Source organism: Myotis lucifugus, unplaced genomic scaffold (assembly GCF_000147115.1).
Source record: "Myotis lucifugus unplaced genomic scaffold, Myoluc2.0 scaffold_134, whole genome shotgun sequence".
NCBI classification, from domain to species: Eukaryota; Metazoa; Chordata; class Mammalia; order Chiroptera; family Vespertilionidae; genus Myotis; species Myotis lucifugus.
The window spans coordinates 1,381,054-1,452,483 of record NW_005871182.1 but is presented as its reverse complement, the minus strand read 5'-3'; the positions used below and the strand labels follow the sequence as shown (position 1 = coordinate 1,452,483).

General features: G+C 48.0%; 1 protein-coding gene across 1 annotated transcript; it reads left to right on the top strand.

Annotated features, from left to right (window-relative positions):
* Positions 1–27,260: 27,260 nt before the first annotated feature.
* CAPN13 (calpain 13) lies at positions 27,261–70,609 on the top strand. The gene is made up of 21 exons (XM_023758628.1): positions 27,261–27,458; positions 34,467–34,545; positions 36,354–36,469; positions 41,167–41,300; positions 45,490–45,664; positions 46,594–46,668; positions 51,132–51,217; positions 55,206–55,280; positions 56,921–57,069; positions 58,291–58,430; positions 59,074–59,085; positions 60,300–60,502; positions 61,034–61,070; positions 61,430–61,486; positions 64,396–64,453; positions 64,550–64,608; positions 66,048–66,116; positions 67,874–67,949; positions 68,582–68,710; positions 69,975–70,027; positions 70,583–70,609. The coding sequence occupies exons 1-21, from the start codon at positions 27,261–27,263 to the stop codon at positions 70,607–70,609; spliced, it is 2,007 nt and encodes a 668-aa protein (XP_023614396.1).
* The last annotated feature ends 821 nt before the right edge of the window (positions 70,610–71,430 follow it).

Genomic DNA, 71,430 nt, shown 5'->3' with positions numbered 1-71,430 from the left:
GTATCTTCCCCACTACTACCACCCAAGTGATCTTTGTCCCTCTTTGTTATTGGCATATTAAAAGTATAACCATATATAGATTTATGTATTTGATATACACACATATTGTGCTTTGTAATTATTTTATTAAAAGGGGATATATTGTTCTTTCTAATTATTTTCTTAAAAGGGGGTTTGGGCCCTAGCTGGTTTGGCTCAGTGGATAGAGCGTCGGCCTGCGGACTCAAGGGTCCCAGGTTCGATTCCAGTCAAGGGCATGTACCTTGGTTGCAGGCACATCCCCAGTGGGGAGTGTGCAGGAGGCAGCTGATGGATGTTTCTCTCTCATCGATGTTTCTAGCTCTCTGTCCCTCTCCCTTCATCTCTGTAAAAAAATCAATAATATATATTTTTTTTTAAAAGGGGGGTTTGGTATATATATATATATATATATATATATATATATATATATTTATTAGAGAGGCCCTAGAGAGGCCCGGTGCACAAAATTCGTGCACTGGGGAGGTTGTTTCTCAGCTCAGTCTGCACCCTCTCTAATCAGGGACCCCTGTGGGATCGGGCCTAAACTGGCAGTCAGACATCCCTCCCACAATCCAGGACTGCTGGCTCCCAACCACTCACTTGCCTGCCTGCCTGATTGCCCCTAACTACTTCTGCCTGCCAGCCTGATCACCCCCTAACCACTCCCCTGCCAGCCTGATCGACACCTAACTGCTTCCCTGTCAGCCCAATCACTCCCAACTGCCATCCCCTGCCGGCCTGGTTGCCCTAACTACCCTTCCCTGTAGGCCTGGTCACCCCCAACTGCCCTCCCCTGCTGGCCTGATTGCCCACAACTGCCCTCCCCTGCCAGCCATCTTGTGGCTGTGGGCGCCGCCATCTTTGAGGGCATGGCAGTCAATTAGCATATTCCCTCCTTATTGGCTGTGGGTGCTGTCATCTTTGCAGCCTGCTGCTCAGTGTTTTGGTCGTCCCTCACTAACCCCCTGCTGGCCTGGTCGCCCCATGCAGCCTGTTCGGTCATCCATTCAGTTGTGATGGTCACTTAGGCTTTTATATATATAGATCTTTCTGTATCTTTCTTTTCCAATCCAATGAAACCCATTCAATTCCCTCTAAAATCTTCTGGTAGTTCTTCAATTCATACTTTTCATGGTTACATAATATTCCTCAGTATAGATGTACCAAGTCAATTCAGTTTGGGGCCACTATAAACACCAATAACCAATTCAGCAAGTATACAGGAGTTGGCAAAAGTAGGTTTATAGTTGTTCATATGGAAAAAGACATTCAGGTTATAGCTCCATTAATTCAAAAGAATGGCACAATGATACAGTGCACTTACTTTTGCCTATCTCTGTGTCTGTGTCCTTAGAAACTATTCTTTTTATTTAAATAGGATAGATTCACAGAATTGGAATTGCTTGGTCAAAGTATATATGTACTTTGGATATTAATAATTTATTGCTTGCTAGCTTCCAAAATAGCTGTAACTATATCACTATCCCAACCTGGAATGTATAAGAACATTCTTTATTTCTGACATCCCTGCCGGCAACAGATACAATAGTTCTTTATAATTTTTGCAAGTCTGATGGGTGCAAAACAATAGATTATTGTTATTTTAATTTAGACTTCTGTGACTGTCAATGAATTGAGTATATTTTATGCCATCTGCATATGCATTTCTATGAATTATATTTTGTTATAATTTGTTCTGCTTATTGTGATTTAGTCTTTTAGTCAATTTATAATTTCTCTTTGCATAGTAGAGGAATTAACCCTTTATCTACCATCTGAATTACAAACATTTTAGTGGATCTACTGCGTGTCTATTATTAAGATGTAATTTAAATACCACAACATGAACCTTTTAACGTGTACATTGCATTGGCTTTTTTTTAATGCAGTAACAAGGTTTTGCAACCATCACCACTAATTCTAGAACACATTCAATACCTGGTCAATACTGGTCCCTACTCACTTGTCTGTGAGCTCCATGAAATCAGAGACTCTATCTGATTTAATGGTGTACCCTCAGAGCCCCCAAACCATTCCTGGCATCTTGCAGGTGATTGAATGCACTTCCACGCTTCTTCACCTTTGCTCTTCCATTTACCTAGGATGCCCTTTTTCAATGGTGAATGTTTATTCATCCATCTTTAAGGCTTAGCTCAAATATCAATTTCTCCATTGAGTCTGACCTAAACACATCCTTCCCCAAATCAAAATGAGTGACTTTCCTTCTCTCTGCCCCTAAAACATCTTTCCTAAAATGCCAGTTTAGCATTTACCTCCTTGTACTGTAATTATTTAAATATGTGTCTCCTTGTTCACTAGATTTGAACTCCTAGCAGGGAGGGGAATGAGTCTCAGTCACGTACAATTTCGAACACTGAACTTCACACTGAATAGCTAGATGCTCCATAAATGTCTGAGCTGGAAGAAGATGGATTCAGACACTGCCTTTTGATGATGTAAAGTCTTGTCTCCAATTTGGACAGGGATCCTCCTCTTCCTCTGCTGAGTACCTCTTCTGCCTATCTCTCTAGTTCACCTGCTAGTCTCTTTGATGAAGCACAGAACTAGGAGGGGAAACTGAGGCCTCACAGTGGAAGTGACTTGTCCTGGGCCACACAGTAAAGAGCTGAGGCCAGGACCAGATCTGCAATCTTTTAGGCCAATATCTTTCCCATTTGAGTCTCTCTCTCTCTCTCTCTCTCTCTCTCTCTCTCTCTCTCTCTCTCTCTCTCTCTCTCTCTCTCATTCTTCATTGCATCACCTTCAACCAGTTCCTTCCTCAGTGGGAGACACTAAGGCCAAGTGTCTGGAATGAGAGGAAATCCAAGAGCCAAGGGATACATGTGTGTGTTGTCTCCTTTCTATTCTACCTACAGTCCTCTGTGTGGCTATATTAGGCTCTTGGAAGTCAGCAGAGAGCAGAGAAGTCCCTGAACTTGACAGGAGCTGTGGGGAGAGAAGTCATCCCTCTGACTCTTCCCAAATCACCTGCCTTCTCAACGATGCCCAAAGCACTCCCAACATGGGCATGGCATAGTCTATCTATCATACCAGAGATGAGCCCTGAACAGGGAGCCCAACACTGTGAAATGTCACCATCACTAGGAACCTAGATCCCTAAATATCATGAAAAATGATAAGCTTGCGTCTCACTTCTCACTCCATTGCCTTGACTGACAGCAACACGGAGACAGCCGCTGGCCTTTGTCCTGCCCCAGTGCCCTAAGGTCAGACAGAAAGCAAAGTATAGCTCAAAGGGATGTCAAGTTCCTGCATCTCCCAATATCACATTAAAACAACAACAGCAATTACAAATGTATCACCCTCAATAGACATGGTTTTATTGTAATTGTTTGGAATTTGAATAGCATGCCATAACCACCCCCATAACTTGGACTTCTTTAGATTTATTAAGCTACTTATTGAATGGTGGGTAATAAACATCCAGGATTAACAGCTCTGCAACAGCTCTGAGCTACTTACATATGGAATTGCTAATCTCCCATAAAATAATTATGAATGAGTTACCATGCTGACAAACCATAATTGTCAAAAGTTCAATGCAGGCTCGGGGCCTTTTTGAAAAGCTTGTTCTTGTTTGCAGCTTTGAACCTCATCTTTCTGCTCCCGGCACTCCTCTGCCTCCCTCTCTTTTTCTACTTTCTTCCCACTCCCTCTGTTCTCCTCTTCCACCAATCTTCCTCCTTTCTTTCATTTGTAATACCCGGGAGTAACATGGTAGATGAAGAAAAGAGGAGAGCTATGGGGTCAGAGATATCTGAGCTTAAGACAGGGGTCCGCCACCTGCCAGCTCTGAGACTGGCCAGGTCACTGTCCCTAGCCTCTTACTTCATAGCCCTGCCGGGCTGTCAGACCCTGCCCAATTTGCCCCACTGCCTTCCAACTTTATCATCAACTTTATTACTTTATCTGGTCCTTAGTATTCTCTGGATTTTAATTCAATCAGATAAAGTTTGGTTTTTTAATTGTGTAAAAGTACAGATAACATAGTTAATGTTTTGATCGTTTTTAAGTGTACAGTCCAGTGCCATGAAGTACATTCCTATGGTTGTGCAACCATCACTATCATCCATCTGCAGAACTCTGCATCCTCCAAAGGTAAACTCTGTACCCATTACACTTTGACTCACCATTACCCCCTCCCTCGTCCCTAATAACCTCCATTCCACTTTCCGTCTCTGTGAATTTGACTATTCCAGGTGCCTCGTGTAAGTGGGATCACATAGTATTTGTCCGTTTGTGACTGGCCTATTTCACTGAGCACAGTGTCCTCAAGGTTTATTCATGTTGTAACATGTATCAGAATTTCCTTCCTTTTTAAGGCTGAATAATTTTCCATTGTATTTACCACATTTTCTTTGTCTGTTCATCCATTGATAGACACTTGGGTTGCTTCTACTTTTTGACTATTGTGAATAATGCTGCTGTGAACATGGGTGTGCAATATCTGTTTGAGTGCCACCTTTTAACTCTTTTGAAATGAAATTGCTAGAGCACAAGGGATCTAATTTATGAGGAAATATCATACCATTTCCCAAGCAGAAAAAATATTTTTAAAATAACTTTTCACTAATTTTTGGATAATATATGTGCCTATGGATAATTTGGAAAATACAGAAGTCTGAACAAGAAAATAAGTTACTCATAATCGTACCATTCAGAGATAACCAGTGTTTAAATTTTGAAATATTTCTGTCTAATCTTCATATTCTTTGCAGTTTTCTATGTATGGGCTTAATTTTATTTACTTGTATTTTTCAAGCAGAACAATTTAGATAGCACCATCTATAAAAATTTTATCTCTCTTTATATTCTACATTATTGTGAGCATTTCCCAGTGTTGTTAAGTGTGTGTGTGTGTGTGTGTGTACTTGAATGGCTGTACACATTTTTCCTGTGAATAATGAAAATTTATTAATAGAACACAGCTAAATTAAATCAATGAAAGAGTCCATTAAAATTGATTACTGTATAAAATTATATTTTGTTCATAGAAGAGATGATACTTATAAGTATATAAAATTCATCAGATACCTAAAAATTTTTAAATTTAGGGTCTTTCAGGAATTCAAAGCTTCTGCCCAGCACCTATATTCCCTACCTTTGGTTTGAAAACAAATAAAATAGTTGTTTTCATCTTGAAGAAGAAATATGTAATGATCATGTAAAAACAAATGGGGAGGAAAAGTACCTTATCAGCCCAATGCCTAAGGGAAAACTTACAGGTTTTGTTTTGTGTTTCCTGATGCCCTTCAGGTTCCCCTGAGGGGTGTAGTGGCCTTGCTCTAGGGCGGAGGCCTGGGTGGGGCGTGGGGTGGGGTCCTGGATGACCGGATCAGTTTGCCAAAGAGGATCTGAGCAGATATGAGAATCCTCTTTAGCAAGTTCTCTCTCTGTAGTTGTCTCCTTTTAGCATCATCTGAATTGTCCCAAATATTGTTTTTGCATTGTGCAATTGAATTGACAGTTTTGCATATTAAAAGAGTAACATGATGAGTGGACAAGAAATGAATAAAGCTTGATTGTTCAGTTGAAGATTTGCAATCTCAGATAGATAAAAATAGATATTAGTAGGCTGTGGGCACCTCCCCAGTAGCATCTCCTTATCAAGGAAGCATAACTATTTCTCTGACCACCGGCTTGTATCTTGTAATGATAACTGGCATTATCTGAGCTTGAGTGAAGTCTGATCTCTCTGAGGCGTCTCAGTGTAGTCCTCACACAGTGGTACTTGGCAGTTTTAACATCCTCATTTAATTACTGTGATGGTGCCAGCACCCATATCAATGAACTTACTTGCTTCTCTTCCATAGTGTGTCAGTGGGCAGTTGGCAGCCCTGTACAGAGTCCACAGAGCCTCTGGTCCAGGCCCTAGGGTTCCCCATTCTTCTTCTCTAATTTTTCGGAGATTCATGTCTCTGCTCTCGTGTAGTTCCTTTTGTCACCCCCAAAACTGGCTTAGATGAAAACAGTCTCCTCAGGACATTTCTTTCTTTCTCTCCTTCCCCCTCCCCCACCTCCCTGTGAACACAGGTATCCTTTTATATTGGTTTTCTTGTTCATGACATTGGGGCACAGATGGAGATGCCCAGAAATCCACAGAAGCTGAACTGGCTCAACCAAGCTCCCCAAGATCATTTGCTTACAGGGTCCCTGGAGTCTCTCCCACTGGGACTGAGAGCCTCTTTTCAGAACGAATTGTTCCCACAGTACCCCCATGTGAATTTTGGCCGGCACTGCCCCCACATCCGGTGGCTTCCCAGGCCCTGCAAGTGGTTGCTCACCAACCTTTTGTCCTGAGCACGCTGCCTCTTCCTCCCTAGGGTTGGTCACTGACTTTTCTGGGCAAGTGACAATTTCCCCCACCAATTTACCAAATGTGCTTCCTCTGTCTTAAGCCATTTGCACCAACTTTGAATATGTCCAATCTGTCCCTGTTCCTACCAACTTGTCACCTTTGAAGAAGAAGGGTTTTCCACAAGGCCCCTGGGTTAGCTAACACATGGAAGTGGGGAGCACAGCTCACTCCAACCCTCCCTAACCTACCACATGCACTGGCGAACCTAGGTCTTCTTGCCTCAAATTTCTCAGAACTTGCCTATTGGGGGTGCAGTCAAAGAAGGAAGCAGCGATCAGAGGCCCATGTCTTATCCCCTCACCCATTCCTAGTCCCAGGATAGGATACGGTCCTGGCCCATGCAGCCTCCTCAGGCTGCAAGGACAGTGACCCCCCTCTGAGTGTGCTTTCATGGACCTGGTGTCCACCGGAGGAGTTCACCTGAGGGATGCTGGAACATTGCCAGGGGCAGAGCCAGCACCCGGGGACCCTGCCCTGACACCCACACGCATCTCAGTGTTGGCTCCCGCTCCTTCAGCAGGCACAGCACTTGGGTTTCTCCAGTCCCTACCAGGGAGGCCACCACATCAGAAGGCAGCGATGGGTTCATGTCCTTTCAGCCCACCCATGACTAAGGTTTCCATGTTAGTAGCAGAGCTCATTTCTCCTTGGCCAACGGCTTCTGTCTTTCTCAGTTCAGCAACATGTGGCAACAGCAGAAATGAATGATGCCGGTCTCTGTTGGTTTCTTCAGGCGATACTTGCAGCATGTGGCCTTACTTATTGAAATACAACTTCAAGAAACAAGTGAAAATGACTTCCTTTTCCCTACCGTACCTTCTCCTGGTCAGTGTGTCATTTCTGAGTCCCTGGGTTATCACCTTTATCATTTCCATAATGTTCCACCTTAAAAGTCCCAATCTCTCTCCCAACCCAGTTCTCCTAACGTTCCACCAAGCAGGTATATGTCTGATTTACTAAATCTATTGAGTAGTTACTAAGTACCAGACTTAGTATTTAAGCAATTTACCTGCCTTTGCTTTTTTAATTCTCCTGGTGCCTGAGAAGTTAGATTCTGTTATCATCACCATTTTGGTGTTGCGGAAACAGGCTGAGAGTTAAGTAGCTTGTCCAAAATTCTGCAGTGGTGGAAGGGCCAGACAGTGGGCACTTTGACTTGAAAACCTGAGGGATTATAATGCCTTCCTTGTAGGTAATGTTGGGTTTGCCACCTGTTGCTCTGAGTTAGTAAGAACGTGACTTGGACAGTTCAGAATCCATCCAGAACAATCCATAGCACAACAAATTTGGGCTGGGTGAGCCTCCTTCACCTCATTCTTTTGGACACTAACAAAAATAACCTCGCTTTGTTGACTTGCTGTTCGACCCACAGAGTCATGTAAAAATATATTAAATCTGTTAGATCAGTGGTTCTCAACTTCTGGCCCTTTAAATACAGTTCCTCATGTTGTGACCCAACCATAGAATTATTTTCGTTGCTACTTCATAACTGTAATGTTGCTACTGTTATGAATCGTAATGTAAATATTTGATATGCAGGATGGTCTTAGGCGACCCCTGTGAAAGGGTTGTTCGACCGCCAAAGGGGTTGCGGCCCACAGGTTGAGAACCACTGTGTTAGATGATCTGTTTGCCTGTGTGGCAAACACTCTATACCTGTTTGCTCTGCCACATAGTCCCCTTTGTCATATTTAAAACATTTGGTTTAATCCCTTAAATCAACACTGGGGGGTTTTCTTATAAAAAAAAAAAGAAGGATGGAGCTAATGAAAGTGAACAAGCTGGGGATGGTGTTTGTTGGGGGTATCCTGGAGGGTAGTGATGGGCAGGGTTGTCAAAGGAGCTTTAGGTATCAGTGATGCTGTCTCTTAACCTGGGTGCTGGTAACTTGGGTATCACTTTGTGAAAGCTCATCAAGCCTAGAGGAAGTCAGCTGGAAAGTCCCAGCTAGAGGTCACTGGGTTGATGGCCCCAGGCTAGAATTCTCTGGAACACACAACCCACTGAGCGGTGGCTTTCAAGGAGCACATATGAATGAGCAGAGAGAACATCCAAGAGCCAATGAGGCCCCAAAGCAAACAGCCCCTTGGGTTGGTGAACAGGTCTTCCTTCCAGCGCCTCGCCTCAGCCATCCTTACAGCAGAACTGTCACTCACAGCCACTTGGCTCCTGGCTCCAAGAATACTCCTTAGGGCAGTGGTTCTCAACCTTCCTAATGCCGCGACCCTTTAATACAGTTCCTCATGTTGTGGTGACCCCCAACCATAAAATTATTTTCGTTGCTACTTCATAACTATAATTTTGCTACTGTTATGAAGCGTAATGTAAATATCTGATATGCAGGATATATTTTCCTTGTTACAAATTGAACATAATTAAAGCATAGTGATTAATCACAAAAACAACATGTAATTATATATGTGTTTTCCGATGGTCTTAGGCAACCCCTGTGAAAGGGTCGTTCAACCCCCAAAGGGGTCGAGACCCACAGGTTGGCGACCCACAGGTTGAGAACCACTGCCTTAGGGGGTGTTTTCCTTTTTTAACTCAGTATTCCCAAAGACTGCTCTGGAGTGACAGGGGGAGCTTCTTTTTATGAAATGGGAGAAGACAAAACTGTCATCAGTAAGCAGGAAAACTCTGTTACTTTTCTCTAGGCACTGTCTCAAGGTACACTGATTGGGTAGGGCTTTCTAAAGCGTTTTCACACCCCTTTTTTCTGAAACGATGGCTTTCAAACGTTTTTGATTGCATACCCTCTTAGCAAAATCATTCTGAGCACAGCCAACAAACGTATGTGTATTTATTCATTAAGTATGCTTATACAAGAGTGTGTTTATTGTTTACTGTATTTATAGTCAAAGTCCTAACAGAGTGTGTCCCCTGGGATATAGGCACCCCAATAAATAAATATGAGGGAGACGAGGCTGGCATTGTAAACCACATTTAACAGATTAATAAACTAAGCTTCGGAGGGGGGGGGGAGGTGTGCTCACGCCAGAGAGCCAGCAATTGTAGGACTGAGATTAAAACCCGGTTTCAGGCCTTGAATGACGCTCCTCACCTCTGGTCCTGACTCCCAGGCACACGGGCTGAGCCACACTTCCCACGTGCTCTCATTCCAAATCCCATCTCTTCCCACCCACCCCAGTCTGGGGATGGATCCCGTCACATCTGTTCGCAGTGACTCCCACACTCCTCTTGCTGCCCTATTTTATCACCCCCTCCTATGACCTCGGGGGAGCCTCGCCACCAGGGTTCTGCAGGCAAGAAGCATCTGCTCTCCACACCTCATTGCTTTCTCCCCCTCCATTGAGCAGGGGCAATGCCAAGACCTTCCCCAGTCTCCCAGGCCCGGTTACTGCATTCTGCAGTGACCTGTAGAGAGTGCTCTCTCCAGCAGGAAGACCAGGTGATGGGATTTACTGAGCGGACACTCTTGATCTGCAACACACGGCGATGGGGCTTCCCTGTGTGAGAATGAGGCAGGCAGGAATAGCTTCCCAGGTGGTTTTGTAGAAACACAATTCCCTGAAGTAAAATAAGCTGAGTATCTGGAAAACAATGAGAAACCCAAAACCCAGGCAGCCGGCAAATCTGCAGCCGGAGCTCCAGGAAGTAAGGAGAGATCAGGTGGCAATCGCTTTGGGGCCCAGTGTGGGGAAGATCTTGCAGTTAAATCCAATGTCCCCTCTCAGGGAGGTGCCCAATGTTTGCTGATTATTGTTTAACTGAGGTGGGGCAATGCCTAGTGTGCCCTTATAAGGAAGAGCCTTAGGGGAAGAAGCAAACAGATGCCAGATGCCAGCACTGAGGGCTGCAACTTCTCTTCCCCAGAGAGACTTCCACTCGCATTCCCCAGGCTGCTGCTGAGCCCTGGGGCCTGCCCAGTCCTACTGGGACCCGGATCCCTTTGGGAATACTGCTGACACCGAGTGCTCCATCGGACATACCTGTTGGAAACAGGTAAGGTGTGAATGGTGACCTCCCAGAGCTTCGGACCAAGAGAGCCTCTTAAAATTATGTAGATTCCTAATCTGCAACCCCAGAAATATGTTTTCAGTAGCTCTGAAAGCTGTATTTTTGATGCAGTGTGTAAGGATAAGCTTTAAGGAAACCCAGGGAGTTGACTCCCTAAGAGAGCCTCTCTTAATCATTGAGTCACCTTTGCTTTCTACTCATGCAAAGCCGCAACCTTGAGCACTACATTGACCATAATGGATACCCCCATCTCTGTCCCCCCATTTATAGTTTCTGGCACATGGTCAGTATTTGATACTGAGGGGGAGGAATGGGGCCCAGGCCTTGCCTTCTGTTCTCTAATGAACCAGTTGAATAATGATACAAACAGAGTTGAAAAATCCGGGTTAGTCCCAAAGACTGATCACGGCCACTTCAGAGTTTCAGGCGGTTCCTATACCCCTCCAGCTGCTTCCCAGTCAATGCTTGGGCCTCTGTGGCTGCTGGAGGTGGGTCATCCTGGAGATGTGATCCTGGTCTCAGAGAGCAGAGCTCACGCTGTTTTGCTTGAGGCCAAGCTAACCAGGTTGCAATAAGTGCGGATATGTTTCCTCTGTAGTTACAGTTGGGTTGTGACCTGCCGACTGCCTGTTTTGCCCTGGCACACGCAGAATTTTGCTGATGCCTGGGTGGCATTCCCTGGATCTCCAGTCACCACATCCTCCTGAGTTGTCCCACCTGTATCCTGCTGGACCCAGACTTTGGTTTTGTGGGTGATAGCTGCAGGAGGACTCAATTGTTAGCACATTGGTTGATGCCAATCTATGTCTATATATATAAAAGGCTAAGTGACTGACTGTATGTCCATCCTACCGACCGACTGACCGGCCAGTACATATGACGTGCACTGGCAATTTAAAAATAAACATTGACTCGTGCCTGTGCAATACATATAAAGCTTTCACTGGCGCCAATTGCACACGTGTTTTAATTTTATAATACCATATTATATATACTATTTTGACATGTAATTTTTTGCAGTAACATAATTACCACATGAGTCTTTCTTCTAATTAATTTCCTTTCACTGTGCACGAATCCGTGCACCGAGCCACTAGTGTAGTAATAATCAGCCAACTGTGTAATAGGGAAGAGTTATGTGTAACATGAGTTCATTATCTCCCATTTATAGATAAAAAAGTGAGGTACCTGGTGAGTGACTTGCTGCTGAGTGCACACCAGATGCAAACAATGGAGCTAGAGTTAGATTGTTCCCAGTACGCTGTCTTGTCCCCCTGTTGGTTGTATTCAGTGAGGGATTCACTTGAAAGAATGCCTTAGAAGAAGAGGTGCTATCAAGAAATTACAAATGAATGACCCAACTATTGGCACTGGGTGCTTACTCTCTTTCCAGCACTGTGCTTGCTCTTACCATATGTGTTATGTGATATTACCATTCGGGCATGTTACTTAACCTCTCTGGGTCTCAGTTTCTTCATCACTAAAACGTGGTAACAACAGCATCCGCCTCATACAGTTACTGAACAGATTAAATAAAATAATACATGCAAAGTACTGGGCAGTGGCTGGCACATGGTCAATGTTCAAAAAAATGTTAGTTAATACTATTTATATTCCTTGAGCCTGGATTCTTTACAAAACAAAGCTTGAGACAAAGGTTAAGTGCTAATGCCTCATTGGGAGATGCAATATCAGGACAGTGTGGGAAGGGAAATGAGAAAGGGGGAGAGGAGAATGGGAAGCAATGCAAGGAGAAGTGTCACCTTCGCAAAAAGACATCGCTGGCCACGTGGCCAACGCAGAACACCTGTGGGCTAGCTTTGCAGAAACACCAGGCCTTGGGACACTCTACTGAGAGAGGTTGGGGAGGAAATTTACATGCCAGTTTCATTCGGTCTCCTATCTTCTGTTGCTCAATTTGCCCCATGGGGAGTTAACTCTCCTGAACTTTGGGTTTGTGCCATCCGGCCCCTTTGGCAGCCACTGGGAAATCCAGATCCTAGTCCTTAAACTTGGCACTTTGAGTCCAGAAGTTGTCTGGGCTGAGAGTCCCAGAGACAAGTGACATGAAGGGAACCTGAGACAGCACGTAAGATTTGTTCGAAACAGATCAAATTATTATCTATATATATATAAAAGCCAAGTGACCAGAATGAACGGATGGACCTGTCCCTATGACGTGCACTGTGGCTGGCCAACCGGCCTGATGGGGGCAGGGCTGGCTGGCCAACCTCCCACGGCCCCTCCTTCCAGCTGGCCTGGCCCCTGATCGATGGGCCCCAATCAGGACGGGCTGGCCAGACCCCACCCATGCATGAATTCATGCACCGGGCCTCTAGTTATTAATATTTGCTGGACATGTGCAAGGCACTGGTGTTCCCTGTCCCTGATAGACTGGACTCTATATCTTAGGCAAGTGTTTCCTAAAGCATGGTACATGGAACACTGATTCTGAAAGCTGTTGCTAGGTGCTCCTGATATAAGGTTCTGGGATCAAACACTTGGGTGAATGATGCCTCCTACTCTCCCCTCCTTGGAAAATCATGATTCAGATTTGTATATAAAGACTCTGAGAAGGCCAAACAAAGAAATTGGCGGAACTGAGTGCTCCAGCACTTTCCTGCAGCACACCTGTTGGGAGCACTGCCTCAGACCCAGGCAGCCCTGGGTTTGGTCTTTCTTCTGTCTGGACCCCTAAATTCTCAGGGTACTCTTCTCTACCATGCACTGTGTTTTGCTTTGCACAAGCCTTTTTTTGAATAAAAAAAAAATCTGCAATATAATGTGAGGCCATGCATGCTCTCCAGTCTGCAAAACTGGTTCTCTCAATAAACAGCCAGAAAGCTCAACCAAACCTTATTTCCTTGACTTAATAGTTGAGCAAGGCGATCCCTAAGGGGCTTTCCAGCCCCTGGTAATCTGTGACACTTGTGTTGAAAGGCAGCTGAAAGTCACCTCTATCCAGCATCTGCATTGCCTCAGAGATGGTCTATTTAGCTAATAAGCACGTGCACAATTTTAAGAGATGGTGGAGGGGTGTGGAAGCAAAGGCTTGCCCACTGCCACCCCCGCTGGTGGAGCTGCACTTACTGAGAGAAGTACCTTGAACTAAAGGTAGTGGCACCGGGTGATGGGTGATGAGCTGCCTGAGTTCTTGGGCTGGAAGAGAGCCGATGCTGAGGTTAATATTCTTGCTCTGCCACATGGGCCACAAGGGATCCTTAAAACTGAGAGTGGCCAGGACCTCGGTTTGATTTCTCTCTGGGCAGCACGCTGACCTCTGTTCACTGGCTGGGTCAGCCCCTCTGTGCCCACCTCCCCTGCCGGAGGGTCAAGCCCACGCAGCTCAGAGAACTGAGCAGCCCCACTCACAGCCAGTGGACAGAGACCCTGAGGGGCAGGTCCCCATCAGAGCTGACCACACACCTGCCTTCAGGGAACGCAGCCAGGGGCCCACATCTGGATCCAATTAACTCTCACGTGCCTGAGGAAGGGGAGGTCAGGAACGTTTTCCTCGTTCTCAGCCAAACATTGTCCTCTGGCCCTCGAATCCTTATCCGGATGTGGCTTCCAACCAGCTGAGCTGCATCACTTGGCACTGTCTCTGAAACCTCCCACTTCTTCTCAGGAACGGAAGGTAAGAGACGTGCCTGAGGCAGAGATTCAGGGGGAGGCCCTCAGGATGGCTGGCTCCTGGGCCACCGCAGGCATGTCCCTTCCACTCAACAGCTGTCCTAATCCAGCGTCGCTGTCTCCTTCTAACCCGGTTCCCAGACCCTATCTACTCACTTAATCAGGTCACTTTATCCAGATGGACACAGGACTGCCCCAGGCCCCCACCTGCCGCACCTTGAGAAGTGGTCATGTGTCCTTCCCAACTCCCTGTAGATTTGCATGTATGGAAAATTCCCTCTTTCTCTTTATTCCTCCCTTCCTCTGCTCTCTCCCCTCCTTTTCACCTTCTCTGTTTTTCTCTCTCCCTCCTTCCTGCCTCCATCTCTTCCTCTCTCTCCTTTACTCTCTTTCTCTACCTCTCACTCCTTCTCTCCCCCAAGCTGTCCCTCTCTCCTTCCCTCTCTCTCCTCCTACTCTCTCTCTCCCTTACGCTACCTCTCTTTTCCCTGGTTTCCCCTTCTCTTCCTCTCCCTCCAAAGCCCAGAGGTGTGCCCAGGTGGCATACAGCTAAAAGTGGTTTGCATGGGTTTTGTGTGGTTTTTTTTTCCACCAGAGAACAGTTAAGTGCCTTATTTTCTCCACTTGGGTGGCTAAATTATTCTCGATGTGTTAAACAGTGTAATTAAACACATACACACGCGAGTGCGCGGCGCCTTCCCCCACCCTTCCTCGCTCCTTGTCAGCAGAGAGAGTGTCGGCCCCAGCCTTCAAGCTCTGTTAGTTTTAATTTGAGTTGTGGAATTAGTAATGGGTTTTGCCGGAACACTGCTGTGGGAAATAGATCGCTCCTCGAGCAGGGCTTGGGCACCATTTCAAATGAGTATTTGTTAAGGGGAAACCGTCCCTTGTCGTGTTCTGCTACATTACATCCGATTTATTTCCATTGTTCGGAGAAACACCAGCCGGGAGAGAGCGGTGAACACCACACCCAGGCAGGAAGCAAAATGCAGACAGAACCACCCTTTGTTGCTGGGACTTGCTAAGCTCACCCTGGGCACCCTGGCAAGCTTGGCACCTGCCGCTATGAGGCCTGGGGAGCTGCTGCCGCTGGCAGAAAAGACTGGGTAGGTGGTGGCAAAAATAGGACATTGAAGAAAAGCAATTGAATAGAGAGGACCCCTACAGGTCAAAGTTGGAAGGGATCTGCCCACTTTAAGGGTGATTTTGCACCCCTTTTAATAATCATGGCGATTTCATTGAAGAGTGTGCTGTGGTCGTTCTGTGGTCTGTGGTCATTCATCGTGGGCTGTGGTGCGTTAGCAGGTCTCTTCTTCGGCACCGTTCCGTGAGGCAGCCACTAGCAGTGTGGGTGTGTAAATTTCAATGAAAGTTAATTAAAAATGAAATAGAATTTCAAATTCAGTTCCTTAGTTGCACTTGCCATATTTCAAGTGCTCAGTAGCCATGGTGGGTGGTGGCTACTATACTGAACACAACTCCGGGGACCTGGAGAAACCTACTGGTGGCAGACCAGGAGGTACCTAGCCAATGCCTGGGGTGCTCACCTCCTGCTACAGGGCCTCAGCCACTGGGCTCAAGTTCAGGGCCAGGCTACAGGGTGATGGTCACGAGACCTACCACATAGCTTTTACTACGTCCTATGCCAAGCCCTTTGCAAGAATCTTTACATTTAATACCCACCTAATACTACGAGGCTGGTTTTATTACCACCCAACCCATTTTATGTGTAAGGCCCAGAGATATTCAGGTCATTGCTCAAGATCATTCAGTCACTAAGCAACATCTGGATTCAAACCACACTTTCAACCTGATTCCTCACATGCTTGAGCACCATTCCACAAAGTCTTGTTTTTTATTTTAAGAGACAAGGCAAAGCTCAGTTTTTCAAACAAGACCGTAAGATTCTTTCTTTGTCTTTCACGTTTGCCATTTTAATTATGATGAGCCCGGTGTGGGTCTTTAGGGTCAGTGAAGCGGCAAGGGGAGCCTCGTTGGGGGACCAGAGGTGATTAAATCTCTGCTCTCTCCGACCAGGATTATCCTGGAAGGCTGGGGGATAGGATTCGGGGCTGGCTCTCAATCTGTCTTTCTCCCAGTAAACATTTCTAGATTTCCAGCTTGCCAGGAAGTGATCTCTAGGTTCCTGGTGTGTTTACTTAGTGGCATGTTTGTGCCAATTAGAAAAAGTCACCACCTTTTCCAGGTAGAATATAACTATATTCCAGAAAACCCTTCTTGCAAGCAGACTGCTTCCTGGCCAGGTGCCCCGTGCTACTCTAACACCCTTCTTTGGGTACCATTCATAGTGTTGATGTGCCTCTTGAAGAGCAGCCCCCAGAACTGAACACAGTGGATTAGATGTCCAGGTGGGGTCAGGAGCATCTTATACAGGGGGTGGGGCTATCCTGTCCAGAGCAACACTTTACTGCTGTCACAGCAGTTCCGATTGTGTCAAATCTTTCACCGTATCGCCTCATTTAAAATAGGAAGCCAAGTAGGCCATACAAAATATTTTTGAAATGAAATTTAGCCAAGGCAGACTCACTATTTACATACACAATTAACTTTTAAATGTGAAGACAGATTTACAGTTTCCTTGGTTAAATTCCATCCTTTTGGTTTTGAGACCTTTTTGAATTTTCATTGTTCTTCCTTTCTTTCTATCATTAAGAATGATGAAAGAATTGAAAAGTACTTTCATTTTCATTTCAACATCTCCTTCCAGGACAGGACAAGGAACAGAGTTCTGTGACCATTATAGTACAGTAATTCTAAGATAATCCAGAATCATTTGTCAGTAATCTGATTCAAACTGTGAATTCTATTTACTATACTCTGCTGTACTTGTATACTTTACAATGCTATAGGCTGCCACCTACCCAGTCTATCAGTCCAGCCTGGTTTCAGAATCTTATATATATAGGAACTAAAGGGAGAGCTTATCAACTACTTTTTAAAAATCATGTTATATATAAACACATGTTATATAGCATATATTATATATATATTATATATGTTGAGATATATATATATACGTGTGTGTATATATATATATGCACATATATATAAATATAAACACGTATGACTATATATCTCAATGGCATTCTCCTATTCCTCCAAAATAGGAACTCTATTTTTGGAAGGAAAAAAAATAAAACAGGAAAAGAGGAAAAGGAGAAAGTTAAATAATTGGTTTTGATAAGGCTATATTTGCTTCTAGAAATATGAAATTTATATCCTAAGTACTCAAAGAATTTCTTTGCAAGTCCATGTCATAATTTTGCTATGAATATTACACTTCTTAAAAGCATTATGGAGTTTTAAATATTATTAAAAATCAGTGCTTTGGGAGAATGAATGTGGTTAATGACAACAAACTTCCTGGCTTAAAAAGAGACTCTCCCATTAGTGAAGATATATAGCACTGGGAACTCTTTACATTGCTATTGAGATGAAAACTCGGTACAACCTTGGAGAATAGTTTGGCATGTTTAGTGAGGTTGAGTATGTTCATACCCTAAGCCTAAAAATTCGACTCAGTGGTTGTACCACTTTCCATATGCACCAATAATATAAAAGTTCCATTTTATATATTGATTTTAGAGAAGAAGGGAGAGGGAGAGAGAGAGAAACATCAATTGGCTGCCTCCTGCATGACCCCTACTGGGGTTCGAGCCTAAAAACTTGTGTGTTTGTTTGTTTTTAATATGGATAAAGTTTCTTATACTAGGTTCCCATAAGAATTAACGTTTGGCTCAATTTATTAAAATTAAACTTCTAAGCAAAAATTCATAACACATTTATATTTGTATAAAGTGAAGAATATCTGTTCATCAAAGACACTGCCAAGAAAGTAAAAAGATAAGCCACCAACCGGTAGAAGATTTTTGCCACACATATGGCCAACAAAAGATGTCTATCTGGAGTAAAGAAAGTGTCAAATCAGTTAGAAACAGCAGCTCAATAGACAAATGGGCATAAGATCTGAAAATTCATTTTGCACGAGAGGGGATATGAGTGAAGAATGAACATATTAGCAGTAATCAGGGAAACATAAGTTAGGATTCCAGGGAGTTGTCACTTGACTCCCACCAGATGGGTACAAATAAGGAGCCTGCCAAAACCACGCGTTAGTGAAGATATATAGCACTGGGAACTCCTTACATTGCTATTGAGATGAAAACTCGGTACAACCTTGGAGAATAGTTTGGCATGTTTAGTGAGGTTGAGTATGTTCATACCCTAAGCCTAAAAATTCGACTCAGTGGTTGTACCATTTTCCATATGCACCAATAATATAAAAGTTCCATTTTATATATTGATTTTAGAGAAGAAGGGAGAGAGAGAGAGAGAGAGAGAGAGAGAGAGAGAGAGAGAGAAAGAAACATCAATTGGCTGCCCCCTGCATGACCCCTACTGGGGATCAAGCCTACAAACCAGGCAACCAGCAACCTCTTGGTGCATGGGTCGACATTCAACCACTGAGGCACACCAGCTGGGCGAAAGTTCCAGTTTTCATGTTGCCTAGTTTTATGCAATTGCATTTTAAAGTAGGCATGGTTATTGCCTATTTTTATGTTTAATGGGTTATCTTTCTGTTATTATTGATTTATAGGAGTTTGTTGTATATTCTGGATGCACGTCCTTTGTCTGATGGAGGCATTACAAATTTATCTATCCCAAGTTTGCAAGTATATCCTCCTGTGTTTTCTCATAAAAGTATTTCATTTTTATTTCTAGATTTATGATCTTTTTTTACTTGAATTTTTTGTATATAGTATGTAAGGGTTCTTGTGTGTGTGTTTGTTTTTCATATGGATATCCTGTTGATCCAGCATCATTTTTTGAAAGATGTTTCTATTCCCATTGAATTGCCTTAGAAACTTTGCCAAAATTAATTGACCATATATATTTCGGTCTATTTCTGGATTCTGGATTCTGCTCCATTGATCTATCTGTAGATAGCTCTCTATTGATTTATCTATTTGCCAATATTATAGCTTTATGTTAAGGACTGTAGTCAGGTTAAGTCCTCCAAATTTTTCTTAAAAAAATTTTTTTTGTTATTCCAGGTCCTTTGCATTTATATAAAGTTTATATAAGCTTGTCAATTTCTAAAAAAGAATTTTGATTAGGATTGTATTGAATCTATGTATAAATTTGGATAGAATTGCCATTTTGGCAATACTAAGCCTTCCAATCAATGAGTCTGATGCGTCTCTCCATTTATTCAGGTTTTCTTTAATTTCTCTCAGCAATGTTTTGTTGTTTTTGGTGTTGAAATCATGATGTCTTTAGTTAGATTTTTCCCCCCAAGTAATTTTTCTGGTGCTACTATTTTTCTATTGTTTGTTCCTAGTACACAATAAGTCAATTAATTTTTATATTAACTTGTATCTTGTGACTTTGCAAAACTCATTTATTAGTTCTAGTAGTTATTTTATAGATTTCATTTTTCTTCTTCTTTCTGATATTTTGGGCTTTTATTTTCTTATTGAACTGCTTAGGACCTCCAGTATAATGATAAATAAAAGTGTTGACAGTGGACACCCTTGCCTTAATTATGATCATCAGGGGGAAAAATACACTCTTCTATCATTAATATGATATAAGCTGCAGGTACTTTGTAAATGCCCATCAGTTTAAGGTTACTTACTTTTTCTAGATTTTTGAGAGTTTTTATCATAAATATACTTTGAATTTTGTCAAATAATTTTAATTATATTGTTTAATATCGTAATAACATTGGTTGATTCTTTTAGTCTTAAACCAACTGTATATTTCTGAAATAAACCCAACTTGGTCTTGATATATTTATTTTATTTTCCTTTTTAAATTATTAGATTTGATTTGCTAACATTTTCTTAAGGATATTTGCCATCTGTGCTCATGAGGTATGTTGATCTGTACTTTTTGGGGGGGTGAAGATTCCTTTATGAGGTGCTATTGGTAGTGTTATGCTGATGTGATACGTTCAGCTATGTTTCCCTTCTGCTCTACTTTCTGAAGAAGTTTGTTTTGTTTGTCCTTGAAGGTATAATAGAATTCACAGTGAAACTATCTGGGTCTAGGGTTTTCTTTCTTGGAAGGTTTTTAATAACAAATTCCATTTCTTTATTAGATACAGGGTAATTCAGATTTTCTGTTCCTTCTTGTATCAACTTTGGTAAATTGTATTTTTCAAGAAATCTGTCTACTTTCTATAACATCGATATTGTTTGCATTGGTTTGTTCATAGTAGTCTCTTCCCATTCCTTCAATGTATATAGGCTCTGTGGTGATAAGCCCTTATCGATGATGATGTTGGTGATTTGCATTCTCTCTTTTGTCCTTGACCAGTTTGACTCTGGGTTTGTCAATTTTTGGGGTCTTTAAAAAAAATCAGTTTTTGCTTTGTTAATTTTCTACTACTTTCTCTTTTATTAACTTCTGCTATTGTCTTTATTATTTACTTCCTTCTACTTGTTTTAGGTTTTCTTATTTTCCTTATGATGTCATCTTTGACTCATGAATTATTTAGAAGTGTTTAATTCTGGATATTTGGAATTTTCTTAAATATTATTATTGATTTCTAATCTTAACTCTGTTTCAGTTAGAGCATGCTCTGTGTGATTCAGTCCTTGGAATATATTGTTTTATGGCGCAGCATATTGTCAGTTTTGGGGAGTGTATCTCATACATTGAAGAGAATGTATACTCTACAGTTAGGTATAGTGCCGTATACATATCAAATATATCAAGATGATTTATAGTGTTATTCAGATCTATGATTTTACTGATTATTTTTTGTCAGGTTGGTCTATTAATTGCTGAAATATGAGTGCTAAAATATCCTACTATACTTGTGCTTCTTCCTTTAATTCTGTTAAGTTTTGGTTCATTTTTAGGTTTTATTATTAGGTGTCTACACATTTATGATTTTTATTTATTCCTGATTATTTTTTACCAATATTAAATGCCCCAGTTTATTCCTGGTAATACTCTTTGTTATGAAGTCTATTTGATCAATCTATTAATCAATCTCTGCCTTTTAATTGGAGTTATTTAACATTTAATTTAATTATTGATAAATATGGTTGGATTTATGTCTGATTTTTAGTTTGTTCACTGTTTCCCCTTTATTGACTTCTTTTGATTATTTGAATATGTTTTGGTAATCCATTTGAACATATCTATTGGTGTTTGGGCTATATTCTTTTTATTATTTGTTAGTGGCTGTCTAGGCATTATAATACACATACCTAACCTGTCACACTCTATTTTACCACTTCATGTAAAATACAAAAAACTTGCAACCATTATAGACCCCTTCAATCCCCTTCCACTGTCCTTTATGTTATACTTGTCATATGAATTACATCTGCATACATTGAAACCTCTCCAGAAAAAAATATTATAATATTTGCTTTAAACACGTACATGTATTTTTAAAGAATTTAAGGGGAAAAATGGTCTTACATATTTACTCAGCTATTTACTATCTATCCTTCCTGAAAATTCCAAATTCCCTGTTATGATTGCCCTTCAAATTGAAGACTTCCTTGGTCATTTCTTCTGAAGCATGTCTGCATGATGAATTCTCTTAGTTTTCCTTTGTCCAAAGTGGCTTTATTTCACTTTTATTCCTGAAATTTATTTTCACTCAATATAGACTGATCATTTCTACATTAGATCACTGCAGAATTGGCACCTGCCAGTTGATTGTTTTCTCTTGAGAATGAGTCACATTCTCTTAGTTCTTTTATTTTGAATAGTTTGGGATTCTATTGGGCAAAGTGAGTGTTATGTTGTTTAAACTGTGTTCTGTTAGAATCCTCTGGAGAATGTTGATTTTTTTAAAAATGTAGTCAATCAAATCAATTAAGTTGTCTATGCATTCTAGCTCATCTTCTGTGGGCAGTGGTCAAATCTCAGTTCATTCCTTTAAGCCTTTGCTATGCTGGTTTGGACCTGTCCCACACAGCCACAGTACAGATGGGTTAGGCCAGTGGTCGGCAAACTGCGGCTCGCGAGCCACATGTGGCTCTTTGGCCCCTTGAGTGTGGCTCTTCCTAAGCCTTAGGAGTACCCTAATTAAGTTAATAACAATGTACCTACCTATATATTTTAAGTTTAAAAAATTGGGCTCTCAAAAGAAACTTCAGTCGTTGTACTGTTGATATTTGGCTCTGTTGACTAATGAGTTTGCCCACCACTGGGTTAGGTTAAGACTCGTGCAAGTTTCTACTCAGAATTAAAGGACCGCATCCTCTGGCTCTCTCCCTTTTCAGCCTCTTACCACCAATTGCCAGGAGGGCTGTGGCCTTATAAGAAGAGAAAGAGAGACACTTGTCACTCTCTCTGCTATGTGAGGACATAGAGAGATGGAGACTGTAGCCAAGAAGAGGGTCTTCACCAAAGCCTGACCATGCTGGCATCCTGACCTTGGACGCTCAGCTTCCGAAACTGTCAGGAAATACATGCCCTTTGCTTAAGTTCCTGGCCTGTGGTATTGTTTTGCAGCCCCAGCCAACTAAGATAGTCACCCAACCCAGCAGAAGACACAGGGAAAGGCTCGATCGAACTCATTTTATCGACACTGAGGGAAGTAGAACAAGCTGCAGAGCCTGCAGAGCGCCTCTCGCCTGCTTCTCGTCCTCCTCTGGAGTCTTGATTCATTAGCTCATGCAGCTTCTCACATTAAGAACTTTTTATCAACTCTTTTTGCCTTTTTTTTTTAGCTCTTCCTGTGCCATTTTTATTGCTCGCCCCAAGAGATAACCCAGCAGCAAGACAGATTTTTATCCTGAATATCAGGTAGACCTTCCATCTCTTTTTTTTTATTAAGGCAGCTGAACTTCTCCCTTTTTTATCTTGCAAAGTGAGGCAAGCAGGATAGAGAAGAAAGGAAATAAGCCACGAAGCCCTCCCTAAAGTGACAGGCAGGGAAATTGGTTTGCCTTTTCTGCTGCACACAAAAGTGAAATGTCGTCAAGTCCTGTAGATCCTGCCGCCTGAGAAAGTGAGTCCACACAGACACAGAGAACAGCCTGCGGTCGCCAGAGGGAGGGGCCGGGGACTAGAGGCTGGGTGCTGGGTGGAAAAGGTGAAGGGATTAAGAAGTACACATTGGTGGTTGCAAAATAGTCAAGTACAGCATAGAGAATATAGGCAATAATATTGTAATAATGCATGGTGCTGGGTGGGTACTAGAATTATCGGGGGGATCACTTTGTAAAGTATCTGATTGTCTGACCATGATGCTATACACCTGAAACTAATACACAATAATATTGAATGTCAACTGTAATTGAAAAGAAAAAAACAACAACAATTTTTTAAGCGAGCCTACAGGCTGTTCCCTGACAAAGCCATAAGCAATTCAGAGAGAAAGGGGAACCCGGTAGCTATGAGGTCCACACGTGTGGGGGGCTCCCCTTCCTTCCTGCCTTTTCTTGCCTCATCAAGATTCTTCTCCCTCACAGAGCAGCCCATCTCCTCCAGCAACAGTCACCCAGGCCTGCCCCCCGCCGCCCCGGGACCCTTCTCCTTCCACCTGGGCGCTCAGTGGATGCCATCCCTCGGCCCTGGCTCTCCCCCCTGCAGACCCCTCTGAGCCCAGCCTGTCCTTCGTAAGAGCAAGGCCTCATGTTAGAGGGGTGGGGCTTCTGCACATTCCCTTTGTGGTCAAAATGGTGATAGTCATACTAACAACCATCATGTATTGATCACTATCTATTTACACGTCACAATGCTAAGTATTGGACAAGCACGGTTTCATCTGAGCCTCACGACTTTAGGCCCTGCATACTATCACCATCGCCACTTCACAAATGAGGAGAGTGAGTCTTAAAACGGGATTCCTAAAGCCAACCAGTTCCTAAAGTCAGCAGGTAGTCAGGGCCCTGCAGGCGGCCCGGGAACTGGCCGACAGATGCAGAGCCTTTGTGAGATTCTGATGGAGAAGTCAAGCCAAATTATTTCGACTCATTTTGTAGACAATTAAAGGCTGCTTAGTAACCGTTCCATAATTGCGTCATTAAGGGGAACTACCATTTGGTTTTCATAAACGAAAATGAGCTCATTGCTAGAGTTTATCGCATACTCTAATCCAGTATTTTACCGAGAGGTGGGTGGCTTGGCGATGCTGTATTGGTCCCACGGTCGCCAGGCATGTGCAGAGCTTGAAGACCCATAATTTTCACAACTCTCCACTGTCAGGCGTCACTGCCTTTGTCTTGAATTTACACTCAAACCTATTGCTGTTTACTTGCTCTTACGTGATATTTCAGCTTTATCACTATTTATATTATTGGTTGTGGGCTCTTCTCTAAACCCTATAGAGCAGCGGTTCTCAACCTGTGGGTCGCGACCCCTTTGGGGGTCGAACGACCCTTTCACAAGGGTCGCCTAAGACCTTCGGAAAACCCATATATAATTACATATTGTTTTTGTGATTAATCACTATGCTTTAATTATGTTCAATTTGTAACAATGAAATTGGGGGTCACCACAACATGAGGAACTGTATTAAAGGGTCGCGGCATTAGGAAGGTTGAGAACCACTACTATAGAGAGTGGTGAGGTCTGTTGACATATATTTTCACCTGTTATTTTTCAAGAACTATACTGAAATATCCTATTGGGCTAAACCAAATGAAATTGCCTGTCTTCAACCATTTTTACCTTCGGTTAAACCAGTGGTCGGCAAACTCATTAGTCAACAGAGCCAAATATCAAGAGTCCAACAATTGAAATTTCTTTTGAGAGCCAAATTTTTTAAACTTAAACTATATAGGTAGGTACATTGTTATTAACTTAATTAGGGTACTCCTAAGGCTTAGGAAGAGCCACACTCAAGGGGCCAAAGAGCCGCATGTGGCTCGCAAGCTGCAGTTTGCCGACCACTGGGTTAAACCATATGAAACTGACTCCAGTCAACCCTTCTGGACCTACAAAAATGACAGTTTCGTGTGGTTCATCCTAATAGTTCAAATGTAAATTCTTATCTCATTTGCTAGAAATTGTGTGTATAATACCCTCCAAAAATGTAGGTACTGTACCACTTCACAGTACCTGTGAATTTGTGTTTTAAATAATTTGTAACATACTATTATTATAAGTTACTATAAGGAAATTGCTATTATTTTAAATTTGCAATTTTTTTCTGTGAGTTGTTTATGTTTCTCTCTCGTGCTTCAGCATCACTTGATTCCTTTTCACTGTGCAGTGGGAATGGATAGGACATGTGGACCTTGGGGACTTTTGTGCTACCTAGACAGACGCTGGTCAAAAAACGTAAAAAGCACAGCTTTTGGGGCGAAGGAGGTTTTCCAAGCCCCACAACTAGTAAGTGTGGATTCAGGATTCAGATGGAAGTCAGCCTGCCTCGCTGACTGAGGAAATGATGCCTATTTTCGTAAATGATGTCAGTTACACCTCTGTAGCCTCCTGAACAAACAAACAAAAACAAAAAAAAAAAACAGGCTTCCATGATATCTCTTTAGGGAAATTAGGTTACGACCATTTATTGAGTGCCAGTCACTCTGCTTGGTATGTTAGGTCAAACCTCATTTAATACCACCACAAGCCTTGGGAGGTTGGTATTATCAATCCGTCCTGGTGGGAAACAAGTTCACAGGCTTGAGTCTAACTCAGTGTTGCAGAACAGGTGGTGAGCGCAGGAAGCAAACTTCAAAACCCATTTGAATGCTCACCACCTGCCTTTTCTTCTTCCTCCCTCCCCCTTCCCTCTGGAACCTGTTTCTCTACCATTTTCACTATTAACCCTTGAACACTCTCTCCCATGGACAAATGCAGCAGCCACCTGGACTCCACCCTCTCTCCGTCCCTACCTACCCCCCACATGGCCTCCAACTTGCTCCACAATTCTATGCGTAGATCTGATCACAACCCACCTCTTCCATGGCCCCGCGGTGCTGGCGAGGTAGAAGGCATTTCCCAGTCCAGCCTTTCAGCTGTGGGGAGGGTCTGCCGTTCCATGCCGCGACCACTTCCTGTCCCGCAAGCTGGGTCCAGGCCAGAGGGGAGGTTGCTTTCCACAAACCTCCCTGAGAGACTATCTGGTCGTAGTTCACTCTGATACACATCAGCACCGCTCCACTACCTCCTGCCATGTGCTGGTTCCTGGAACTGGTTGTTGTCCTGACCTGGTCAAGCATGTAATTTCCTGTACCTGGTAGAAGCCTCATATGGTCCCTTTGACTGTCCTCCTTTTACCCTATATTCTTCTTTGGTGCCCACCAAGGGGCACAAGGGTCCATTTGGCCTTGCAGCCACCCAACGCATGCCTCCTGTAAATTTCCCTTTAAAAAGTCTATTCGTTACCAGATGAGTGGCCAGCCTCTTTCTTCAGTCTTTCCCTCCTCTCTGCTTACAGATGTGGATTTGCAGATCCAGAAACTTTCCCTGGGTCTGTGTGTGCTATCGCCCACCTACCTTCCTGACCGTCTCTGCCAATACTCCCTATCCCCAGCCCCGACCCCAATGACCCCTCCAGCCCCTCCCATTTCCTCTAACACCCATGACCTTTCTAACCCAACTCCTGAGCCTCCTTGCACTTGCTACTCAGGGCACCTGGAGGGACTTATTTATTTATTTATTTATTTTACTACCTGCCATTTCTCCACCTGGAAAATTCTCCTTCCTTCAAGGCCCAATTCAAAGGTCGCCGCCTGTTGGAGAGTCATCCCAGACTCTCCTTGGCAGTTCGTAGCTCCTTTATGTCCACAGGACTTTGCACACATTTTTAATTAGACAGACAGTTTCTGTTGAATGATAGAATGTTGAATGTTGTTGTTGAAATGTCTAATCTATCTTTCCCACTTGATAATGAGCGCCTGGAGGATAAAGATCATGTTGTATTTTCTTTGGATTGCCAGCCCTCAGAAAGCGCTTGGCACAAGGTCAGTACTCAATAAATATTCATTAATGTGCAAATACCCCCATAGTCTCTGGTGCGCATAGAGCATACTGAGGAGCTGTTCGGTACAGCGGATTGCAACGGAACCTAGAGGAAGGGTGACTGATTCCAGTCTGGGCTCGTCTACCAGCTGGCTGTGTCACCAGGGACAGCACTGATCTGGGTCTCAGTCCCCTCACTTGTAAGGGGGTGGGGGGCAGACATCTGAGTGTCCTTTCAGGGCTCACATCCGATGATGTGAAGGACTTGACAGCTCATCTCTAAAACTATCTTTTTTTCTCACCCAAAGGAAAAGACGTTGGAGGTCTTCTAAGGAGAGTCATGGCACACACTCTGGAGCCTCTATCCCAGATGCCCGTCATCAAGTTCAAGGGCCAGGACTTTAAGACCCTGCGGGATCGTTGCCTAAGCAGAGGCCTCCTGTTTGAGGATGAGACCTTCCCTGCCGAGAGTTCTTCCATAGGCCCGTTGCTGCTCCAGGGAAAACGCCTCTCCAGGCTGCAGTGGGAGCGACCAAAGGTGAGTGAGCCCCCCAGGCCTGGGCCCTCTGAGCCAGCCCACCATGGTCCCTCCCATGGCCCCTCAGGACCCCTGAGTTCTAACCCAGCTCTAACACTGAGCACATCACTAGATGACCTGCCTCAGTATTCTCACCTGAAAAATGAGAAGACATAGGTGTGAAGAGTGTCTCTGAGCTCTCTTCTGTCTCTATAATTGAGCCTGTCATCACTCTTTATTCTCTTCAGGTATGACTGTCTTTATCTCCTGTTCCTTTTTGTCTGTTAGAATTTACTCAAAGGGAAGCTACCATGTCAGTCACTTGTACAATAGGATGAATTTAAATAATTGGCTCGCCTCTCTCACTTTTATTTGTATTTTCAATCTTGCAAAGACCTGATCACCTACAGAAGAATTTTAGACATCAGCGGGAAAGTTAGGAAGCTATTTCAGGGCAACATTCCAAGTCCTCTGAGTCCCCCACCCCAGCAGATGGCCACTCACTCCACCTTGCAGCAAGGAGAGCCTTGTTGGTTTTTCCAGAACCATCTCAGTTTCAGGGCGTGAGGCTCCAGAGGACATTGCTCAGCCAACTTAACGTTTTCATAATCTCATCAGGGCCACTGCTGATGACAAAGACCCAGGTCACGGTCACTGTGAGTGCCCTGGTGCTCAAAGCTTCTGTTTGTGCTTCCAAAAGCAGCCAGTGGAACCTAAAACAAGGGAAAATGCTATCGTGTCTAGTAAGCTAAGGATGATAACATCAGCAAGTATAACTGAGCACATATTAAATGCCATGCACTCTACCGAGCACTTTCAGTAAAGTCACGTTAGGTCGTCCAGAAAAGGCATTTTCTGGTGACACAGAACAAGACACAGAACTCTGGGGGTGCCAACTCAGGACAGACCTGGAGCCTCAGGGAAGGAGGAGATTAGTGGGGATCAGATGGGGCTTGGATCTGCTTAAAGAAAGTGGGGTGCTCCAGCCTTCTAGGACCCATCTTCCCAGCCAGCAGCAACAAGTCCCCACAATGACTCTCTTCTTCAGGCCTTCCCCTCCTAAGGAGGGCTGACCAGAGAACTCTGTTTAACATTTGGAAGGGTTAAATATTGTTTTGTCTGGGTTATTTTCAGAGGCTGAGATTCTTTTTGAATGTGTTTCCTTTTTTTCATGCGGTGCTGGGAATAGATGTGAGACTACATTTATAGTGTTTAAGAATTTATACATCTATTTAGAAAGGGTTGAGAATTTCTCGTCATCTTAATTCCAGCAGCATCTCAACTTGTGATGTCTTTGGGGGTCAAGGAGAAATGTAGGCAAACAAAAGTGAAATGACTTACACAAAATCATGCCAGGGAGCACAGACAATAGGGTGGTGAAGGCCTGGGCGGGCGTGGAGGCTGGTTAGAAGGGGTCAGTGGGGGACAAAGGGGGCATATGTAATACTTTCAACAATAAAGGTTAAAAAAAAAGAATCGTTCCAGGAACCCAGGATAGAGGCACCAGGGGCCAAATGCAGTCTATTCCCATTCCTCTTCTACCAGGGGCTGTCTTTTCCATTCCAGCACTTCTTTTAAAATGTATATGTGAATATGTCATCTGTCTTTATGTTTCTTATCACAGCTGGCAGTATAGTACTTCCCAGAGCTTTCCATGTGTCTTATTTTGTCTCCTTTGTTCTTCTTTATTTCATGGATAATAATAAAAAATCCCATTTATCAAGTTTGTACATGTGCTACGTATTAATCTAAGCACTTTACACATCACATTGCCACGGCAACCCCGTGAGTCGATAACATTATCATCCTTGTTCAGTAGGTCGGCACCGCCCAATAGAACTTTCCGTGAGGATGGGAAGGTTCGTTCTGTGCCGTTCATTACAGCAACCACTGGTCACATGTGGCTGTTCAGCACTTGGAATGTGGGTTGTGTGACTGAGGTTCTGAAATTTTCATTTTATTCTGTTTAAATGAATTTAATTTAATGTACCTTATTGGAGAGCACAGCAGAGTCACCAGTGTATGTCAGGTTGAGGGATTAAAATTTCACCATTGTCCCCATTCTTTAGTGAAAAACATTTCACTTCTCAACTGAAGAATGGGCTATGGGCCCAAACCACATTGATGGGCGCTCAGAGAGCAACACCCAGCCCCACTGTGGATTCTGGCCCGTGGCCATCCCAGAATGCAGCACTGCCTGCCTAGGCAACAACTTTCTCCTTCCCAGGAACCAGAGCAGACTTTCTGAAAGGATCCTTCACTAAGAACAATTCACCTTGGGACCAAAATGAGTTCTTCCATAAAGTGGAGATATGAGTGTAAGTTGTAAAAGCAATAAGTAACAGAAGGTGAGAGAAAGTAAACATGCCAACAGACAGTTGCCATTGAGCGGAAGAACTTTGATGCCAATAAAGCCAATCTTCCTAGAGAAAATAGAAGAGGGAGTGACGCTGCCACCAGGCCCAGCCTGACCTCTGGCCACCCCCTGAAAGCGCCTGTGTCTAAACGCCCGTATGCTAAGCCTGGCGTTCCCTCATGCGAGAGCAGCACACCGTCTGGGGACATGCCTGAGCAGCCTTTGAAAAGAATGCAGGAATCACTGTCGAAAATAGACCCAGTGATGTCCCATTGGGAGAGACCCCTCCAGAAACGATGCGGGAGAGTGTGGCTTTGGTGCCACTCCAGGGAGGGGAGTTTCTTAAACTCCAGGGACTTTTGCGTTACGTGAGTTTCTGGCATCCCTAATGTAACAGGGGGTGCCCCACACTTTGCATTGAGAACGAGCTTCACAATTCAGAACGAATGTATATCCTGTAGCATCTAACTAATAGGAAATATATCCATATTCCCTATTGGTAGAGTTACTCTGAGAAATTGGCTCACGTGTTCACGGAGGCTGAGAAGCCCCACACTCTGCCATCTGCCAGCTGGAGACCCAGCGAAGCCAGTGCCATAGTTAGGTCTGAGAGGCAAGGCCTGAGAACCAGGCAGCAGATGGTGTAACTCCCCATCCAAGGGCAGGAGAACGCCAATGTGCCAGCTCAGCAGTCAGTCAGAAAAGGGTAGTTCTCCCTTCCTCTGCCTTTTGTTTTATTTTTCTCCGGATTGGGTGAGGCTTATCTACACTGGGAGGACAATTGCTTTCCCAAGTCCACTGATTCACATGCTAATGTCATCTGGAAACACTCTTTCAGATCCACCTAGAAATGGGGTTTAGCCAAGTACCTGTGACCCAGTCAAGCTGACACAGAAAGTCGACCATGGCAGTTTTCTTCTGCACATATGGGTGTTTCAGTGCCCTCAAAAGGCCAGTCTGCCTCACAGAATCAGGAAACACCAAAGTCATGAAGCCCCTGCCTGCTGGTGTGGTCCCTGGGGAAGAGCCAGGCACCAGGGAGGCAGATTGCCCGACCCCAGCTGCTTCCTGTGGGCCCTGGAACAAATCTCTGCTCTGCACCTGCTCGCTGGGCCTCGCGGGACTCACCTGAGGAGCTGTCAATCCTGGGCTCTGCCTCTGGATGGCCTGCTGAATCCAAGCTGTAGGAGGGGGGACCTAGGGGTCTCCATGCCCGCGAGCCCGTGGTGATTGAGTCACGCCCGGGGTGGATACTCTGATCCTTGACAGTGACTTCACTGCCCTGTGCTCCTGGTCCAGCTGGAGACAGGGGGACTGCCCGGAGCCAGCGCCTTACCATCCTCCCAGCCATCTTTACCCATTTTCTCTGTGGGCCTTGTCCCAGGAGGTCAGCCCAGCAGATAAAAACACTTCTTAGTCTACTTCTGCCTCTTTCTACCTTTTTAAAAAATATATATTTTATTGATTTTTCACAGAGCGGAAGGGAGAGGGATAGAGAGTCAGAAACATCGATGAGAGAGAAACATCGATCAGCTGCCTCCTGCACACCCCCCACTGGGGATGTGCCCGCAACCAAGGTACATGCCCTTGACCGGAATCGAACCTGGGACCCCTCAGTCTGCAGGCCGACGCTCTATCCACTGAGCCAAACCGGTTAGGGCCTCTTTCTACCTTTGAGACCCTCCAGCACCCATGGAAGCCCAGGGTGGGGAAGGAACAGGCAGCTCAGAGGTCAGGGGACTTAGATGCTGGTCATGTGCCCAAAGTTGATTGATGTTGACTATGGACTTTTTATTGGAAATAATTGCCATTTAGTTTTTATAACATTAAAATATCTTTCTGTTCCTAATTAGCTAAAATTTTGGTTTTTTTAGTTTTTATTTTTGTTACTTGGGCAAATCAGAGAAACTTGTGCATTTATCAAATGCCTTCATAGAAGGATAAAAATTGTCTCCTCTTTGGCCCATGTAAATACTTTTTTCCATCATTGGATATCCTGATATGAAACCACCCTGGCAAATTTCTATGGAAAACCCTACTTGAGAGTGGGTTAGTCTTGTCACTTATGGTAGATTCATTGGCTGGGTATGTTATTTCATGTGTTTCCATGAGTATAATCAGCCTGGTGCGTGTGTGCTTCTGTGTTTTCGCTCTCTCTCGGTTTGGGCCTCCAGGCTGTGCTGGCTTCTTAGAATAAATGGTGGCAGGATTCTTCTTCCAAACTTTTTTTTAAACAATGAAACTGTAAGTGACACTGGAATTGTCTAGTCTGTGAAAGTTTGAGACAACTCAGCAGGAAAATCATGTGTACTTAGCAGCCTTTAACAGAGATGGTGGGGAGATGTTCTGGGGTCATTTAAAAATACTATTCCAAGGTTATTGATCTTCTTGGGTTATATACTAACTTGAATAATTTGGGGCAATGTTCACTTTCATCAGAAAATCATTAGTACTTTTAAATGGATTAGTATAGAATCTTACTTCATGTTTTAAATTGCTAAAACCCAATTTTTGCTACTTTTATTTGGGTTTCTCTACCACATTTGCCAAAGGTTGGATCTATGTAAGCCTTCTTGCCCAAAAGGAACAATTTACTTGCACTATTGATTTCTCTGTTTTATAATTCCCTAATTGTGCTCTTTTATCACTTCTTTCCTCCTATATTTGCCAGGTTCTTTTTGTCTTTTTCTTGCTAACATCTGTGAGTCGACTGCTTAATTCATGCTTTTATTCTATGTTGTTTAATAATGAATGGATTTGAGGTTCTGGGTTTGTCTATGAATATGGCTTTTCAAAGTTTGCAAATACTGCAGACGGAGGGAATCAATATTTATTGAACATATACCCTGCCAGGCGCTGTGCTAAGTATTTCGCTTCCTTCCTCGTGTGGAAAAGGGAAGGGCTCTTGCTTTGCCAGGCCGCAGGGAGGCAGCCCGTGGACAAAGCGCCTGGCCTCCGGAAGGGCTGATAATGGCAGCCGGTGCCTGGGTCACCTTATCATTGGAGTCTCCCATTTTGCACACGAGGAAACGGAGGCTCCGCAAAGGAAGGGAAGTTGCTCAGGGCCACCAGAGAGCAACGCAGAGCAGGATTCCACACCAGGTGTGTCTGATTGGACTCTCAAGCACACACACCCCTTCTCCGCTGCTCACTGGGGGGGACCAGGAGAACCAGTGAGGAAGAGGCGCGCTGGGGGTGGGTCAGAAAGCTGAGTACCGTTATCTTTGTTCCTGGTCCAGGAGCCCGTGGTTCCTCCTCCCCAGCTCCCATAAGTGGAGGTCTACGCGTCTGCTCCCTGGCAGCGGCCCTCCACTGGGGCCTGGCTTCCTTTTCCAGTAGGAGCGGGGACAGGTAAAGTCCATGAAGTGCCCCCAGTTGCTTTGAAACTGGAAGAGTGGTTCCCTCCGTGGCTCTGCAGAGACCTCTGCCCTGCTTGCTTGTGTTGGGAGAGACCCCCACGTTCTGCCCAGCCCTGGGGGCAGCAGAGGGTTGGGTGTGGCGCCTCCACCCCAGGGCCTGGGCCCAGTGCCCCTCTTGCCATCTGAGAGGGCCGGTTACTTGTGGACAGGCGGCGGGAGGAGGTGCAGTGAGTCATGGCCCCTCACGCGCCTGCGGGGCCTCCGTGTTTGCAGACATGCCCACCTTTGCTTGCCCCTTGGCAGCTCCACCAGGAAACGTAGCTCACAAAGGGCTGGCAGGTCTCACAAGGCAGGGACTCCGCACGTGCATGGCTGTTGAGCAAATGAATCTATTTCCACTTTGCAGCCCTGCTCTCTGGGGACTTATTTGTCAATGTGAAAAGAAATGATACAGGCACAGTTAGCAAATTCCGCCAACGTGTGCGATGGAACTCCCGGCAGAGCTGCCGGGAGAGGATGCTGAGGGTAGTCCCACCGACTCCTAGCAGGGGCAAACCTACAGGCTGGTGGGGCCGAGGCAGGAGCCAGACCTTTACCCAGTGTTTTCCCCAAGGGCCCGGGGGCCCCTCAGGAACTCTCACCATCCTCATGTCTGCTGCGAGTTCCCAAAATTCTCCCAGACATCGCAGCACTGCCGAATCCTCCAGCGACCCTCTCTGTAGCCAGCAGGCGCTGTGTGTGTTGGAGGTTGGGGAAGAACTAGGCTCTGAGTAACAGCACCTGGGATGAGGGGCCTGGATCTTCTAGAATCAGTCAGGGAGCCAACAAAGATCTGAGTAGTGCACATCCTGCATCCTGAACAGCACATGGCTGCACTTGAACCTGAAGCCCAGAAGGCCCAGGCTGACTTCTAAGAGACAACATTTCACACGGGAAAGTTTTATTATGTTTATAAAAGTTTCCTCTAATAAATGTATCCGATTCTTTTTTTCTCTCATTTATAACCTCTTCATAAAACACTGCCTGTTAGCACCAGGATGGCTGAATATCTGATTCGGGGATCCTGAGACCTTATTGATGTTATCTCCTCATGCAGTTGCTTAGGTATTTATTGCCTGTCTCACAGTTACATATACACCCTGGTGACGGCTGCCTTCCTGATAGCAATAAAACCTGAAGAATGAGGGGAACTTTTAAGCACCTATTTAAGAATTAACCTCTACTTCTCAAAGACAAAGTGAGTGATGTCTTGGGTACCACTCTGGGACATAGAGGGATGAAAGATGCTCATGGCTTTTCTCCCTCTTTCCTAAGGATTTATTGATGGGTAAAGCAGAGCCTCATTTCATCCTGGAAGGTGCGAGCAGATTTGACATCCAGCAAGGGAAGGCAGGTAAGAACTCACCGTCTTCTCTTCTGGCCTATCAGGGCAGGCTGCTCAAAGTCAGCCTCTGGATAGGGAGGTGTGGAGACCCTCAGAACTCTGTCCCAACTGCTGAGAGGGGAGGCCGGCCCCTCAGAGATGGACAGCCCATGTCCAGTCTGCAGCCTGCACGTCAGCTCAGCCATGGGTGTGCCATTGCAGTGAGGCATTATCGAAGAAAGGGAGAAAACGGACACAGGATTTAGTCTGAGCACTGGGTAGAGAGACGCATCCAGAAGATGGGAAGGAGAGAGAGACGGAGAAAGGGAAGCAAGTGTTCATTGAGCCTTTGCAATGCGGTGCTATATACTGTGCATGTGCTGTTTCCTTTACGCCCAGTAACATCCCCACTCTATACATATATGCAAAACCAAAGGGTCCAAGAGGTAAAATCATGTCTTTCATGTCACATAAACAATAAGTGACAGAGTTGGATTTGAATCCAGGGCTGTTTGACTCCCTCCCACCCACCAGACAGCCATGGATCAAAGTTGTTGCTAAGAGGGCTTGCCTTGAAGGAGGCCCCTGGGCCGGATCAGGAATGGCCGAGAGAAATCCCTGAGCCAGAAGCCCAGGAGTGGGGGGGTGGACAGGCTGAGAGAGGAAAGTGGACAGGGAATTAGGAGACAGCACAATCAGACTCTTCTAAGAACAGACTCTATATCCTTAAATGCCTGCCTACAAGTTATGCCTGCACCTGGACTTCCCCTGATGGAATCACGGTGTCTTGGGCTAAGTGGATAGAAGCCTGTGTTTCAGTGTTGGGAAGAGCCCCCAGCAGCTAATAATCCTCCGGTTAGAGCTTCCCCTATGTGAAGATGGGACCTCTATGAGGGCATTTCTGTGCCTGACACAAAATGGCATTCAAATAATTGATTGTGTTGAAGAAAAAGGAGGGAAGACTTAGGAGAAGGGGATGATGCTCATGCTCAAAGGGCTCACCATGACATCCAAGGAGAAACTCAAGGCTTCATTGCCCTCAAGGGGGAAGAGGAGAGAACCCCTGTGTGGGCTAGAGGGGCCCTGACACAGGGAGAGGCTGAGCAAGTATTAACAAAGAAAAGCACAAATCTATTTGCTGATAACAAAAGACACTGTCACTTTAGTTCTGAGCACCTCTGGCAAAATGAGAATCAGAAGACAAGGTGGCCCACCAGCCCTGCCAAAGCCTGGCTGGCGCTCTCCTGACCTCCCTCAAACCACCATCACTTCCACCAACACCTCCACCATCAATCACCCCCACCATCACCTCCACCATCAGTCACTCTCACCATCACCTCCACCATCAATCACTCCCACCATCACCTCCACATCAATCACCCCCACCATCACCTCCACCATCAGACACCCTCACCATCACCTCCACAATCACCCCCACCATCACCTTCACAATCAATCACCCCCACCATCACCTCCACATCAATCACCCCTACCATCACCTCCACATCAATCACCCCCACCATCACCTCCACCATCAATCACCCCCACCATCACCTCCACCATCAATCACCCCCACCATCACCTCCACCATTAGTCACCCCCACCATCACCTCCACCATCATCACCCCTACCATCACCTCCATCATTATCATCACCAGCTCCTCCTCTGTCTTACTTAGAACTGGCTCTAGTGAATCCTTCCTTCAATTCTCTCTCAGATAGAAAAAAAAATGCATTATTCAGAAGGACATATGTGGACTCTGGTAACAAAGACCTGCAAAATGCATGGGGTGGGGCTTCCAGTAAGCCTCTCACACTTGGTGTGTGTCCCCTCACAGGAGACTGCTGGTTCCTGGCAGCACTGGGCTCCTTGACACAGAACCCACAGCATCTGCAGAAGATCCTGACGAACCAAAGCTTTTCCCACCAGTATGCAGGGATTTTCTGTTTCTGGGTACGTGCACTGCTGGGATGCTCCCACATGGTTTTCTCTGAGCACAGGGGATGACTCTCTTAAATATTCCCTTGTCTGGCATCCTGAGATGTGGAAGAGGCACTAACTTATGTGTTAGTTACACTGCATAGCTCCAAGAAAGTATGTGAGCTCATAATCTGACAACGCCTGGGAAAGATGAGAGTAAAAATGTTCTCATGTAAATTGTTTTTATTTTTGTATTATGTATTCATTTACTTTTGAGAGCACTTTTGAGAGGACGGTGAAACAAGGAAAGGCTTAGGATAGAAGAAGCAACAGGAGAGAGCCTAGGTGGGGCTGCTTCGGCTCACTGAGAAATCAGAGAAAAGGGGCCTTGGGGACAAGCTCAGGGGGTTAATCCAGGACGAGCTGCCACTGCCTGTTGCTCCCCTGGTGGCAAGTCTCCGGGGTCCCTTAGAGGTTAGGAGATGTGTGCCTGTGGGGGAAGAAGAGGAGGAAGGGAGAGGCATGGGCATGCTCCTGAGAGGGTGAGTGAGCCCTCATGTAATTTTTTTAAAAGGCAGATGCAGTCACCAAAAGAAAAAAGGAGTCTTTGATCAAGAACCCTGTACATCATCGAGCTTTTGTCTATATCTAGTTTGTGCCATATCTGGTTATTTTTATCACAGTAGCTTGAGAATAAGTTGTAACATCTGGTAGGATGATTTCACCTTCATTATTCATTATTCTTTTCTCAGAAATATCTTGCTAATTCTTGCACATTTATTCTTCAATGAGAACTTTAAAATCATTGTGTCTAATTAAAAAGAAAAGCCATTGTGAGGCGAAGTGGAGCAGCAATAAATTTATGTATTAATTTGGAAAAATTACACTTTTATTATGTTAATGATTCATTCCAGAAACATGGTCTATCTTTCCATTTATTCAGAACTAGTTTTATACCCTTCAATAAAATGTTATGGTTTTGTTTTCATATTAGTGCTGTACCCTTCTTAGTAAATGTAGTCTCACATATTTTACGGTTTGTAGCTCATGTGAATGAGATTTTTCCCCTCATTTCTAACTTCTAGATATTGCTGAAAAGAGAAAAGCCACTCCTTATTAGATATTAAATTCTATCCAGCCACCTGATCACATTCCTTTATTTGTTCTAACTTTTTTCTTTAGTAGACTCTGGATTTTTTAGTTATCTAATATTTTCTGCAAATAAAGATGATTTTGTCTCTTCTTTTAATATTTATAGAAATTATTTTCCCTTGTGCCTTGTCTCTTAAGTTAGTACCTGACAATTTTGAATAAGAGTGACAAGAGCAAAACCCTGCCTTCTCTGGTTTTTAGTTATATATTTTCCTGGTGCTCTGTTCTTTAAATACACTGTTGGATTTAATTTGTTAAAAATTTGAATAGAATTATTGCATCTATGTAATATGTAGAATTGGAGTCTAGTTTTTCTTTAAATGTTTGAGTTTTACTAACTTTTTAAAGTGAACCCATTGAGCTTTACATACTTTGATCTGACATAATTTGAATAATGGTGCTATTCATTGGTTATCTTTTGTTTAAAAGTAAAATACATAACAGATCCAGATGATTGAGGCTTTGATTTATATAATTACTTTTAGTTATTTTCATTAATTCCCATTTATTTTCTCTTGGTTAATTTTATTGTGTTTTTTAAATTTTCTGAATCTTCACATTTAATATTATTAGTCTTTTTTTAATCATAAAAAATTTGAGACTAGAAAATTTCCTCTGAGATCTTATTTCTATCTATAGGTTTCAATATAAAATATCTTACTTTTATTAATTTTAATATAATATATTTTTAGTTTTGAGTACATTTTATAGGAAGGTCATCTTTTGGTTGTAGAGTTTTAGATTTATTAAATTATGGTAAAAAATATAGTCCATAAATCTCTATGTTTGGGGAAATTATTAAAGTTTTATTTATGGTCAAGTCCATCACATTTTTGTAAATGCTTCATTTGCATATTATATAATCTACAATCATCTCTTTTATCTTGGCTTATTTTTTGTCTGTGTGATTTGTCAAATTCTAAAAGAGGTGATGAAGTTCCCCAAAGTTAGAGTTTGGAGAGTTCCTCTTATGCTTTCAGATATTCTGGCTTTATATTCTTCCTGCTATATTCATTAGTGCCCGAAGATTCTTATTATCTGGTTGGTGAAATAAAGCTTACAAATATATCCCTCTTTGTCACATGTAATGCTTTAGGCCTTCAGTTTCTCTTTATGTGATATTCATATTGCTATTCCAGCTTCCTGCTATTTACATTTCCCTGTTACATCTTTGCTCATCCCTTCATTATTAATTTTATTTTCACCATTTGATGTTTCTTATACAATTTAAGCCTTACTTAAACCTTATCGCTCACCATTGTTTCTCTCACCCTTCATTTCCTCTTATTGAAGACTTTTGTTCTCATTTCATCATCATTCGGTAGGAATAGTTCCTTGAATAATTTCCTCAGATGGCATAAGTGTATTTTATTTGCTCTTTCTTAAGAATGATATTGCAATTGGGTTTTAAATTCTTGGATCACATTCCCTTTCCTTAAGACTCTATAAACATTATTCCATTGTCTTATAGGGTCCTATGTTGCAGAAGAAAAAACCCAATGCTAATCTATGCTCTTACTTTGTATGTAACTGGTTCTTTCAGACTACATATTAATAAGAGGCTCTTTCTCCCCTTGGTGTTCTGAAATTTCTCTGGAATATGTCCAGATTATGCCTTTTTAAAATCAATCTTGACTGGAATTTAGCAAGCCCTTTCTTTCTGAAGACCTGCTCCTTTTTTGCTCAGCTAAATTTCCCTCCATTATTTCTGGGCATCCTCCTTTATCCTGTTCTCTCCTCCTGAAGTCCAGTTATTTGCATCCTGGGTCTTCTAACAAGTGCCCAGGTAATGCTGATGCTGCTGGGCCAAGGAGCACACTGAGGAACGAGCTACAAGATGCAGAGTTCAGCTGTGTCTGCACTGCCTCGGGGCTGCAAGTGTTGGCTGAATGATAGGGACAACTTGAGGCCCAGGCAGGACACACTCTGCATGATCATATCTGATACAGGGGAAGTAAGTTGGTCAACATTACCAGTGTGGGAAGATGGGGTAAGGGTGACTTCTAAGGGGGAACCAACCAGAGGAGCTCCTTCAAGCCAGGACTCGTTCATTCTGCGTGACTGACTGTGCTCCAGGCAGTCTTAGGTGCTGAATGGAAAGGCTGTTATTGAAAAACAGTTTCTACTTTCAAAATTGCGATCTCACTTTCACAGTCTCATCTGATCCCAATTATAGCCCCAGAAGGCAGTTCTTACTCTCACCCCCATTTGACAGATGTGGATACTGAGACACAGAGAATTAAGTGTGTTACCCAATGTCTGTTGCTCAGATAACTAAAGACAAAACCAGGACTCAAGCACATTTCCACTGACTGGGTACTGTCTACCACACTTGGCTTTCCCATTAAACCCAAATCCAGATTGGGTTATCCTTCCAGGGCCCTCTTCTAAGAGCTGGGATTAGCTTTCCTTGGCGCTTCAGCCACATTTCACGATCTCCTTCTAATAACATCCCTGCTGGCTCTCGACTTCACCCACCGATGCATCTTCATTGCAATAGGGACACGAATCCACAGCGGTGCCAGAACTGACCGCAGTGCCCGGGTTCATTAGTGACCATGAAAACATCTTTGATTTGTCTCCACTGACACCTCTATCTTGGTTTCCATTTCTGCTTTGAAAGTGTGTTCTCAGGCCCAACATCTGGGATATCCAGCTGTGGAAAGGCCCTGTGGATGGCTTCCTGTTATTGCCAAGCAGATGATAGATCGCATCCACCCAGGTTTATGTTGAGCCCACCTGTCGGAGACTTGCCTTCATCAAGGTTCAGGCCTGAAGCCGGAAGCCCTGCTGCTTAGCCAGCACAGGAGAGACCAGAGAAGAGACTCCAAAAGGCCGGCTGTATTATGGATTTTCCTCATTTGGCGATGTCCTGGGTGATCCATTAAGAGTTGAATGCTGAGGATTAAAGCAGTCTGTTTTGGAGAGGAACATCTGCTTCATTTGTGCTCTTAGCAGGAGCAGCGCCAGCCGGTGTCATTTCTGCTGCTCTGATGGCAGGGCCAGAGCGAGGCTGTAACTGCTCAGTCCTCCTGTGCACTGCTCATCCTGCGGCCCCTGGGCCTTCGCCCACGCTGTCCCTGCCATCTGGGATGCCTTTCCCGCCTCTTCTCCACCTGCCCCGCCCGGCCTCCTCCCGCCAGCCTTCAGCTCCCAGCAGGCTCTCCTTCCCCATGACAGCATCTGTATCTGCCACTCTGCTTTGTCATTCAGCATCTGCTTCCCCCACTGCCCTTCTGTGCCCGGCTACACCAGGAGAGTCTCCTGCTCAGAGCTCACAAAGGACTCGCCAAAATGAGGCCAGAGTTAGGAGCAAAGTCTAGCTAGAACCTAAGTCTCCTTCCTCTCTGCTGGGCTGTATTCTCCTTGACTAACTTGGTCTGTGACTCATTTTCTCCATCTGCCAGTGGAGATGACATCCCCTGTCCATCAACGTGGGCTGAGATTTGTTCTGGATAGCGTTCATTTTTGCCTTGTGGAGGTTATGTGGTGACGGTGGTTATCTTCTGACACAGGTTGCGGGTCCAGGAGCTCCCTTACCCCAATGCTATTGAGCTGTATATTCATCTCTCTTCCAGTTCTGGCAGTGTGGCCAGTGGGTGGAAGTGGTGGTTGATGATCGCCTGCCTGTCCTGAACAGGAAGTACCTCTTTGTGCATCCTCTCAACAACCAAGAGTTTTGGCCGTGCCTGCTGGAGAAAGCCTATGCCAAGTAAGGACGGGCTCGCCCCTCAGCCCAGGGTCTCGATGCTGCCCCGCCTGTGCAGCTGCTGGGCCTGGCAGGTGCTTCCCACCAGCCGGCCCAAGACTGTCGGCAGCTTTGCTGAATGCAAGCGATGCCCCTGGGAGCATCAGAGCCTTTGCACCTCACTGGGCATCCTCCATAAACAGTCACTGTGTGCAAGGCTGTATTGGGCCCTTGGGAGGGACCCAGAGGCACCTAGCAAGGGGTGGGCAGGGCAGGGCTGGACAGAGATATGCACTGGCAATGATATTATTGCAAGGGCTGGTAGAGAGCTCAAATAAAATATAATATCGTGGTCATAGTCTGCTGAGAGGACAAAGGAGAGAGAAAACAATTCTGACTTTCAGACTCACAGAGTCAGTCTGAGGCTACACAGAGGGGATGGCATGGAGTGAGGCCTTGAAGGATGGGTAGATTTCAGCAGGGGAAGAAGTATGTGGGGGAGGCATCCCAACAATGGGAAACAATGGGAATGATTCCAACAGAGAACCAGGGGAGGGACAGTTCAAAGTGAGGTCGGGTCGGTGGGGGCCTGCTGGGGCTGCTGTGGGATTGCATTTATGTGGGAGGTTGGGGGAGATGTTGTTCAGTGTGATATGGTCCAAACACCATGATGCGGTGCTGTCTCCTGGAATTGACAAGCTCAGGGACTTACAAACACCCCAGTTCACGTTTTGCTTAGATTCTTTTGGGCTACTTTTATTCAACAGAAGTTCATTGAGCATTTAACCACAGGCCAGGTTCTGTGCTTGGCACTGGGTTATAGACTCTCAGACTGGTTCATGTAGGTGTGTGTGCGAAAGTACCTGTGTGTGTAAGAAGTCATTTTCTAAAGAACCACACAGGCGAGGGACACATCAGAGCTAGAAATCAACACTAGGAGACGAAAGCCAGAGGACCCTGCCTTTCAGGAGAAAACGGGCAGTGGAGAGTGTTGCCTCATCAGGTTTCCTAAAGGTCATCCTAACCAGCCCCTCATGCCCAGGCTCTGGATGGTGATGTGACCCAGGTGTAAGTAGTTGGCCTGAATCTGCTGAGGTCCTCGGTCATGTGACAGAAGACATCATTTAGCAAGACCGAAGACCGGGTCCAATCCCATCCGGGGCCCTCCCTGAGGGGTGGCGACAGCGCAGACTATCCGGCCCCTGTCCTTCTGGGGGGTCACAAGCTGAACAGCAAGACATCTTGACACCTCTTTTTTTGCCTCCTTCCTTTTGAGCCAACTTGTCAAAAAGGAAAGCAGTTGCTCTCTCCAGTGTCAAGAAGAGCTGTTGGTTAGGATTGGAGAGTGAAGCCCAGATCCCAGTCTAGGTTATTGAACCAATTCATGTGCTTGGGAGGTTCATTCACAAACACTGCCACTATCTTTCCAGTATGGAGTCAAGCCTCACCCCTTCGGGGCCTTGTTTCTCCTCATGTAAAGGGGGGGGGGGTGCTGAGGGGGAGCTGGCAGCTCACAGGGAGAATCAGAAAGCCTGTGGAATGGAATGATGACTCTGACCCCATTTTGTTAACAGCTGACCTAAGGCATTCAGTCATTCAGCTTGAAAAGAAATAGGCAACTGGACCCTGAATCCACATTCCACTCCCTAAAGAAATGTAGCCGAGGATAAAATGCTTCAACTATTAAGCTGTTTCAAAGCTTTCCCTTTCATCCAAAGGAGGAAGTAACAGAATGCAGGAGTGAGTTGGGTAGGATCACAGCCCATCAGAGCTGCAGCGCCGCTGTCAGCACCCCCTGGACCTTCTCCTTTGGGATGTGAGGGGACAGGCTCAGAGAGGTGAGATGACTTGCCCAAGGTCACAGGGACTTTGAGGCCACGCTGGACGGAGAGCTGTTCTCCGTCGGCACATGCTTTTCCATCATCCCTTCATGCTGTCAGCCCTTTGGGAAAGGAGTTGTCTTTTGCTTCTTTGGTGCTCAGTGTCTGTCACATGGGGACCACAGCACGGACACAGAGAAGCTTTCTGTCCAGACGAGATGGCCCTCTTTCCCTCCAAGGGTGTAGGCACTGAGAAGTGAATACGTGGCCTCCAAACTTCCAACTCTCCTGCGGCTGGGAGTCTGGAAATGCACTGGTCAGGGCAGCCAAAGGGGGTGAGGGGAAGGAATCTGTGTTTGCAGATTTTTCCCCCTGAGGTCATAAAACAGAGAGGAGATTGGGGGCAAGATCAGGTGGGCTGCATGTCGTCCCTTCTAGAATCTCTGCAGTTAAGAATTGCAGCATTTCCGTATCCTTTCTGGCTCTGATTTAGACATCTGAATCCCTCCCTCTTTCATATAGTTTCTGGAAAGATAGACATGTCCCCAAAATGAGGCAGAAGCAAACGGATGAGAACAAGGCTCTCTCGGAATTCCTGGATTCGGGTGATGAGGCGCAGTGACAGGTGTGGTGAGCACAGTGCTCGCTATCTCTCCTTCCCCTTCGCTCTCCTGTCAGCAAAGGGGGCTAAGAATAGCTGCCATGTTCCTGACGCATCAGCAGGATCGGTGAGCCCGTGCTGGTGAAGCAGAGAGGTAGCGCCCGCTGGGACGGGCTGTGGGCACTGCAGAGAGCCAGTGAGAGGCTGTGAAAGGCACGGAAGGGGGCTGCTGGCCGCGGGTCCTGTGCTTGCATCGGCTGTCTCGGTGGTGACTGCAGAACGATGCGGGTGCAAGACATCGGCCAAAGCCACAGACCCTGAGGACGCGGGCCTGAGGTGACAGGGCAGAGCCCGGAAGCTGCTTTTCTGGGGTGACTCTGCTGCAGCCCTCTTTGAAGCTGGGGGCTAGGGGAGAGCCATTGCAGGGCCGGAGGCCACATTGCTGGGCTCAGAAATGGGTCTCTGAACTTGCAGTGCCCTCAGCAAAGCCCTCCCCATCTAAGATCAGGAGCCACAATACCTGTGGGAAATCAGGAGAGGCAGACATTCACACCCAGCCGGGCACAGTCATGATCCAAGGCAAACTTCGCTGTTGACCAAGCAAACACCTCAGAGATAAGAGTCTGGTACCGGGCATAACCCTGAGTCCGAGAGAGGGAGCGAAAGATAAGATTGAGAACCAGTTTGATAACAAGTTGAGATCAGTCACGCGGTTGTTCCCATGGAATGGCTATTTTGTTCCGTGTATCCTTCACGCTCTTTACTAAAAGACTTTTTCTAAGCCATCCACGGCATTTTTGCCTGGGATGGTGTCCCACTTACAATGGCTGCTTGATACGTATTTGCTGAAGTGAATTTACGTGAATTCTGGGTGATACTCTGGAGGAGAGAAGGACAGAGGTGGAAATGGGGTGAGAAAAGAGTGTCTGAGGAGCCCCCAGACCTGATCCAGCCAACCTCACCATTTCCAGGTGAAAGGCTGAGGACTGGGATGCGGGGGGGAGGTCTTGTCCAAGGTCACAGGCCCATTAGAGGCAGCCGCAGGTTTAAACCCAGGCCCCGATGCCCGTGTGACTTGCATTTCCAGAAAGAAGGCTGTGGTAGGAATGCCGCTGCCGCTGGCCTGTGAAGGGCTTGGTGTCTGCACCTCCGTTGCCTCTGTTATCTCCCTGGTGCTGCTGGGTGATAAATCTGAGAATGGGAACGGGAAACCGGGTCAAGGTTTGGGCAAGTGAGAACAGAGGCTGCCTTGGCCTCCGCAGCCATCAGGGCGGTTGCCCATGAGCTCTCTGAGGGCAGAAATGGGGTCCCGTTCACCTTTGAATGCTCAACACCTGGCATGACACCCCACACACAGTAAGCACCTACCATTACTGTTAAACTGAACAGGAAACAGTGGATACTCATCATAATAATATCCAGTACTTATTAAGGACTTGCCATGAGCCAGGCCCTAGGTCCAGCCCCATGAGGTTAAGTAACTTGTCCAGGGTCAAGCAGCTAAATACGGGGTGAGGTTGGGATCTGACCCCTGGCCTGCAGCTCCAGCACCTGCACTCCTGACCTCTACACAACACTGCCGCTCGCAGGGCTGCCCAGGCCCCGGGAGACTAGGCTGCAGGTGGCAGATGCCTAGAGTCTCCATCCAGGTGAATGGAAGGTGGCTGGCCGTGGTCCAGGGTGGACAGACAGTCCATCACCTGCAGCACATGCAGAGGTCAGCTGCGCAGCCTCCCTTTCCGAGTGTCTCACTGATGGCACCACAGGGTTTGGGTCTGACTTTCCCTCCCAGGTTCCGCGGATCCTATCAGCACCTGCACTACGGCTACCTCCCCGATGCCCTGGTCGACCTCACGGGAGGGGTGGTCACCAGCATCAGCCTGCACTCCTCCCCTTCTGACCTAGTGACGATGGTAAAGACCGCTGCCAAGGCAGGCTCCCTGATGACCTGTGCCACGCCGGCCGGGGTGAGTAGACCAGGAATCCTTCGCATGGGTCCGGGCCTTTCCTCACCTGGCGTGTTCAGCCACTGGCTCCTTCAGCTAGGGAGGGAGCGGTCAAAGCCACCTACTGGAGCACAGTCGGTCATGCTGTGCTTTACCGAGGTCACGTCCTTCAATTCTCAAGACAGCCCTCCCTCTGAGATAGGATTGCAGGATTCACTGACAGAAGAGGAAATGGGCTCAGAGAGGCCAAGGAAAATGCTCCCGTCACACAGCCAGCAGGTCACTGAGCAGGGCTTCAGATGCTGCTCTGTGACCTCAAAGCCTTTGCCTATTACTTCCCGTGACCAGAAGCAATGGGTCCAGAGTGAGCGGCTGGGGGGCCTTTGATTCTCAGTGTTTCTTTACAAAGGCAGCCTCCCAAAGGCAGCATGGGCCGTTTTGAAAAGTCTGGATGAGCCTCCAAATTATTAGTCTGTTCTGAGATGGCCAGCTCCCTACTCCCAAGGTGAGGATGCCTCCTTCACTCTTGAAACATGTGGACTTTGAGCCACACGTTCCTAATCTGAAACACCACCCAAAACTAAGATGCACTTCAAACCCCAGTCACTCGCAGCGGGGTGGGGAAGCCCAGCAGACGGGTTCCCTGCCGTTTCAGGGATGGCGAGTGACTGGGGGAGCAAGCAGCCCTCCCCCCAGGTCCTCAGGCTCTATCAGTCATGCAGTGGGTGGTCTCTTGAGGTATGAAATGCCTGGGGCCTCAACCACCCAGCAGCCTTCAAACTCCACCTGTAGAGACGAGTCCCAGGAATGCACGCCCTTCAGCTGGAGTCCGTAGGACACTTTTCACCAGGGCCGGCTGCGGCGCGGCCCAGGGCCCATGAATTGTGCTGTTCTCTTTCTCGGGAGAACCTGTGAAAGTCTAAAGCATGGTCTGCTTTTCTCCCGTGAAGCCGACAGGGGAAGCCACAAGAATGGAGAATGGCCTGGTGAGCCAGCATGCCTACACCGTGACTGGGGCCGAGCAGGTAAGGCTCCATGGGCTGGGCCCCATGGTCTTGCTCCTTGGAACAGGCGTCAGAACCACATGCCTCAGCAGGCCCAGCAAAGCTGCAGTGAGTGTTTATCTTCTTACCTGTGGTGGCGCCTATCACAGACAGCTCGGTCCTTCTATTCGTCCAGAAGTTCTGGTGCCCAGTACCCTCACCCCCCAGGGATCCTGCTCTTCTTGAGGGCTCTCGGGCAGGATGAGGGGCTAGCTGGACTGGTGATTACCCCTAAAGAACGCAGAATGAATTAGCCAGTAGACTCTAGGGGAAGTTTTGCCCTGAAGAGTTTTAGTTGTAACATACCAACTAAACTACTGTACCAGACGCTCCAAAATACAGGGCTCAAACAAGGGAAAGTTTGTTTTACTCTCAGATAAGCAGGCGGTCTGAGAGCTAGTAGGTGGCTCTGCCATCCACAGCATTGGACTTCCCCCTGTGAGCCCCGGGCAGCTGCCCCAGGCCCCCTCCTCATCTGGCCAGGGGAAGAGGAGGAGGCCAGGGGAAAGGGATGCATCCTTTTGGGAGGAACACATTGGGAAAGGCACACTCTCAGATTCCATTAATCTGAACATGTGGTCACACTGAGGTGCAGGGAGTCTGGGAAACATACTGTCTAGCTGGACCACCACATGCCCGACTGGAACTTTATTCCCATGGAAGAGGGCAGGGTAGCCACGGAGGACAGTCTTTCCCTTGATATAGAACTGACTGTGTGCACAAAATCGTATGTAATTACTGTGGGCAGTAATTTCCAGTCCAGAAAATACTACTAATGTACAGCTTCCTCCATTTGGAAGTGAAGAAGCGGAGGCCTGGGAGGGGACCGTCTCTCACAAGGTCACACAGCTACTTGAAGTGGCCGGGCCGACACCACAGCTCCTTGGTGCCCATCTACGTTTATCATGCAGCCATGCGGTGACAGCGCTTCCTGGCCTTGTGATGACATCCCACTAAGGTTCCCCATCTCTGTACTTCCCACAAATCCCGAGTTGTAATACTGTCTACCAGGCCCTACCAGATAGCATCCCAAACTCCAGGGAACATTTTTCACAGGCATTTGTGGGCCAAGGAAAGTGGAGTGCTGGGATCTGTTTCTAGCATGCTTTCTCCTGCTGGCCTTCCCTCTCTCTGTATCAACCTGTCTCTCCTGTCCATCGACCTAAGGCCACTTGCTCCATTGTTTCATGTTTTGGGGAGTGTTCCAACCCACAAAACAAGGACAAAATCTTATGTCTCCCTAAAGAAATCAGTAACAACTACTTCCTCTGCACAGTACCTGGGAAACAGTAGGCACCTACCATGCTAGTTGGATCAACGGATGGGTGCCCTTGTATGAGTGAGTGAATGCATTCGTCCTTGGCCTATGAAGGTGACATCATTGATCCTTCATCACAGATCATACGTGATGAGCTCAACACACATTTCCCACAAGCAAGGAAGGGGTTGTCCTGATACACCCAGGCCAGAAGAGATCCCAGTCCCAGTGGCTCCAGACTCCCTTCCTCTGAATTCTCCCAAGCCCTTCCCTGAATTCTCGGTAGGGACAGCCAATACCATCATCAAGCTTGGCTCTATGTCCAGGCACTGCTCCCCACACCTCCCCTGACCCAGATGTGGACAAGTTTGGGCTAGAGACAGCAAATCAGTTTTCTTATGTGTCAAACTTTATCATTGGCCATGCTCCCTGGATGGCTGTATGGGCAAGACTTTGGCACTGCTTCCAGATCTGGGGCAAGAGCTGTGATTGGTGATGGTATCTGTGCTGGGCATGGAATGGAAGAACCATGGTGCCTGCATGATGCATCTGCCATTCCTGGACCCGGCCCTTGTTATTCACTGAGACAGTCTTTGTTTATCCTCTGAACACAGGCGAGAAGGGACTTGAGTGTTGAGAGGTCCAGATGGCCATGGATGTGAGTCCCCACAGAGGCTGGGCATGGCGAAGGCAGAGACCGTCAGGCTATCGAGCGGCATGTATACACCCAGGGCCCAGGGAAGGGAGGTGAACTCAGGACTCGGGCTGTGGGGGTTTAGGCTCCAGATGATTCCTTTCACTATGTGAGTGTTTGCTCCCCCACAGCACACACGTTTGTTCCTGTAATATAATAAGTGGTCTGAACAGGACACCCCCCCCCCGAAGGCAGGTGATGAAGACTTCATGTCCTGTAGGCGCTGTCCTGCCCCTCTATGGCTGCTGACACTCCCCAGCCTGTGCTGTAAGGAGCACCAGCCTGGTGAGATCTCCTGCTTGGAGATTCATGATGGACATTAACATTTTAAAGGCTCTGAGAAGGCCTGTATTCACCAGACAGGTACCGCTTAGTGTTAATCAACCTTGAAACCCTTTTCTAGGGATAAGCATTAACAGCCTATGGGTCTACCATCTGAGAGAATACATTTAAGGAAATACTATCTTAGGATAGAGAACCTGGATTAGCTCTCGTCTGGAATGGACTCCTGGGCCACCCGGCCACGGTCCATGTGATCCCCAGGAGGGCACTGACAGGAAAGGAGAGGCAGAGTCGGACAAGGGGCCAGGAACTTGCCTTAGTGAAAATTTCTCCTCCAGAAAGAGGAGGTTATAACTCTCTGCAAGTGTGAAGATTAAACCAGCCCATAAATGCCGTGTGCTTTTTAATCTGCTCATCCTCCCTCTGGGCGGGACACGGACAGGAAGATAAATGAAATTGGCATTTTTTATTATGTTCCTAGCTTGGTCCATGACTCCCCTGGGCAAGGGGTGAGTGTTTATCTGCACGCCTCATTTAGCCCTCTTCCAGCCCCCTCCGGTCACTGGCCACTCTTCTCCCCTGGGCCCAGCTGAGCCCTTGACTGTCTGTTAGGCACTGAGGGTGGCTCATTAAGCTCTTTGGGCCACGGGGCGACCATTACTCATTCCTGCTTTGTGGGCACCACCAGGTGCTGGCAGTCAGTACGTTGTGTGCAAAGCCTGGGGTGCTCTGGGGTAGGGCAGAGAGGGACAGGAAACCTGGGTTTGAGCGAGGAGCCCTCTACCCCCATCCTATGTGGCATTTAAAGCCAGAGGGGCTTCCACTGAGGTGCCAGTCAAAGATAGAAGCAGACAAGGAAAAGCCACAGAAAAGAGCATTGCTCAAGCTAGGGTCTTGGGACCTCGTCTCACTGCATTGCTCTGTCATGGCAATGCTTTACTGGTGATCCCATGGGCCTTGGCCAGGTGCGTAGGTTATATGCGGGGTCAGGTTCACAGCCACATCAAAGAATGGGCTGGGCACTGGAGCAGCTGTTCCTTTATTTCTCTCCCCCCCACCCACACACCCCCGCTCCCCCCTCTCCCTCCCTGGTTCCAAAATTAAGAGCCTGGGCTTTGGAGAGTGACTGTGGCTAGGGTCAGAATTCTGCCTCTGCCACTTACTCTATGGCCTTGAGAAAGTTGCTTAACCTCTCTGATGCTCAGTCCCCTCCTCTGCAAGACAGCGATTGTGTGAAAATCTACCTGCGAGGATTGAAAGGTGTAACGCACGCACATCAGGACTTGGCCAGAGCCTGGTTCCAAGCACACGGGTTCTTTTCCATGTGACAATATTCAGCTCAGCCTCCTCTGACCTGGAGTCATTGAACAAGTCCGCCCCCTCCCTCACCCCCAGGCCCCTGTCTCCGCAGACAACATTAGCACAGATCAATATCCCAGCTACAGCTCGATCATACTTTAATTTCTCTCGCCAGGCTGAGCGCTGCTGGATCCGGGACTGTAGGTCCAAGGGTCGCCATTATTTCATTGTAATTTTTCAATAGTTCTGCCCTCTGGCCTCAAGTGGTCTGAAAAAGCAAATGTACCAACTCCCTTTCTGGGAGTGAGTGATGAGGAGGTCCCCGGGGGAAAGGCAAGGCCAAGCCACAGAGGCTCCCTGCTCCAGAACAGAGATAGGGGCGCAGGATGAGGCGGGCTACCCCCCCACCACCACCACCCCCCCACCGACATCTCCATTTCCAAGTGGTCCCAGTCTTGCTCAATCCTCCTGTGAGACCCAGCACTGCTCCCAGTGGGCGCCTGGCAGGGAAGCAGCAAGAATGGGGTAGAGATGCCGGCTGCGGCAGGGCCTGGAGGAAGCTTGAGACCCACACGTCCTTCCCTCTGCAGCTGGAGGCAGCATCCATGCTATTTGCCTGCTGTTAAATCAGCTCACCCCGGTTCTGGGGTTCAGTCGGAAGGAACGATGACGTGGCCCCTGCTCAGCGAGGTGCTGAGCAGGAGCCATGTTCTCCTCTGCCTCATTCCAGCTCCATGCAGGCAGCAGGCATTGATTTTTATTTTTCCTTATTTATTTTTTTTTCTGGCTGCAGCCAAATGAGGTCAGAAGTTAAATGAGTCCTTGGAGGTAAAGAGCAGCTGCATTCATATCCCCTCTTTCTGCTGACTTTGGCTGGAGGCCTCTGATGGTGTCCTTTTCTCTTCCTTGCAGATTCAGTACCGGGGGCGCTGGGAAGACCTTCTCCGCCTGTGGAACCCCTGGGGCCAGGACGAGTGGCAAGGGCGCTGGAGTGACGGGTATGGTTTCTGAGAACCTCTCTATCTCTCACCGAGCCCCCTGTTCAGAGAGGCCCCTGCCCCGTGGAGTCGTCTCCCCTGCTGTGAAGCTCACTGCAGGCTTTTCCAAATCACACCTGCCTGACTGTCAGTCCGTCTCGCACTCCCATGAGGCCACTCACCAGACATCTATTAGACACTGACTGTGTCCTGTCTGTGCTACATGCACTGTTGGGTGGGTGCTGTGGGACATATACAGATGACAAGGCCCAGTGTCTAGAAGGTCACAGTCTAAGCTTTGGAGCCCATACCCAGAATTGGTTGAAAACATGAAAATAAAAAGTGGAGGCAGAGCAGGAGCCGAGCTCCACCTGCCAGGAGAGCGGAGAGAAGGCCCTCACCCCATCACTGGGTCTGCTGGGATTCTGTCCTGATGACGCCGTGTCCTCAGGGTGAAAAGACTTCTTTAGGGGGAGGGGGTTAGGGAACTGAGACAAAGGTCCGGATGGATATCGTTTTACTCAGTCCGGCTGGGTCGACGCCCTGCCCTACTGACCGGACTCGCTGTGGCTGGTGCCGGACCAGCACTTTGCTCGGAGTAGGAATGGATGGAGCTGACCGGGTCTCATCTACCCCTGCTGGCCATGCCCCGGGTAGCTGCTCTCAGGCCCAGCTGACTGTGGGGATACAGCTGTGTGGTCAGAGGTTCCCAGAAGCTGGGCTGGCATTTCCCAGCTGCCAGGAGGACTAGTCCCTGAGCCCCACCCCCTTGCTGACTGGGAATGAGATGACGGTCCTGAGGACAGAGGGACGGTGACACTTACTTGCTGCCCTGGGCGGCCGGTGGGGCCCAGCTCGTGGCGCTCCGCTGGGCCCATAAAGGTGTTCCTCTGATCATAAAGGTGTTGATCCGCATGGATCAGCGGCCACAGCAGCGGTGCTGGTGGGGAGGGAGGTCGGGGTGTGGGGAGGAGGCAGGAGCGGGAGAGAGAACAGGATTTGAAAGGCAATGCAAAGCATTTAGACAAACAGAACAGAAATCCAACAAGCAGTGAAAGCGCAGTGAAAAGTGAGTTCCAGAAGGCGAATGCACAGGTGGCCAGTGTCTCAGCCCCAATTTTCACACCCCTTCCCCCCACCGCCCAGAATGTGGTCCAGCGGCCCCAGCCAGGCTGTGGCAGGGACTGTGACCCTTTGTGAGCCCCAGTGGCTGACGGCTGACGGGTGAGCCTGCACAAGGTGGCCCTCAGCCTTTGGGAGATGGAAATGCCATCGGGATAGAGGGAAGGATCAGGGTCCAGGAAAGGAAAGCAAGGGAGAGGGGAGAGGGAGGATACAAGCCACATGAATTCACAGCGTAGACCTGGTGTGACCTCAGATGCCCCTGGAGCACTGAGCTGCCGAACCCCCTCCACAGAGGGGAATGAATTTGCAAAACCAGGAGCCACTGAACAATGTTTTCACTCTGACCCTTTCTCCATTTTTCTTGCCTCTATTCTTCCTTCCTTCCCAGGGCTACCCTTTGCCCTTTCCAATGTAAATCCTTTCCAATTCTCCTTCCCAATCATCACCCCAAGCTGCCAAATAAAATTTCGGGGGCGGGGGGGGGGAGTGACATAAAAGCCAGAGTCCCTGATTCCCATTTGGCTATGGGGCTAGGATGGGGGAGGGTCCAATGTCAACGACATTCCCCTGGGGTAGGAGGACAGGCATGAATTCATGAGTTGATGTTTTGTTGCCCAGGCCTCCCAGGCTAAATATCAAATGACAGGGGAGGCAGCAGGGGATGCGGGACGTCAGGGACCGGAAGCCTCTGGCGGGTGGGCACATGTTCAGGGAAAGCTTGAATGAGGTTGAACTTGAGTTCAACTTCCAAAAGCAGGTATGGCTCCCTGCAGAAGAGATCACTGCGTAGGAAGGGACCTGTAGGCCACCTGCTGAGCCAGGAACATTTACAGTGTGTTCAAGGCCAACAAGTTGGCCTGGGGCAGAGGATCTGGGGAGAGAGGTGTTGGGAGCTGGGGCTGAACCCCATGCCAGCTTAGACGTTTGGATTTACACCCTGTGAAGGCCTCTGAGCAGGAGAGGGATGTGTACACCGCAGGGACCGACTCTGTAGGGTCAGGTGTTTGGGCTGAACATTGAGGTTCGCCATTTCCCACCAGAAACCAAGCTGGAAGGAAGCGACAGGACTGCATGAGCACTGTCTCCATGCAGGTGGTCTATTTCCTCTCTCCTCTTTAAAGAATGGGGGCGGAAGGAGAGAGCCGGATGGTCTAATCCCAGCCACAATTGAAATTTCAGTTGCACACACTTGAAGGCAAACTTGCATGAATCGATAGCGTATTGATTTACACTACATTTATTTTCCCTTACACACTGCAGAAAATGTAATTATCGCTTAATTATAAAATTGCCATTTTACAATAGCACATCTGACTGGCTCAGCCTGCAGCCTGGACCTGAGGGGTGGTGCCTGCCTGGCCCTCCCAGCACAGAGGTGGCCCGCCCCTCCTCGGCCCTCGAGGAAAGCCACTGGCAGAGAAAGATCTCCTTGCCCGCCTGTGCCTCTGGGCCCGTGGCCCCTGAGCCTGCCTCCCCATTGAGGAGTAGGCTGAGGAGGGGGCACCTGTTCCCTTCTGCCTGGGAGGGTCTCCTCCTTCATCCCAGGTCCTAGGACCAGCTTCAGGAACACAGTACCTCATGAAGTGGATAATTTTAATTATTAAGCAAGCAAACAATTAGTGCATGCCTACTGTGTGCCAAGGCATGTGTTAAGCCCCATGATGATAGCATTACCATGGTGAGCAAGGCTCACCGAGCACGTGGAACTTGGAGGCCAGTGAGGGGACAGTCAATCAAGCTTCTTTGGAGAAGACCATGATGCTGGGAAAATAGAAGGAGGCAGGAAAAGCGAAAGACCGAATGTGAGAGGAAATGACTCCATAAAGGAAGCCCTAGGCAGGAGCATACAGAAGCCGAGAGGGCTGATGAGACATCACTCATAAGGCAGCCAGGAGTCAGAGCTGACTCAAAGGCAAGTAACACAGAGACAGTAACAAGCAACACAGGGTACCCTGTGCTGAGACAGGAGTGGGAGAGGGTGCCATGGAGCTCAAAGGCAGGGGGGCATTGACCCAAGGTGGAATTGAAGTGGGAGAGGGGGACAAGCAAAGCTTCCAGCCAAAGTGCCTTTTAGGAGGAAAGAAAAGTGACATTCCTGGGTTACAGGACAAAAGGGAGAAAGACTGTAACAGGCAGAGGGAGCGTCATGGTGAAGGCCAAGAGGCAGGAGGGAGAATAACGGGATTTCTAAGGAAGCGATGACGTTCATTCTTGCTGGAGTGTAGCACTCGAGGGTGGGGGTAGGGAAACAGGTCAAGTGCTTGGGTCAAGCCGGAGGGTTGGGCAGAGGCCAAGGTGCTGTCTCAGGAGTTTGACCTTCATCCTGAGCATCAAAGGCAACTGCTGATGTGTTCTAAGCGGGGAAATGCCATACTCAGATTTCTGGTTTAGAAAAATCATTTTGAGGCCAGTGTGGACAATGGGTGGGAAAGTGGGCAGGGCTGAGCCCAGGGAGGCCAGTTAGAAGCCGAAGAGGGAGATGGGGGTCTAGGGAAACAGCCATGGGGATGGAAACATGTGGGTGGCTTTGGGAGGGGTTTGGGAGCTGGAATCAAGAAATCATTATTATGGGTGATTGGATGTTCTCGCTCGGGCACCAGGAGGAGGCAGAGGGGAGTCCAGTTTGGGACGAGGTGGTTTCGAGGTCACTGTGGGGCTCTGGTGGAGACATGGGATGGACCCTGGCATGTACCCACCCAAAGCGCTGACAAGAGGGTCGAGCTGGAGAGAGAATGACTGATCCTGTCATGAGGTAGAATGACACCCTCCACTTGTACCCAGGCACCGGTGCTCCACTTGTACCCAGGCACCGGTGGAGGCCACGTGTGGCTGAGATGAAACGCTCTGGGAGGCCTCACCCTATGGTCTATCTGTCCACACCCAGGTCTCCGGAGTGGCAGGAAACCCGGGACCCACGGAAAAGCCAGCTGTATGAGAACAAGGATGATGGCGAGTTTTGGTATTTACTCTTCTTTTAAAATTGTATTTTAAATCTTTAACAGTTGCCCACACCCTCAAGCGTTCCCCTTTCCCTAAAGTTTTGTGAGATTAGAGATTGGCTTTGCAGAGAGCTGTGTAGAGGGAGCCTTTTTTCTCAACTGAGACAGATGCTTTGAATGGGCAATTCCTGGTGTGTTCTCGCTTTGGGTGATAGATGCTTCATCTCTGAAATATTGGAACTTCCAGGAAATGTTAAGGGTAAAAGGAAAATTGGCACCGGAGCTTGGAAACCAAGTTTCCTGGAAGCTGGGGTGCATGGTTTTCATGCCTGTTATCTCCTGTGCTTCTTAATAAATATGTTTTTACTAGAGGCCCAGTGCACAAAATCTGTGCACTGGGGCATGGTCCCTCAGCCTGGCCTGCACCCTCTAGCAGTCTGGGAGCCCTCGGGGGATGTCCAGCAGCCGGACATCCTTAGCGCTGCTGCAGAGTCCATGAGCCCGGGTTCTGGCTGAGCAGTGCTCCCCCTGTGGGAGCGCACTGACCACCAGGGGGCAGCTCCTGTGTTGAGAAACTGCCCCCTGTTGGTCAGTGAGCATCATAGCGACCAGTCGTTCTGCCATTAGGTCAATTTGCATATTAGCCTTTTAATATATAGGATTGATTTCAGAGAGAAAGATAGAGGGAGGGAGAGATAGAAACATCAATGATGAGAGAGAATCATTGATCAGCTGCCTCCTGCACACCCCCTGGAATTGATCCTGGAATCCTGGCATGCGCCCTGACCGGGAATCAAACCAGTGATCTCTTGATTCCTGGGTTGATGCTCAACTGCTGAGCCACACCCCGCTGGGCTCTCCTGTGCTTCTTGTTGGGAGCTGGGGGCTCCCCAGTTTTCCTGCAGGAATTCCAAAAGAGTTAGCTTGTTTCATGGCCCAGCCCAGGCTCTAGAGCTCACAGTCAGACACTGGTGTCTCCGCCCAGTGGCTGTTGTAGGACTAGATGCTGTGAAAACACATTTCTGGCCGTATGCTCTCATCTTAAAGGAAAAGAGGGACATTTCTCTGAGGGGCTGTCTGGTTTACTTATTGACACAGAAAATGAGATTTAGCATATGGGAAAAGGAGGCAGGGTCTAAGTAATTAAGAACCAGGGGGACAAATGTAAATTAGAAGGAAAAATATTCCCAATATCTCCACTTTAATCACAGCATGAGGTGAGATGTTAGGTGTTGAATTCATTTTATTCTGATGATAAAAACCTCGACAATGAAATTGGCAAAGGGCCCCAGGGGAAGGCGGTTTCCTCGCAGCGCAGAGGACTCCTGGCAGAGGGACTGGCCGCCGTCCTGCTGGCCGGGAGCAGCCTGGCAGTTTGATCTGTGGGTCAAGGAGATGGCAGTCAGCGATCCAGCCTTTGCCAGGTGACATGCAAAACCCAGGATTTGCCTCTGCCCTTGTCCTCCCAGCCAGGGAAGGGAGCGGAAGGGTACTTGACCTCAGGTGACCCAGAATGAGAAGGAGGCTCTGATCTTGGGGTGGGGAGTGGTAAGTCAGTGAACACTGCAGCTGACAAGCAAAGGTACAGGGAAGTGAGGGGAACCCCCACCCTGGGGATAAAAACAGGGCTCATTAAGTGACGTGTATCTATTTTTAACAGGATGTCGCGTCAAGATTTCCAAGAGAACTTCTCCTGCCTGTTTATATGTAACCAGTTTCCAGTCAGCCTGGACCTGGGACACATGCCCCATGAAAGATGGTCCCAAATGACGTTTAAGAACCGCATGACTCCAGGGAACACCACAGGTGGTTGTGACTGGTCATCATCCTGGCAGATGGGATGCTGCCAGCGCTGGTCCCATCCTGTTTCAGGTCTCAATGGCTCTTGATTCTGACCCATCAGCCTGAAGTTGGATGGAGAGGAATTTGTCAGCCTAAAGGGACAGCAGTACTTCCCCAAGGGAAATGGGTGCTGGTGGGGTGGGCAGGAGAATCTCAGATGTGTCTCCCTGGCCTTTCACTCTTCTATTGTCTCCCAGGGCCAGAATAGGTCCACTACTCCTCAGTCATTTCCAGGATGGTGGGAGGGCTGGGTTGAACTCTGTCCTTGCCCCGTACTGGCTTTGTGACTCTGGGAATGTTGGTGGTGTCTGTCCTCAGCCCCCGCTCCTGTGAACAGTGGGATTGGTAATCCCTGTCTGGCCCTAGACACCACGAGCACCACTCAGACGTATGGGCGAACATCCCTGCCCCGGGTCGGTGTGTCCTGCCGCAGGGCACTGATGCAGAGGAAGCCCCCGGAGCCTGGCTCCGGGCTCCAGAGATAAATCATGTTGGCTGTGACCCTGGGAGCGTCACCTACTCTCACTGCACTCCCACTCCCCACGTGTGACAAGGATGAGTGGAACAGCTCCCTGTGAGGGTGACCCTGAGTGTGCTTACATATCCTGCATAGGAGAGGCTGTGAAACAACGTGTATGTGTGTGCGTGCATGTGTGTGCGCATGTGTGTGTGAGTGTGGGGGTGTGCATGTGTGTGCATGTGCATGTTTGTATGAGTGTGTGTGTGCGTGTGTGTGCGTGTGTGTGTGTGTGTGGTTGTGTGTGTGTGTGTGTGGGTGTGTATGAGTGTGTGTGTGGGGGGTGTGTGCACCTAGACATGTGCATTCCCTCTCCTTGGCACCTGCCTGTCTTGAATGGTTTGCTGAGTGACCCCACCCCCAGGGTGTCCCTCTTTTCAACCTCCAGGCTCTTCACTCTGCTGGTCTCATCTCTGTAGTTGAAGAAACATTTTCACCAAGTGGTGAATGTACTCCTCCTCCTTGTTTTTAAAAGGAGACTGAGGCTCACAAAATAAAGAAGCTGATTTCACAGTTAGTAACTATGAACACTGGGGCCCGGGCCTTAGGTCTTCACACCCAGAGGTTCTAACTACCCCCAGGGCTCTCTGAACTCATGTCCCCCCCCACCCCCAGTCCCAGGAGCCAGGAGCTGAGCTGAACTCCAGCGCCAGCTCTTTCTCTTGCAGAAGGACTTCAGAGGGACACACAGTACATCTTCTCTGTGCCCGAGAGCGTGGAAGGCAACAATGTCGTCGTGTCTTTCAACATCGCGCCACAAAATGTAAAGGCAGAAGATGAGAAATTTCCACTAAACTTCCAGGTGTTCAAGGTAAGGCTGCCTGCTTCAGGGCTTGTCCTTTCGGGACATTCGTGTCCACCTGGTGGGGTGGGGGGCGGGGTGAGAGTAGCCAACCAGGCTAGGAGATGTCACTAAACCACAGCCTCGGAGATTCAACCCCAAGGGGCTATAGAGTTCATCCGGTCCAACTCTAAACTTGTAGGAAAACCTGACAGGAGATTAGACTTGACCAGTTTACAGTGGGACACACCCGCCCACGCCAGCATTTCCTGGTGTGCCGCCTCTAATGCTTGTTGCTGAAACCATGGTCCAGGTTCTGTCTGACCTCCAGGCCCTATCAACGCCTCACTTTTCCTCCCAATTCTGTCATCATTGCTGTGATGAGTAACCACATCTGACTGAGCTGACAAAGGGCGAGTCTCCTCCTCTCAGGCACCTGCTCCCCTCCTCCAGGTCCTTCCCCTTCCTGCTCCCCACAATGGGTTCGCTTTCCTTTTTCACAGCTCCACACAGGCCATGTGCAGTGATCCCCATTCATCCCTGGGTGTGCCAGGCAACAGGCAGACTGCACAGAAAGAAGGAATGCAGGGCCCTGAGCCGGGCTGCTGGGATCTGCTTGCCCTTGGGTATTGATTTGGGTTTCTGATTCTGCCTTTCTTCTCTTTCCCCACAGGTCGACCCTCAGGTATGGCTCACTACCGCCCTCACTGGGCTTCTCACGCCTCTGTTGTTGTCTGTCAGTCAAGTGTTACAGACCGACACCCATGGACCAAGAACCCTCACCAGGTCCCCGCATTCACACTTCTTGCTGCCATTGAGCAAGTCAGTTCTGCAGGATCAGGAGTCTGGGCAGGGCAATGAGGGTCCAGGGAGGGAGGAGGGCAGGAGAGCAGGGAAGCAGGGAAAACCTTATCTTCTACATTGTAGAGGACACGATACCCACATGTGCGTCCGTGTGTGCATGCACGCACACACACACAGAGCCACAGGACGGTGCTGGCTGTGCAGAATAACTAAGCTCATCATTACTTTTGCCAGAAGGGCTCAAGCAAGTCAGGCTCCCAACCCACTGGGGCTGCTGGGCATGTCAACAGCATCACTTTGGAAGATTCCATCCAGAGCTCTGGTGCATTCCTGGGACAGCCGCCTATCTCCCGTCTCATCTTGTAACAGCCCTGTTTCCACCCCCTGAAAAAAAGAACAAAAAAAGCCCTCTCCCCTTCTCCCTGTTTTCCCCCAAGGCGGAGCTCACAAATAATCATGTCATGCAGTGTAACCATTCTAAATGGAATGCCCATGCTCGACTGTACTGGGGAAAATTTATTTAGTAAGGGGCTTTTATTGTGTAATATGTATGTGACATCGGTAATGGGAACTGCGTTATATTTATTGTTTTATCTCTAAGAAAATATTGAAATAAAAGGAAAATGATCAGGGCCTATTATTCTCCAATGAGAAGAAATTTCAGGGCTCCGCTGGGAAGATGAAATGGAGGAAGTGCAGGGAGCCCCACTGTGGCAATACAGAGAGAGCTTCGCAGAAGGCACAGGGCAGAGGGGCCTGGGGGCTCCTGGAGGAGCCCAGTGTTCAAACAGTCTCACTAGTTTCCAAGAAATTCTTCATATATAGGTAAGCAGAGAGGCAAACCCAGAATCCAGGATGCTGTTAGATTTAATTAGATGAAACCTCTTGTCATATTTCTTTGCATTCATTATAGTGTTAGCATCTATATTAAATAACGGTCTAAACCCTCTTGCATTTTGAGGGTTTGGCCTAGCACCGTCTCCCTCATTAGGGCCTGTTTGGTTCATGGAGAGGCGTCTGGAAGGTGGAGGGTCTCCCTGGTGGCTGGGACGCACACCCACGGGGGCTTTCTCACCGTCCCCGTGTTTCCTCTAGTTTCAGCACTTCCGGGAGAGACTGCCGTCCAGCTTTTTTTCCCGATTCAGAAGTGCTGAAAAGGGCATCGTGACTAGAGCCAAGTACAACCTCACAAAGTGCTTCACGCTGAGCCCGGGGACCTATGTGGCCGTCCCGTCTGCGCGCAGAGAAGCAGTTGAGTTCTTGCTTCGAATCTTCCTGAAAATGCCAGACCCGGACCGGTAAGAACCTCTGGGGTTCTAACTGAAAATTCTACCTAATTTCATTAAAACACATTCAATGCCATGTTCATGGTCAAGACGGGTCAGCAAATGTACACCCTGCTGGGCAGCTCACCTCACCCCCTCCTGGACCTGAGGCAGACATCTCCGCAGTCATGGCGGTCTTCACAGGGGAGCATGGACGGAGCCTTCTCAGTCCAGCATGCCAGGCAGCCACTGGGCTACCAGTCAGGGTCACAACTTGAGGTGACGCTTACCTGCCATCCTGGCAATGAGGGTTGCTGTCCATGCGTATCTTGTGAAAGGAACCACTTCCTAGATGGTTAAGGACCAGATGGCCCAAAAGACTGGACATGTGGTCATGCTGGTCATTGTCTGCCAACTGTCAAAGCCGCCCACTTCACAGCCTGCTGTGCCTAGGGTGCTCCACTCGGTCCTTGGCGTCGGTGCCCCCTGGGGTGCCCTCCATAGGCAAGGCCCCTTTGAACAGTGAGCGGGCATCCTTGTCACACTGTCCCCCTGATTTTCTAGGAACCTGGGCAGCGGTTTCAACCTCAGAGCACTGCAGGTAGGTGTGCAGGAAGGTGGTGGGTAGGTCTCATTGGCCACATTCCATCCCCAAGACCTTCTTCTATCTTCTTCCTTCTTTCCTCATCACTGACCAATGAAAACAAACATTATAAGGGGATGGTGCTGGCTCAAAGGGGCCGGGCAGAGGGGAGAAGGCCAGGCCTCCAAGGCCAGGCTGGGCCCAACCATCTTCTTTCCACCAACTTCCACTTTCCCCTTCCCCTAAAGGTTTCACCCGATTGCTGGATGAAGCCTCTGTCCCAGATCCAGGTGGGGGGGTTCTTGAGCCCTCACTGTGCCAGACAGGTGCCTTCCTTTTCCAAAAATTTGATGTGGGCTATTTTCCCTTTGATCCAGGCAAGTCTTCCAGAAAATGGCTCCCAACAAAGCATTTTCTACAAATACGCCCAGCAGGTATGGGGACAGGTAATGGAGGGACCAGAGGGAAGGAAATAGGGAAGGAAATCTGTCCCAGGCTTTTATCAGGATGAGGAGAGGAAAGGTAACTTCACGGGTTATTTTATCGGCCTCCTTCTCTGGACATCTCCGGAACTGATCTGGCTACCAAACTCTGGAGAGAAATGACTTCCCACCTGGGTGACATCTGGGATGGAATGTAGAGCTTTTTAAATCTGTACACAAGCAGCTGGCAACATCCCTTGAAATCTTTCCTTCTCCTGCTCTGCCAGCTCCCACCAACCTTGGCATCATTCCTCCCGGGAGATAGCCAGCTGCAGAAATCACCAACAGAACTCTTCCTGCCAAGCAAGCCACCTATGTACACAGGGGATTTTCTTAATGGTTTTATAAACCGTTATAAAGAACTCCTTGACTTGTCAGGATAAAAACAGCTGCCAAGGGCTCTGCACGATGGGCTTTTTACCATTAATAATCATGTTGGGTGGAAAGTGATACAGATGATCTTGTGCATGGTGCCAGCCCCGGGCCAGGCAGAGGCCAAGGACAGGATGGATGCCAGACATTCAGACGGCTGCTGGGGCGGTGATGGCCAGGAGGCAGCCCAAAGGGAAATCATTCAGGAGCCTGGGCTCAGAGGAAAACTCAAGGAGAAGTAAAGAATGTGGCTGGCATGTAGAGTGCAGGTTGCAAGGAGCACCTCCTTGAAATTAATATGGGCCCAGGATTCAGGTCTACATCTGGGCTGATTCAAAAGGCTCTTGACCTGATACAGTCTGTGAGGTCCTGAAGGCAGGGATGACATCATATGCATTCCTTGTCCCCAGACCTTTCACTGCCCTTGGCACAGAGAAGGTGCTCAATCAATTTGCATTGAATTAAGAGAGATTAGCTTCCCCTAGAGCAGATGCCCAAGCTCAGGTCACTGCCCCAAGCTGATCAGCAGGACCTGACTAGGTACCTGAGACCAAACTTCCTTCAGGGGTGAGTGGCAAATCCTCAACATGGTCTATGCACCTGCACAATCTGAAATATAGTGATAAATTGGGAGATGATAAATGGTACGGATTCCCTAATTAGGACTTTTCTAAACAACAACCAAATGTCTCTCAGAGAGGGTCACTGGAGCCCATATGGGGCCTTTGTAGAAATGAGGCACAGATTGGTGCCAAACAGTTGGGAGTAGAACCCAGTCTGGACTCCAGTCCCTTCTCACCCCTTGCCCGGACACCCTTGAGCAGCACCAACCCGGCATCTTTCTGCAAAACTTGCAAGCTATTCTCAAAAGTTGTGAAAGAAAAAAAATAAGCCCATGTGCTCACTGTGTCCTTTCTCCTGATTTCTTGTATCCGTTCACCTAGCCTTAAATGAATACGGTGACTTGCTAGGACTGCTACCATTACCACGAGTCACCTTCATCAGCCATGGTAGTGGGGATGGTGCCATAAGCCAGTGGCTACCTGTGGCCAGCAAGGACAGGTTGCTAATGGGGCAGACCAGGCCCACCCATCCATCATGTATTTAGTTGGTAAACATGTCCCAATACCTAGGACATTCCAAGTACCATGCTACGCTTTGGGAATGCAGTGTCAGAACTCGAGAACTTCCATTGTGGTGGTAGAGACAGAGTGCAATTCTTTGGGAATTCGTTGAGGCAAAGTTCATCTCCATTCCTAGCCTCATCTCCTCAAACATCCTGGTGGTGACTGGTCCAGGGTCCAGGTCAGGGGCTGTGCTGGGAGGTTGGGAGACCTGCAAGAGGGAGATAGGATCCATGCGTCAAAGCTGCTTATCTTCTCGTTGGTTGGAGTTCCTCACCAACATGTCAGCTGCTCTGCAAAGCAAGGTACCATGTTTCTTTTGAGGGAAAAAACTCAGTTGATGGTGGGCACACCAAAAGGACTTCCCTGACCCATGAGACGTTGGAGGAATGACCTAAGGGCCAATTTCAGACACTGGCAGCATTTCTGGGGGCCTCATGAGGGGTCATCCTTCTAGCTAAAGTACAGGCTGCAGGATTGTTCTTGCTTTCCGTTCTGTGTGATGAGGCCAACCCTGGGGACAGCATGCCCTCTATGGGGTGCTGGTTCTCAGAAGACCCTAAGGAGGCCCCTTCTTCCACCTGACCCAGCACCACTCTGCAAAGCCACCCGCTGGGAGTCCTCACTCCAACTCCTTCCCCGTGTAAACGCTATGCCAGGGTGTTAATGTCCCATCATCCCCTCAGCTTTGACCAGGCTGGTGTAAGAAACGGCCACGTTAGAGCAGCTCTTCTCGGTAAAACCATCATGGAAGATACTGCCCATACAGCCACTCAATGTCCCTCATAGAAAATTGAATTCAGTTAATGCCTCCAGAAGTTCAGGCCAGGAAATCCTTCCTGCTTCAGTGTCTGGGAAGACTAGCATTAAGTAATGGGTTCAATTAGAGCAGCTTCTCTTAGCTCAGGTTCCCAGCATTTTAATCTCCTCTCACTCCCCCCCGCCCCTCCACAACCCCACACATGTACATTCAATAGTCATATTTTCTTAGTCTCTTTCTGGAAGCAGATGGGGAAACATACCTACGGGGCTGAATTGATTCATTCAGCAATACTTCTCCTGAGGGACTCCCAAGTGCAAAGCATGGTGGGGGGGAAGCAAGCACTGCTTTCAATCCAATCACGAATGAAGAGATAAATGCAAGGTACCCACACGAGGTATCAACCCTCGGGAGTAGTCAGCACCACAGAGGTTCCGGGGAGGGAGTATCACCGTGGCCCGGAGCCATCAGGAGAAGCTTCCTGACAAAGGTGAGCTGGGCACTGGGTGGGAACTGTGATTAAGCAATCTGAGTGCTTTGCAGAGCCAGGCAGATGTGTCCCTCAGCTCCTGGGCACTGGATAATTCCTCCTTTGTTTGGACCAGGGACTAGGCATTGATGCCACCCAGCTTCAGAGACTTCTCAACCAGGAATTCCTGAAAGGTAAGGACCTGCGGTTCCCAACGTCATCCCCACTGCCGAGCCAGCCCAATGTCACCCACCCCTGACACTTCAATCCCACCTGTTCTGCCCCCTCAGGACCTCCAGCGGACACCTTCTCTTTGGATGAGTGCCGGAGCATCGTGGCGCTGATGGATGTATCCTTTGCAGTCATCTCCCAGCCGTCCCCATCTGCTCTGTGGGCCTCCCAAGGAATCTAATGAGATGTTACAGAACCCTTTCTCTCAGTATTTTCTCTTTTTCTTGGTTCTGCGAGCTCACCAAAGGGCCTGGCTTTCTGTGGATTCTAGTCTAACCCCCTAACTCTCCAAAATACTGGTAACTGTAGTGCTCTAGCTGGTTTGGCTCAGTGGATAGAGTGTCAGCCTGCGGACTGAAGGGTCCCAGGTTTGATTCCAGTCAAGGGCACATGCCAGAGTTGCTGGCTTAGTCCCCAATAGGGGGTGTGCAGGAAGCAGCCGATCAATGATTCTCTTTCATCATTGATGTTTCTATCTCTCCGTCCCTCTCCCTTCCTCTCTGAAATCAATAAAAATATATATTTTTAATAATAGCCGCAGCAACAATGACAATAGTTACCATCTGTCAAGCAACTACAGAAGCACTGAAACCTGTGGAGAAGTCCTCAGTCTGTACAGCAGTTGGACCCCAGGGGCAGATGGGAGACAGGGCCAGCCATCCAGTGACTTGTCCAGTTTCCATAGTCACGTGGCAGAGCAGGGAATCAAACCCAGGTCTCCTGCCCCCCATCCTGGCTTCTTTCTCTGATGAGCCATGTGGGCCCCTCCCCTGACAGACAGGAAAGACCATCCTCCAGTATGCATAGCCCCCAGCATACCTGTAGCGCTCCCCTCGGTGTGGGTGGTCTCCTGGGAGGAAGACAGACCCTGCTCTTTCACTCCTAACAGGACTTGATTGGGAATTTGAAGGTCATCGCTGTCAAACAAGAGGGCTTCTTGATGAAATCATAAATCAGGCCCTGTCTCTGCCAGCAGATGAATCAAAACAGCCATAGCAGCCCCCCATCCTGGGGAAGGTAGCCCTGGAGGAGTCACCCGCCGCGCCCACCCCCACCGCCCCCCCGCCCCAGCAAAGCAGATGGGTCTTTTCTACCCTTCCTCCTACTCACACTCCAGGCCCTCCGAGATCCATTCTTTTCTTGTCATAAGTTCTCATGAAATCCATCATATGGAATGGCTAGGGCTGGTTTTAAGACATCCATTCGCATGCACACCTGGCCCACGTTCACGTCTCAGGCTGTTTCAGGAGTTGCCATGACCCCCTCAGGCTTGTTCCCACTCAACTGGTGAAGGTTGTGGTTGGGGCTCTCTCTCTTCCCCTGGATGCAAGAGATGTTGGCCTCCCCTTTCTCAGGGCTTTCTTCTCCTTCCACTTCTCCATTTCCCCTTGTAAAATAAATCTAAGCCAGGTCCCTTTCAGACGCAGCAGGAGCCAGCTGGCGTGAGGCCCAGTCCCCGTCCGTGTCACTAGTTGAAGGATGGAGGGCTTGTTGGTGGGACCTGCGGCCCCTCTGCTCAGTGCACGCTGGACTGGTTAACTCTTAACCCCCCGGCAGCTGAAAGTGAACGGGCAGCTCGACGAGGAGGAGTTCTCCAGGCTGTGGAGCCGACTCGTCAGCTGCCAGGTACCAGCATGTTTGCTTTGGACTAGCACTCTTGTTCCATCCCGTTTAGCAGATAGTAGTGGGCGCTTTCTCCTGCACCCGGGTTGAGGGGTGCAAAGAAAAGGAGCTTCACCAGGCCTCAAAGAGAACTCCCATTGTGTTCGGGGAGACATACATGCGTCACCAGAAGGCAGTGCCCGATGGAGTGGCAGGGTGAGGATCGCTCTTGGAGGGTGGAGAGAAAGGGCCCGCCATGGAGTGTAGCTAAACCACCAGCTATCCTTGCCCCCACATCCCTCCCCTGGCACACAGCCGCATCCCCAGGCTGCCAGTTCACCTCCTTCCCTGCCCCTCCACGTGCTGGAAGGTACATCAAAACCACAGATGTATATGGCCATCCCAGTGCTCAGGACAAACTCTAACCTCCTCAGAGCTGTGCGCCAGATCCTCTGAGTTATGAGCCTCCTTTAGGATCCAGGAGAGGCCCTTCCACTTTCTCCACACACCCCTGCAGACCCCAACAAGGAGACTCCTTGCTCATCCTCCCTGCACTCCCAGCCTGGGCAGCGCCCACCCACCCTGGGAGTCCAGCTCAGACACAACATCCCCGCAGGGCCTCCCTGGGGGGTCTTGTCCACCCCCGAGGCCCTGTGAGTTCTCCCCTCAGCTCCTAACACTTGAACTCGCAGCAGGAAACTAAAGTCCCTGAATGTGTGGCTGTCCCAGGCTATCACCTGATCCCCGACTTGGGTCATTTGGGGTCTTGCAGGCACTGCAGTGGCTGACATGCCCCCCATTAGGTTGTGGGGTCCTCCAGGGCCAGGGCTCCCTCATAGCCATCTTCCTTCCCCACTGCCTTCCTTAGTGTCTAGCACACAGTAGGTGCTCAAAGTGATAAACAAATGACCAAACTATGAATTACTGAGTGAGTGAGGGGATGAATACCTCTCTGAGAACACTCTACACTTGGTGGTTATACTCACCAACAAAGCCAGGTAAGGCCAGAAAGGGTAAAGCTGCTATCTCCCACTGACTGTCTTCTGAAGTCGGCCTCAGACACACCAGCTGGAGTCCCACGGCTTGCATGCTTAGCCCAAAGCACTCCCTCCCCACCTGTGAAGTATGGGACAATCAGGGTTGGTGTGTGAATCAGGAGAGGCAGAACCATGCTGGAGAGGGAGAGCCCCCTGTAGAGGTTGAGGCGTTGGGGTTGCTATGGCCTGGGACCGTGCTTGGTCCTGGACACAGTCCTCGCCTGCCTTGGTGCTCCCTGCACTCGCTCACTATGTGCAGGGCACCCTCCCGGCACTTTATACATAGATATCTGCACATTTACTCCCGGCAACTCACCTGGGAGCCAGGCCCTTGGGCCTGTACTGCCGATGGGGAAGCAGGCCTGGGAAGAGGCAGTAACCTGCCCAAGGCACACGCCGGGCCGTAAGCCAGTCTGTGCTCTTCATCACCCCGTGCAGACTCTTTCGAGAGCTCCCCAGCTCCCCAGAAGGCAGCGAGCTGCCTGAGTGTCAGGAGCCCCGTGCAGGGTGAGGGAGAGGAGAGAGCAGGTTGGGAGAGGGGGTTGGGGAAGAAGAAAACCCCCTAGCCCTGCAGCTGGAGGTCAGAGTGGGCTGCCTCCCCGTCCCCCGCTGGGTGCCCTGCCTGCCTCTGAGCTGAGCCTCCAGGGATGGCAAAGGGATTTGCGGGACCTCCCTCTCCCAGGACGTCCTCTTTACGATGGGCACTGGGACTCACACCGGCTCCTGGCCTCTTTCCTGTGTCAGAGCGTTTTCCAGAACACCCAGAGGAACACAGGCATTTTCCTGAGCTCGGATTTGCGGAGGGCCATAAAGGATACAGGTAAAGCAGGGGCCCTCTGAGCCCGATGATGGAGGGTGGCAGCGTGTGTGTGTGTGTGTGTGTGTGTGTGAAACCCCTCAGAGGCTGCAGGCAAGGCTGGTGCAGCGGAGCGGGCAGTCAGGACCAGCAGAGCTGTGGCTTCGTGGCCTCCCCTGGTTTACACCGGCCTCTGGGGCCTCCAGCTCTGGGCTCAGACTCTGCTTCCTTTGCCCGAGTTCTCACGTGCCAGTCAATGCTGCCGGCTGCCTTCTCCCCAGCACAGCTCTAACTGCGAGAGGGTTAGCCACATGATTGAAACCCTACCACCACGCCGCCCTCGGGGACTCTTCATCTTGGCATCCGGGCCGTCGGGGTTAAACACCCACGGGCAGGCTGGTGCACTCGCCACAGAGGGTTTGGGGCTAAACGAAATCCATGGCATCTCTCTGCTGCAAGGAGGCAGAGCTTTCAGTCCCGGGCTAAGGATGCAGCCCTGCAGGAGTGCCTGGTGGTCGGGCAAGGACTTGTACTCAGGTCATCTCATTCGATGGTCTCCACGACTCTGAGACTGGGAAGGGCGGGAATCGCCATCTCCACTGCGCCGTGTGGGGAACGGCTCGCACAAAGGTTGAGTCAGGAAACCTGTGGCCCAGACTTCCTTGCAGAGGTCTCCGTCGGCAGCGAGCTGCTGGATCTCGTCGCCCTCAGGTACAGCGACAGCGCCGGCCGGGTCAGCTTCCCCAGCCTGGTCTGCTTCCTGGTGCGGCTGGAAGCCATGGCAAGTAAGTGTCACCTGGGGACATCCTGGAGACCTTCCCAGTGACCAGAAACCCAGGAGGGGACCAGGGATGCACTCCTGCCCCAGCCTGGGCAGTGGGCGGCCTGCAGTCCTGCCCCAGGAGCTGTTGCCCCAAGAGACAGAGCCAACGCTAGCCTGCGTCCTGGTGTCACCGGCTGGTGTCCCCAGGCTCCTTCTGCACCCTTTCTCTCCAGGAGATCCCCTATCCCGGGCTCTCGTCTCCTCATCACCCTGTTTACTCAGTGCTCCTTCCAGGGTCACGGCCGAATCACTGGGTCCCTCTCCAGATTGTGTTTATAGTTTAAACCTGCTCTGTAGTCATGTGGCGAATGGCTTGGTCTCTGCAGGAGGAATTGCACACGCCAGCAAATAGCTGGGGGCAGGAGGTCTTTCCCCAGGCCGCAGAAACTCAGCTCTGTAGGCCAGAGGTTTGACGCTTTTTAGCAGCATACCCCTTTGTTGTAAATGAAATCTTCTGTGAAACCCCAAGCTACAAAATAGCTCAAAATGGACCTGCCGTGGCGGAGGTAGCAGTGGCATCTGGCCTCAGCTCTAATCCTTGCACCGCCCTTCCTCGTGGCATCACTGTAAACCCTACCGCTCTGAGCTAGACCATTCATGTTAAGATGGTGAGAACAGCCCTAGCTGATTTGGCTCGGTGGTTAGAGTGTAGGCCCGGACTGAAGGGTCCCAGGTTTGATTTCAGTCAAGGCACGTACCTCGGTTATAAGCTCAATCTCTGGCCCTGGTTGGGGAGCGTGCGGAAGGCAACCAATTGATTGATGCTTCTCCCTCTCTGTCTCTACCCCTGCCTTCCTCTCCCTCTAAAAATCAATGGAAAAAAATATCCTCCAGTGAGGATTATCCAAAAAAATAAAAAGATTGTGAGAACAGAGCCCTGGGAGGATAAATGAAAAGCCTGAGGCATAAACCTGTTCCAGAGAGTTCTCAATTGGATGAGGGAGGTTCGTTCCCGAATGATGCTCCGGAAATACTTCCAGAGATAAGCCCACACCGCCCCACGGCCAAGTGAGGAGACGCATAGAGCAGGGAGACGAAGAGGGAGAGAGGCATGTGGGCCGGAGCAGCCAGAGCAGTTCCAGAGACTTGAGCCCCAGCTGTCCCTGGAAAGGGAAGGGGAGCCAAAGCATCCCCGTGGAGAGGGAGGGAGTTTCTCTGGCTTCACACAGAATCTCCGCACTTGCTTTTATACGGGCCTGTCCTGATTCCTCTCCTCTCTACCGTAGAGACTTTCCGCAACCTCTCCAAGGATGGAAGACTCTACCTGACAGAAGTGGAGGTGAGCCGCCTTGCCCTCCAGAGACAGGACCAGCCCAGCCCTCCTCTCCTCCCCAGATTCCAGGGGCATTTTTCTCCCTGAGGATATCAAACAGTCTGTCAGAGGCCAGCCAAGCTGCCGGCCCCCCTGCCTCCAATTACTGCCTTTATATATTGCTGGCTGCCAAGGCTGCTCTAGGAGCTTGGCAGGCATTTTATTTTTTTCCGATAGCTTAATAAAGCAGAGGATTATGTGGAAGTCATCAATCCAAGCGGGAACTGAAGCACACCTGCTGAGCTCACTGTACATTAAACTTCCTCCCATTGAGTTTTGGAAAGAACCTCCTGGCCCAGCCAGCTGGTCGACCTCAGCTACCCTTCCACTGCCTGGCAGTGCAGGGAGTAGCAGGAGATATGCTGTGACAGGGGCGGGACCTCCTGCTTGGATTGGAATTAGCCAGAAAGGGTTGATGAGACTAGACAGAGATCTTTCAAGGGAGGAGGGTACCATTTGCCCTGATCTGTGTGAAGCTCATGAGTGTAAAGACTGGTTGTAATGAGAATGCTTATTTCCTAGTGGATGAACTTGGTCATGTACAACTGAAGCAAGGAGTAGAGCAGACCCCAGAGACCAGGTAAGACATGGCAGCTTTAGAATCATTTCTTCTTGGGACCCAATTCCCCTTCACCTGCACACAAGACCCTCTCCCTAGGAGCAGCCTCAGAGGTTAACGAGCCCTTATTTGTGTGAGCCAAGGGGGACCTGAGGTTTTAAGGCCAGTGCTGCAGGTTTCATCCAAGTCATGGAGACCAGTGGGCATTCATGAAAGAGAATGGCCTGAAAGTCATGAGTGAGGGAGTTAGAATCTGTTTTTTAAATCAATTTACTTTTTATTGAGATATGATTGATAGTTAACATTGTGTTAGTTTAGGTATCTAACAATGATTTGATATATATATGAAATGGTCACCACAATAAGTTTAGTTAACAACTGTCACCACATATAGTTACAGATTTTTTTGTTATGATGAGAACTTTTATGATTTACTCTCTTAGCAACTTTCAAATATACTAAATGTTGTTCACTATAGTCACCACACTGTACTTCTGCAGGACTTATCTATCTTAGAACTGGAAGTTTATACCCAACCCCCACCTCTGGAAATGACCAATCTCTTCTCTGTATCTATGAGTTCAGTTTTCTTTTGTGTTTGGGTTTTTGTTTGTTGTTTTTTTAGATTAAAAGTGAAATCATATGGTATTTTTGTCTTTCTCTGTCTGACTTATTTTATTTAGCATAATGCCCTCAATGTCCATCCCTGTCATTGAAAATGGCAGAACTGCCTTCCTTTTTATGGCTGAGTAATATTCCATTGTATATATACACCACATTTTCTTTATCCATTCATCCGTTGATGGACACT

What these genes read in the sequence shown, in the direction of transcription:
- CAPN13 (XM_023758628.1), top strand. Translation starts at nt 27,261, where the DNA reads ATGGCACACACTCTGGAGCCTCTATCCCAGATGCCCGTCATCAAGTTC. An exon ending in TGCAGTGGGAGCGACCAAAG is followed by an intron (nt 27,459 to 34,466) that starts GTGAGTGAGCCC and finishes CTCTTTCCTAAG; the next exon opens with GATTTATTGATGGGTAAAGC. An exon ending in CAAGGGCGCTGGAGTGACGG is followed by an intron (nt 51,218 to 55,205) that starts GTATGGTTTCTG and finishes GTCCACACCCAG; the next exon opens with GTCTCCGGAGTGGCAGGAAA.